This window comes from Humulus lupulus, chromosome 1 (genome assembly GCF_963169125.1).
Source record: "Humulus lupulus chromosome 1, drHumLupu1.1, whole genome shotgun sequence".
NCBI lineage: Eukaryota > Viridiplantae > Streptophyta > Magnoliopsida > Rosales > Cannabaceae > Humulus > Humulus lupulus.
The window spans coordinates 39,527,869-39,599,957 of NC_084793.1; the positions used below are offsets into that span (position 1 = coordinate 39,527,869).

The following is a 72,089-nucleotide window of genomic DNA, read 5'->3' on the forward strand; positions in this document are numbered from 1 at the left end:
CTTCAACATGATTATTTGTATATAATATGTTTCTTACGCAGGGCCGAGCATGCCAATTAGCAATTGGTTCGGTTTCAAACATTGTTGCATCAGGTACACTCATTGAAAGAGAGGCAGGCAACAACTTCCAAGTTATGATTACGAGTGTTCTTAAGCCAACATGTCCTCTCCCTTTTGCATATCCTGATTTGGACATGTACATAGTTGCTCAGGCCATTGGGACGCCAATAGCGTGGCCTAAGGATTTTGTCATTATATCTGAAGATGTAACTCATGAGGTGATGCCATGTTTTTACATAATTATCTTTACAATTCTATATTTGTTTGCAATTTTTTTAATTGTTGATATAATTGTATACAGACTCCCTCTACAAGTAGGACCAAATCACAATGATCAAGAGCTCCATCAACACAACAACCTCGAGAAAGAAGACGACAACAAACTCCTCCAACACAATTGGCCCACACTCCATTGGAACGATTACAGAATATCGTATCTCATTGGGATGATGGCGAGTGTGTCAATCTAGGCATAGAGTCTGAAGTTTTTGATCAGGATATGTCTCACTGTTATATATTTAAGGATGACATACTTCAGTTTGCTCGAAAGGAGAAGATTGGACAAGCAGTACTCGTCAGCTACATGAGGTATATATCTCACAAATAAGTTTGTTCATTTAATTTTCTAATTTGATTTATTCATTCATATAACAAATTTTCATATTTTTGTATTAGGTTCATTTACAGATATGTGGTACAACAAGGTCGCCAAAATAAGTTTTTATTTGTCAATCCTAATATCGTCGCCACTCAAGGGAGTTCATTCGACGATCGTGTTCAGAATCTGTTCAGTTGTTGCAATGACGTAAAATCAAAAGAACAAGTTATGCTTGTCCCTTGGAACCATGGGTAAGTTTAAAAAGTTGTCATTTTTCTGACCCATATCAATAATTTCTTTGTTTAACATTTGAGCTATAATTTTTTTGTTTTTCTTATACAGTGAACATTGGATGTTGCTTATTTTGGCACCATATGCATATCATGTTTATTGTTGTGATCCGGTGAATTCAGAGCTAAATAACCGTGAGGAGATTGTATCAGTGATCGTCAGTGCTTTCAATCTTTTTTTCTCTATGAATCTTCCTGATGTCGAGATCCCTGATACTCTACGCATTAAGCAACCTCAGGTAAGTAACTTCAACAGAAATTTTTGAACATTTATAATAATTAAGTAGAATAATGTGTATGCATTTTTTAAAAAGTTTCAATTTAATAATAAATTACTCATATTTTTACATAATTAGTGTCCACACCAACCGGACAATGTGGCATGTGGATACTACTTAATGAGGATGTTGAAGGATTTGATTGAACATGCGAGTCCCGGGCATTACTTGAGAACGGTATTATTAATTAAAATTTACAAATTATTTTTGAAACTATAAATGTAATCAAATAATTAATTAATATATTTTACTTTATATTTCTTGCAGCTAACAAGCACATCATATACAGAGGCACAAATTGATGAGTTGCGACAAGAATGGACGACATATATGTTGCCGATAATCCAAAGTTACCGACCTCGTTGATAGATTTTTAAAATTTTTTTTTAACTCTTTCTTCATACACAATGCAATATTTGTTCATTTTGAATATTTTTAACAAATATTGTATTTCTTGTATATATCTAACAAATATATTTTTTTCTTTCAATTTAATTGATTATTAAATTAATTTAAATTTGGATTAAAATAATTTCAATTTAAATTAATAGTATTTCAATTTAATTGATTATTAAATTAATTTAAATTTAGATTAAAATAATTTCAATTTAAATTAAAATAATTTCAATTTAAATTAATATTATTTCAATTTAATTAATTATTAAATCAAATTAAAATAATATTAATTATAAATTTATTTAATTTATTTTTTTTAAATGTGGGAGACTTTCAATGTCTCCCATTGGGAGACGTGGGAAGTGACTTACCTCTCCCAATGGGAGACGTGGGATGTCTCCTAGGGACTTCCCACGTCTCCCATTGGGAGAGGTGAGTCACTTCCCACGTCTCCCAATGGAAGAGGTAGAAAATCAACGTTTGACTTTCCACCTCTCCCAGTGGGAGACGTGGGAAGTGAGGCACGTCTCCCAATGAGAGACGTGGGATATATACCTACAATGACCCTAGCAACAACGTCTCCCAATGAGAGACGTGGGATATATACCTACAATGACCCTAGCAACAACGTCTCCCTAGGTGGGAGACATTGTAGACTTCTAATATCTCTCAATTAAAGTCATAAAACCTCTATTTTGTTGTAGTGGTTGCTCGAGGGAATGCGAAAAAAGCTCAAAACCAGTTAAAACTGAGATATTTATGTTATAATTGGTTACTTTGTATTATTTGATTCATGTTTGTTACACAAATTATGTGAGGCCCATGACCCATCAATGTACATGCTTGAGCCTATAAATAGAGGACTCAAGGATTCATTATTTTGGACGTTGTTGTTCTTTATTTAAGAGAATTCATAAGATTCAGGTGTTGTTATACACATTCTTGTATCCTCTCCCTTACCTTGTGAAACTTGGTTGATTCAATTCATCTGATCGCATGTTTTGGGAACTTTAAATAAATAATAGTACTAAGTGGACATATGTCATTATCGATTATTGGGACCGAACCACTATAAATTTGTGTGTCGTTTATTATTATCGAGTTAAGTTCTTATATCTTATCTTTTATTTTACTCAGTGTCGTTGGTCAATTCGTGGGTCAACAAGTTAGTAATTAAACAGAAAAATAATATTATGTAATAATTACATCCAATTCTCATGGGGGTTATGAGAATTGGAGAATGTAATTGAGACCCTTCAGTTACTTCCAATTACATAGTTATTATGTAATTACATGGTCAAACAAATATGCCAAAATGAGTAAACACTCCAAATTACACCAAAATCCAATTACAGGGTGGCTACCAAATTAATTTGTTTGATAACAAAAATACAAAATATATACTGACAATTGCACATAATTCCCAAAAAAAATTAGTAATAATACATTTAATAAGAGTATTATTAATAAAGATTTGATATTATTATTATTACATCAAAAAAATTGATTTAGTACTTAAGTGCAAATATTAATACAAATGTGATATTATTGTTGATAAAAAAATAGATTCAATAGTTAAGTGCAACTATTACGAAAAATTTGATATTTTTACTATAAATATCTCTAATAAGGGTTAAACCATTATAATTGTAACGTTCTACGTTTTTGGGTACCTTTAAACGATTCGGGTCAGGATTTTTTTCTCCGAGTTAAGAATATTATTTTAAATAATATTATATTTATTTGGAAATTATTCCATGAGTTATTGCTAGCCAAAATATGAATTTTGTGTTTTAAAAGTCAAGATAAGACTTAAAAACCCTGATCGGGTAAAAATCTCGGAAAATAAAATGAAAAATTATGGAAAATATATTTTGGGCATAAAATACATTCATAAAAATTAAAGTTTGGTAAAAAATAATAAACCTAAGGGAAAATGGAAATTTTATGGCATTTTGTGTTAAATGCTTAATTTTACCGAAATGGAGAATTTTATTCCATGAATGGACCTTAGGTTAAATTTTATTGTGTGATTAATTAAATTAAATGTGAGAGACATTTAATTTAATTATTGTGTGTTAAGTTTTGTGTTTAAAACTTAATAAGAGTGAAAAATGTTATAGGAAGTCAAATTGGATTTTTCTTCTTAAGAATTATTTATTAACTTTTATATATAAAAAAAATAAGATCACATATATAATATATGTGGTGGCCGGCCTTGTGAAAAATTAAATGGGGGTGACAAAATTTTAATTGAGTTTAATCCCATTTTAAATATTAGGGATAATGTCAAGTAGGTAAAATACTTGAGTGTTTTAGGATATATTTTAGAGTTGTATAAACTCTTCTAACCCCCCACCGACCACTCTCTTTCTCTCTTTCACTATCATCTTTTTGAAAACTCTCTCAAGTTTTCTCTCCATCTTCAACCTCAAGAATACTAAGGAGGCTTGGAAGCATTTAAGCCTTGGTCTAGGAAGGGTTTTCCCTAAGGTAAAGTTTCCATAAACTAGACTTTTGTAAGGTTTTAACCATAGATTTTTCATTAGCTAATTATCTATGTTATTGGGGGGATTTGGTTAAGGTTTTGAAAGGGTTTTGAAGAAGCCAAAGCTAATAGGAAGATCCAAACCTTAAGCAAGAACAACAAGAGGTAAAAAGTTTACTTTCTATGGTTGTTATTGTATAGTTTTTATTTTTAAGCATTATTTTGTATAGTTAAAGCTTAAAGTTTCTTATTGGTGATGTAATACGGTTATGGTAGTTGTTTTATAATTTTTATGATGGTTGTGTGTTGATTTTTGAAAATAGGGACCAAAACCCACAAGGGTTTTGTAGGAAATCCTAAAACAAATTACATGTTTTGAGCTGTGACTTCCAAGGGGTCAAGCATCCAATGTATATTGATTTATAAAATTTAATTGTACTGTGATAGTTTTAAGATTGAGTACATAAAATTGAACTTTTGAAACACTAAAAAATGTTTAAAAATGAATGAGTTATTCTATTTCAAAGTTTAGGTAAAAAATTATTTTTTCGTATTCTTAATTTCGGGACCAAGTTTGGACAGTCACTGTATAGGGGAAATGAACTCAGTTTTTTCTAAAATTTGGTAGAAATATTATTGGCATAACTTAGTATTCCACTGTAAAATTTGGTAAGAAAATACTGAACAGGTTGAAAGTTATTAAGTGTCAAAGTTTGGAAAAAATAAGGTCATTTTTACCTCATTGTTGGAAAATAATTTCACCAATAAAAAATGCTCCTTTTGACCTAAGATTTTACAAAGACCTAAATGGCATATCAAAAATTGAATTGGAAAATTTTGGTAACAATTGGGTAAGTAATTTTCAAGTTATGACCTAACAAAGTATGTAGTTAAAAATGTGAAAAATAGAGTTTTCACACTTAGTGCAAAAATGAGATTTCGGAACTTAAGGGAAAAAAGTAAAATTTTGCTTATTGCAAGATAAAAATTTGGCAAGTCTTGAAAATATATTTTGACCTAAAATACCAATTTGAGTTTAGTGGGAATTATTTTTATTAAAGAATTTTTATTCTTTCTAAAATTAAAATAATTAATTTATTAATAAGTTAATAAATTAAAAGAGGGTTTAAAATTCTATATTATGAGAAAATAATTAAGTGAATTATTTTTCTAGTAAGTAAACTTGATTAGTTGACTTCGGAAAGATTAACTAGTCAAGATGGAAAAATTTTAACGGTTTTCCTAATTAAGACAAATTAGGCAATTTTCTTAAAACAATTTTTAGAGATTAAAACATTAAGAAAAATAAAATGAAAATTAAGAGTTTATTTTTGTTGACGCGGTTCTTCGGCAACAGATAATTAAGAGAAGAAGAGAAAGAGATTAGTACTTAAAAGTAGAACCGTCGCAAATATGAAATCTTTGTGGAAAGAACTAGGTGACCCTAAACACGTTTTTAAGTGGTTCGAAGGTTAAAATCCTTCTACTCCACTAGTAAATATTATTGATCTTTTCTGGGTAATTGGTTTACAAAGTATATAGTTCTTACAAGACTATTTTTTCCAACCCCTATCAACTCCCAGGGTCTCCATATTTATAGGAGAAGGCACCTGGAAGTTGGTAGGGAGGTCATTCCGTGACCTTACCATTTGTCATATCAAGTCTGTGATATTCATGATTAATTCCTAAACCTGACACACAAGTGTGGTCTAATCAGTATGGAAGGAGATAATGGGCCGCACGGCCCAACCCGTCCGTGGGTGTCTGAATACGCACGTTCCTGCTGCGTGTCCGAGAAGTCAGGGGGATATTGGACACGTGATGGCAGGATTATGCACGTTTAACTTGCGTGTTGACTTCCCATAGGGTCAGAGCTTCCTGAGAAGCTCGCTACCGGAGCAATCCATAACCCGAGCTGATCCGTCAGTGGTCGCCGGATGTTGTTCCCAGCTCCTGGCGCAACAAGAGCGAGCTGGAAACAGGACCCCCCGAGCTAGAGAGGGCCCGTCCTGAAAATAGAGCCCCTGGCCTGTGGGAGCCTCGGAATAAATTATGCTTAGTCCGAGGCTCGTCCTGCTAAACAGCCCATGGGAAAACCAGGGCGTACATCTGCCCCCCAAGCTCCTGCTCGTGGTCTATGACGTCAGATATGGGAGACCACAGTAGGGACTTTTAGACTTCTCCACAACCCTTCGCATTCCATGCTTTTCGCATGCGCCTGATACGTGGAACGCCGTGGGTGGCGACGGTACACTCTACGAGAACCGCATTAAATGGCCTAGCCTACTGTCCAGCCGTCGTTTCACATTTCGAGTGGAGGGTCTCCCAAGGGCCTTTTACACGTGATCCTTCCCGTGTATAAAAAGGGGTGGTCATCCCAAGCACGGGCCACCTTGCCATTCAAAACCTCTCAACTTTCCTTGTTTTCTCTGACCTTCCGAAGAACAAAACCCTCATTTCCATTGCTCTCATCTTCTTTGTTCACGAAGCTTAAGCGCACGAGTTCCTTCAAAACTTCGGAGACCACTGTGCCAACGAAGCTCCTACCAGCGCAGCAACCTCACTCACCATCTAACCATATACTATAAGTCTCCTGTCCTTGTTTATTTTTGAAAGCATGCCACTGTAGCTTAGGCAAAAATGTTACTGTAGCCACATGCAGAGGTTTTCTGGGTCGCGCAGATATGGAGGGTGACAACCCTTCTTAGATTAGGGCACACTTGCCATGGGACATCGTCTTAGAATATGGGTTCCCTGGTTCTCTCTTAGGAACAATTTCTGGGTAGGATCCTTAGAAATTTTGGATGCAAAAACTGGGTAGCTTAGGGAATACGCCTTAAAAGCGGTTTTGCCATGCCTTTCTTGTTGAAACTTTCCCCCCAAGGCAATTTTTTACTCTGAGTCCTCTGACACACGAATTCCGAGTAATCTGGGATCTGTTGGGGGCATAGGCGCGTGTTCCTTGGAACGCGTGGCACCACTCTCCACGGGCTGGGCTTACCCCAGCTCGTGTACTTAATACTTGCTTCACTCTCCTGCTTGGGTCGCCTTTTCTAAAGTGTTTTCTTTTGTTCGATAGGCGACCAGATGGCTCCAAAGAGAAATCTGCCACAGAAGAATGTGGGAAGTTCGGCCTCCCAGCAGGATAAAGGAAAGGCGGTGGTGACCAGCTCGCCAATTCCTCACTTTGGGCCGGCGGTGGAGAAGCAAGCCGAGGTGGCTCCTCACACGTTTTTCGAGGCGGAGAGAATCGTCTCGAAGATAACCAGCCAGGCAAAGATCACCAAAATCTTCCTTAACCACAACATTCCTCTGGGGAAGACCTCCGTGATCGCCCGACCTGCTGCGGATGGGGAGAGGAGCTGCACGCCGCTCGACGAGTCGTTCGCGGCCTGGAGCGGGGAACACTTCAAGGCAGGGGCCTTCCTCCCCCTGGATCAGTATTTTGCTGATTTTCTGAACTATGTGGGGTTGGCCCCATTTCAGCTCCCCCCCAATTCATACCGTCTGCTGGCGGGACTGAGGTATTTGTTCCAAAAGCATGAGTGGGAGGTCCCCACTCCTATTGATATTCTATATTTCTTTTGCCTCAAAGCCAGCCCGGACCAGCGGGGGCGAGGCGACAGGTTCTATTACTTAACCCGCTTCCCTAACACAGCAGCAGTGATCGAGCTGCCGAGCCATCCAAACGACTTCAAAGACCAGTTTTTTATGTCAACTGGGTTCCGAAACTGCGATCATCACTATTTCAACCGCCCTCGTAAGTGATCCTTGATTTAGCTCGCCTTTTAACGGTTATCTTACTTTAGCTCGTCCCTTATTCCAATTCTGATTTCAACCAACCTTGCAGCCATCTACTCGAGGACTGAAAAGTCTGTGACCATCGGGGGTCAATACGATACACTGGCGAACTTGCCCCCCAGTGAGAAAGACTACCGCGTGCTCGTGACGGACGAGACGATGGTATTCTGCAAGCTGATTTTCCCAAATCAGACTTTGAATTTGAAAAGGCCCCGGGGGCCTCCCCCAGCTCGCGACAACAGACCGATCGTCGCGGAGGAGGTCGCAGATGACGAAGGCGAGGAAGAAGGTGAGGAAGTTCCTCTGGTGAGGAACAGGAAGAGGATCTTGGAGGTCGCCCAGGGGATGAGCGAGAAGAGGGCCCAATCCGGAGCAGCCGCGGGTCCTTCCGGTCAAGGTAACTCTTACTTATTTAAGAACGTAGATAGGGCCACTGCAGACCCCCGGCTGGTTAGGTTCAACCCTAGGCAGCTCGTCCATCGTCACCCAAGGAATCCGGACCTGGACACGCTCCTGCTCCACTGCGTTGACCAGCTCGTGCTGGACAACCAAGAGAGTCGGCCTAAGGGCACCGTAGTAGTAGATAATACCCTAGCCTTTAGGTCGGCCATTTTTGAGGAGTACGGGACCAATTTACGCACGTGGCCTGCGCTCCAGAGGGGCATCTATGCTCCGGGGATTAGGCAGTACGTAGAAGAGTCCAGCCCCGATTCAGAACCGGACCTAGAACCTTCGCCAGTTCGCGAGATAATCGTCCTAGGATCTTCCAGCTCGGGGGGTAGGGCTCCCTTAGTATTTGCTTTCTTATTGCCTTTGGACCTTTTGTCTTTATTTCTGTATGATTGCTAATAATCGTGTTTTTTGTTCTTGGCAGAAGAGATGTCTCAGCCCGGGAATAGTCTGCGGGGCGTTGTGTTCGGTGGGAATCCCCCAGCGGGGCCGAGGTTAAAGAGGCTTTGCGAGTCCAAGAGCTCGGCCGGGGCCTCCACCAAATCCCCAGCTACGGAGAAGGAGAAAGCCCCGCCATCCCAGGTCGCGGGGGCGAACCTCCCTGTCGCCAGGACAGGACTCATGCACCCGCCACCCCAACGATCTCCACTGGCCGCCCAGGACGGGGTAATAGAGGTCGGGAATCTGGCCGCGGCAGCCCCGGACGTGCGTATCCCAGTCGACCCCTGGGCTCTGGAGAAGATGCCCGAAGCATTCCGGGGTACGGTGTATGAGTCGGCTAGCTACGCCGTCAGCCACTATTACAATATCAGGGAGAAGGAGCTCCGGGCCATCGAAACAACGAGCCCGGTCCGAGTTATAGAGTCTGCTATGGACATGACTTTAACGGTAAAGTGCCCCCTTCTTTTAAGGCTTTGACACTCACACGCCACCTTTTTCCTTCCAATTTGCTAATTTATCATTCTTTTCTTGCAGGGCATGGCTGCCGCCTATAGAGGCATCGTTAGGACCAAGGCCCAGCTCGAGGGTTTGGAAGCAGATCACCAGACTGCCCTCCAGGAGTCTCAGGAGGCGAGAGACGCTCTGGTGGCCTCTAAAGCCGAGCTAGAGAAGATCCGCTCGGAGAACCAAGAGCTTAAACGCTCCCTGGCCGCATCCGAGCTAGAGAAGCTCCGCTCCGAGAACCTAGAGCTTAAAAACTCCCTGGCCGCATCACGGACAGATCTTGAGGTGGCGAAGGCCGAAGTCCAAGCCTCCTAGGCTGCCCTGAAAGACGAGCGGGTCGTGTCGGAGCAGTCCTTACAGGACCTGTTCTATCACTGCTGGTCCCACAATCCGGACGCGGACTTCTCCTTCATGCCGCCGGACCTCTGGGCATTCTTGTTGCCGCAGCTTCAAGCCCGCCTGAATAAGGAGGCTCCTCCATCGGAGACTGGAGAGGCCTCTGCCGCGGCGGAACAGGGCAAGACCGCGACCTCCAAAGGGCCAGCTGATGGGGCTTAGGATGCTTCTCGTTTACGTATTTTGAACACTTTTTTATTGTAATTCTCTTTTTTATGTGAGGCGTTTCCGCCTCGAGACAATTCGCTCAACCAGTTTTACATATATATTTGTATGCATTTGGTCACAATTTATATTTTTATTTTTATGACTTAGTTCGAGTTAACTTTATCCGTATCCCGGGCTCTCTAAAGAAGATCCGGGTTCAACAAATTTTAGCTAACTTCTAAGTTTTACGACCTGGTTAAGACCAGGAACTTATTTTGAAAAAACTCAGTTCGCGTCAACTTTTATCCGTATCCCGGGCTCTTTAAAGAAGAACCACGATCAACAAATTTTAGCTAACTTCTAAGTTTTCCGACCTGGTTAAGACCAGGAACTTATTTTGAAAAAACTCAGATCGCGTCAACTTTTATCCGTATCCCGGGCTCTTTAAAGAAGAACCACGGTCAACAAATTTTAGCTAACTTCTAAGTTTTACGACCTGGTTAAGACCAGGAACTTATATTGAAAAAACTCAGATCGCGTCAACTTTTATCCGTATCCCGGGCTCTTTAAAGAAGAACCACGGTCAACAAATTTTAGCTAACTTCTAAGTTTTACGACCTGGTTAAGACCAGGAACTTATTTTGAAAAAACTTAGATCGCGTCAACTTTTATCCGTATCCCGGGCTCTTTTAAAGAAGAACCACGGTCAACAAATTTTTGTTAACTTCTAAGTTTTATGACCTGGTTAAGACCAGGAACTTATTTTGAAAAAAACTTAGTTCGCGTCAACTTTCATCCGTATCCCGGGCTCTTTAAAGGAGAACCGCGGTCAACAAATTTTAGTTAACTACTTCTAAGTTTTCTGAACTGGTTAAGACCAAGATAGGACTTAGTTTGTGATGACTCTTATCCATAGATAAAAATTAACACCTAAGTCGTTAAGGAGACCTGGATATATCCAGGTACCATATGCCCCCCAAGTAACTGGGAAAGGGTCTTTCGTTGTTACTTTAAAATTACACTTGCAAATAACGAGAAACATTTGATTTTTATTTATACATGGAAGGTGACCTTCTAGGTCTTACAAATGTTCATTGATAATATTTCTTTAGGTGGATAGCATTCCAAGTCCGTGGGACCGCCCCTCCACCAAGTCGAGCTAACTTATAAGTTCCCTCTTTGATGATTTCGATGACCTGGTATGGTCCTTCCCAGCCTGGTCCCAAAACCCCATCTTTGGGATCTTTCCCAGCCAGGAAAACTCTCCTCAAGACCAAATCACCGACGTTAAAGGCACGTCTTTTGACCTTAGTGTTGAAGTAGCGAGTGATTTTCTGTTGATAATGGGCGAGCTGGAGTTGTGAATCCTCTCGCCTTTCATCCATTAAGTCTAAGGAGTGGCATAGGAGCTCGCGGTTCTCGTCTTGGTCGTAGGACCGGACCCTGTGCGATAGGACCTTCACCTCCACGGGGAGGACTGCTTCACTTCCAAAGGTTAGGGAGAAAGGAGTGTGGCCCGTGGAAGTCCGATGTGAGGTCCTATAGGCCCACAGAACTTGGGGGAGCTGTTCTGGCCAGATCCCCTTTGCCTCATCTAGCCTCTTCTTGAGGCTTGCCTTCAGAGTTTTATTGACAGCTTCGACCTGTCCGTTCGCTTAGGGATAGGCCACGGACGAGAAGCTTTTCACAATTCCGTGCCTTTCGCAAAATTCGGTGAACAGGTCGCTGTCAAATTGAGTGCCATTGTCGGAGACGATCTTTTTGGGTAGACCAAATCGACAAACGATGCTTTTAACCACGAAGTCTAGCACCTTTTTCGATGTTATTGTCGCCAACGGCTCTGCTTCGGCCCACTTGGTGAAGTAGTCAATGGCTACCACGGCGTAACGGACCCCGCCCTTTTCGGTGGGCAGGGCGCCTATTAGATCTATGCCCCAAATGGTGAAGGGCCAGGGAGACGAGATCATTTTTAGCTCGGTCGGAGGAGCTCGGGCAACCGCGGCGAACCGCTGACACTTGTCGCACGTTTTTACATATGAGATCGAGTCTTTGGACAGAGTCGGCCAGTAAAAACCCTGCCGAAGGATCTTCAAGGCCAGGCTTTGCCCCCTAGTGTGATCTCCGCAGAATCCGTCATGAACTTCTTGCAGGATGGCCTTCGCTTCACTTGGAAGAACGCACCGGAGGAGAGGTAATGAATGCCCACGTCGGTACAACACCCCCTCGACTAGCGTATACCTCGGAGCTTGATAAAGGACTCGTCATGCGTCGTTGCACCCTTCGGGTAACTTGCCCTCGACGAGGTACTCAACAATGGGAGTCATCCAGGTCGGCCTGATGTCAATCATCCCAATATCCGCTCGATCTCCGTCTATGCTTGGTTTGTCCAAGAACTCAACTGGCACCAACCCCAGGGTTTCTGCCTCTCCCGAGGTGGCGAACTTGGCGAGAGCATCTGAATTGGCGTTCTGCTCCCGAGGTATTTGTTCGATCGACCCTTGCCCAAACGTAGACAGTTCGGATTTTACCTTAGCCAAATAGGAGGCCATCTTGGGACCCCGCGCCTGATACTCGCCTAGGACCTGATTCACCACGAGCTGGGAGTCGCTGAAGCATTGGACAGAGCTTGCCTTTAGCTCGCTAGCTATCCTAAGTCCAGCTAACAAGGCCTCGTACTCTGCCTCGTTATTGGACGCCTTGAACCCGAACCTCAGCGCCGAATGGAATCTATGCCCCTCTGGGGATATCAGAATGATTCCGGCCCCGGAGCCGTTCTCGTTAGATGAGCCATCAACGAAGATCCTCCACGATGAACCTGAGGAGGTGAGCTGATGTGAGTCTTCCGATGGGATCTCATGGAATCCCGCGCATTCTGCCACGAAGTCGGCCAAGGCTTGACTTTTTATGGTAGTTCGGGGAGTATAGAAAATCTCGAACTGACTGAGTTCGACCGCCCACTTTAGCAAGCGTCCCGAGGCTTCAGGCTTTTGCAAAACCTGCCTTAGAGGCTGATCGGTCATGACGTGTACAGAATGGGACTGGAAGTATGGCCTGAGTTTTCGCGAGGCCGTGATTAGGCAGAACGCCAGTTTTTCCATCAACGGGTACCTTGACTCAGCTCCAAGGAGTCTCTTGCTGATGTAATAAACCGGTTTCTGAGCCTGGTCCTCTTCTCGCACCAAAACGGCACTAGCTGCGTCCTCAGTGACGGCCATGTAGAGGAAAAGGGGTTCTCCTACCTTGGGCTTTGACAGCACAGGTGGCTCAGCCAGGTGCGTTTTTAGGTCGAGGAATGCGCCTTCGCATTCTACTGTCCATTCGAACTTCTTGTTTCCGCGGAGCAGGTTGTAGAAGGGCAGGCACTTGTCGGTCGATTTGGAAATGAACCGGTTCAGTGCTGCCACCCTTCCTGTGAGGCCTTGGACATCTTTCCGCGACCTGGGGGAAGGAAGCTCGAGCAGTGACCTGATCTTGTCGGGGTTTGCCTCGATTCCTCGGGTATTGACTATGAAACCCAAGAATTTCCCCGATGCGACACCGAAAGTGCACTTCTGAGGATTGAGCCTCATGCCATATTCTCGCAGAATGTTAAAGCATTCTTCCAGATCGGTGACGTGGTTGCTGGCAATCTTTGACTTGACAAGCATATCATCGACGTACACTTCCATGTTTTTCCCGATCTGATCCGCGAACATTCTATTTACCAGCCTTTGGTAGGTAGCCCCGGCATTCTTAAGACCGAACGGCATGACCTTATAGCAATAGACATTAGTCGGGGTCATGAAGCTGGTATGATCCTGGTCTGCTGGATTCATCGCGATCTGATTGTAGCCCGAGTACGCGTCCATGAAGGACATGAGCTCGTGCCCCGCCGTGGCATCCACCAATTGATCGATCATCGGCAACGGAAAACAATCCTTGGGGCAGGCTTTATTCAGGTCGGAAAAGTCGATACAGGTCCGCCATTTCCCATTGGGTTTTGGAACTAATACGGGATTGGCAACCCAAATGGGAAATCTGGCTTCGCGGATAAAGCCACATTTTTTGAGCCGGGCCACTTCTTCTTCAAGGGCTTCGGCTCGGGTCGTCCCTAATCGCCTCTGCTTTTGAGACTTGGCAGGGACGCTTTTGTCTAGGTGGAGCGTGTGCATGATTACGCTTGGACTGATCCCTATCATTTCCTCGTGCGACCATGCGAATACGTCCAGGTTCTTTTTCAGAAACGCAGTCAGTTCCGCCTTTCTTCTATCGCAGAGGTTCTTTCCGAGCTTAACCGTCCGTGACGGGTTTTGTTCATCGATGCTTGCCTCCTCGAGATCTTCAATAGCTTGGAGCTCGGACCTGTCCTCGCCTACTCGGGGGTCGATGTCCTCGCTTAGGGCGAGCTTTTCGTCTTCGGAAACCCGAGGTTCTTCAATCTCAAGGGCCGCCTTGGGTCCCTGTGATTCCTCTTCATCCCGAATGGCCATCGTCACCTGCCCGGGTTTAGATTTTCCCTTCATGGAAATGCTGTAGCATTCCCTGGCAGCGAGCTGATCGCCCTTGATAGTGCAGACCCCTGTTGAAGTAGGGAACTTCATGGCGAGGTGCCGGACGGACGTGATAGCTTTGAAAGCAACGAGCGTAGGTCGGCCCAAAATTGCATTGTAGGCGGCGGAGCAGTCAATGACTACGAATTCGAGTAGTTTGGACACTGTTCGGGACTCGTCCCCTAGGGTGATCACCAGCTCAATCGTTCCTATCGCTGCTGACCCTTCTCCTGAAAAACCATATAGCATCATCGAGGTTGCCTTCAGCTCGGAGACGGTCAGACCCATTTTTTCTAAGGTGGAACGGAATAGGAGGTTCACCGAGCTCCCATTGTCCACTAACACTCTCCTTACTCTCCGGTTGGCGAGCTGGACTGCTACGACCAAGGGATCGTTATGAGGGAATTGGACATGGCCCGCGTCTTCCTCCGTGAAAGTGATTGGTTGTTTCTCTAATCTTTGTTGTTTTGATTGACGCTGTTCCGGGACGAACTCCCCTCCATTGTGGGCCTTCAACTCATTTATGTACCTCTTCTGGGCACCTCTGCTCGTGCCAGCCATGTGTGGTCCTCCAGAGATGGTGGAAATCTCTCCCTCGACCACGGGGGGAGGGACGTCCTGATCTACTCGAGGTCCAGGTTGACTGGCTGGGATCTCCGGAGCGGGTCGACTTGTCGGGACCCTGTTCCGCGAGTATTGCGCCAACGGACCTGCTCGGATGAGAGTCTCGATTTCATCTTTGAGGTGCCTGCAATCGTCGGTATTGTGCCCGACGTCGTTATGAAAACGGCAGAATTTGGAAGCGTCTCTCTTTCCCTTAGGGTGCTTTATTGGCTCCGGTCTTTTCCAGGGGACTCGCGTAGCGTTGGCCAGGAAAATATTCTCTCTGGTTTGGGTGAGCTCGGTATACGTTGTGAACACGGGCTTGAATTTATCCACGGACTTACTCTTCTTTTGACCGTGCTGGATGTTTTCACCATTCCCTTTTCTTTTGCCGCCACCGGGCTGGTTACTCTGCGTGACGTCGGGAGTCGCTACTACGATCTCTGTTCCCGTCCCAGCGGGCTTCTCGAGGACCTGGCTGGTCCCCGCGGCTGAAGCTTCAGCTTCTTCCAAGTTTATCCATTCTTGGGCTCTGTTAAGGAATTCACTAACTGAGCTGACCCCCCTCCTTTGAATATCCTTCCACAGATCTCCGCCTACTAGGATCCCGGTCCTCATAGCCATGAGTTTGGAGCTGTCGTCGGCGTCTCTGGCTCGAGCAGCGATATTTGCGAATCTGCTCAAGTAGGCTTTTAGCGTTTCTCCAGGTTGCTGTCTCACGTTAGCTAGGGAGTCGGCCTGGATCCTGGCGGCCTGAGAGGCGCGGAATGCCCTCTTGAAGTCAGCCGAAAAGGTCTTCCAGGAGCTGATTGACTGCCTTTTACTTTGTTTGAACCACTGCCTGGCAGGTCCAGTTAGGGTGGAAGGAAAGATCAAGCAACGAAGCTCTGGCCCGATGTTATGAGCCATCGTTAGGGTGTTGAACATCCCTAAGTGGTCAGATGGGTCTCCATCCCCGTTGAACTTTGACAAGTGAGGCATACGAAAGCCAGAAGGGTATGCCGTTGTTGCTATGTTGGGGGCGAAGAGCTCCATCTCATCCCCTGAATCATATTCGTCTTTTTCTTTCTCCGACAGGAGCTTCTTCATCAGCTCCTCCATTTGAGTTAAGCGCTCTAGGGTTTTGTCCTGAGATCCTGGGTTATTCCGGGGCTGTTCAACAGCTCCGGACCCGTTGTACATATTAGGCGGGTTATTGCCCCTCCTATCTGGAGATAGGTCATTTGGGGCATTCCCGGCATTACGTACTTCGGATCGGACCCCAACTGAGCGGGCCTGGCTACCATCCCTAACTCGATCCTCTCTGTGAGAGTTGAGGCGATCTCGAAGGTCACCTCCATGGGTATTATGGTGACTTTGCGCTGAACTTAGTCGCTGTCGCAGGTCTCCTCCCGAAAGATCACTCCGTGCACTACCGGTCCAGTGACTTCTACTGGACAGGCTCGATGTGCGTCTTTGGCGGCTCCGACCTGATCCTTCCCCCGGCACCCTGCTGCGCCGGGAAGGCCCGGCCGACGGCGGGTCTCTCCTACTATTTCTGTAGGTCGGGATGTCCCGGACGGGCTGAGGAGACGGGTATCTGATGGGAGAAGGAGGATGCCTGACCGGAGAGGCGATCCTAGTGCCGTCCGGACGGACTAAATTTGGTGGGGGCCTCTCGGCCCTGCCAGCTTGATGGTTTCGCGCTGGGCGATCTGGACGAGGAACTGGACGTTCTTTGGGGACGGGCTGACGTCTCCGGATCCCCTCGGCCCTCCTTTCGGAATTTCCCCGATCTCTTCTGGGCGTCCTCGAGGAAGGCTGAGAGCTAGGGGTTGATGTCCTAACCGAACGGCTGTACTGCTGCTGTTCGGTCTGAGGCATTTCCCTGAAGTTCGCCTCTTGATGGTGCGTTGAAGGGGTGGAGTTGGCTGCAGGGAGTCTACCCGAATGGCTATGCCTGGATCGATTACTCCGGCGAGACTTAGGGGCCTCGCCTTGCCTCTCTCCAACGTTACCGTTGGTTGTGAGAGGGGGTAGTCGACTCAGAATATCCTGGATTTGCTGACCAGCTGCTGCTAGCTGGCTCCTCAGCTGAGCATTCTCCATCTCCACCGCAGTGTAATAACATGGATTCGGATTAGGCGGCCTGGGCGCCGAACTACCAGTGTCGTCTTGGCCGGCTGGCTGCTTTCCTGGCCTTTGCTGGACTTCAGGAACTTGCTCCTCGGGGAGGGCAACATGGCGGGCCTCCTGCCCATCATGCTGTTCTGTCTCGTTGCCATGTTTGGACCGAGTGGTCACCATAGTTGTATGTTTGTGGTAGTACTAATTGGACTTGCTCTCAATGAAAGCACCAAACTGTTGACGCGGTTCTTCGGCAACAGATAATTAAGAGAAGAAGAGAAAGAGATTAGTACTTAAAAGTAGAACCGTCGCAGATATGAAATCTTTGTGGAAAGAACTAGGTGACCCTAAACACGTTTTTAAGTGGTTCGAAGGTTAAAATCCTTCTACTCCACTAGTAAATATTATTGATCTTTTCTGGGTAATTGGTTTACAAAGTATATAGTTCTTACAAGACTATTTTTTCCAACCCCTATCAACTCCCAGGGTCTCCATATTTATAGGAGAAGGCACCTGGAAGTTGGTAGGGAGGTCATTCCGTGACCTTACCATTTGTCATATCAAGTCTGTGATATTCATGATTAATTCCTAAACCTGACACACAAGTGTGGTCTAATCAGTATGGAAGGAGATAATGGGCCGCACGGCCCAACCCGTCCGTGGGTGTCTGAATACGCACGTTCCTGCTGCGTGTCCGAGAAGTCAGGGGGATATTGGACACGTGATGGCAGGATTATGCACGTTTAACTTGCGTGTTGACTTCCCATAGGGTCAGAGCTTCCTGAGAAGCTCGCTACCGGAGCAATCCATAACCCGAGCTGATCCGTCAGTGGTCGCCGGATGTTGTTCCCAGCTCCTGGCGCAACAAGAGCGAGCTGGAAACAGGACCCCCCGAGCTAGAGAGGGCCCGTCCTGAAAATAGAGCCTCTGGCCTGTGGGAGCCTCGGACTAAATTATGCTTAGTCCGAGGCTCGTCCTGCTAAACAGCCCATGGGAAAACTAGGGCGTACAATTTTCTTTAACAAATAATTAAGGAAATTAATTAGTATTTTCTGTATATAATGCTGGCTAAAATCTTCCATATATTTAACCGACTTGTGGAAATTATGGGTTAATAGTGATGCGTTTAAAGAACAAGATTTTTAGCGGATTGTGGGAAAATACTATTGTGATACCCGAGCCTAGGTATCGAGACCATAGGATAGGTCTTCCCGAGACTTACGGTTTAGTCTCAAATATTTTTGTATGAATCTCCTTAATGGGTTTAAAACCAAATAAGGATCATTAATCTTTACAAATGATTTTTATTAAAATGACCAAACTGCCCAAATAATAATAATGAATTATGAGTGTCATAATTAATCCGAGTATACTGTATGGATAACTACAGTATTGGCTAGCGTAATTGGATTGAACGTTAAAGGGTGAAAACTTGCTGAGTGTTAAGGACTCCAAGTAAGTCAACTTATATTGTGTGGCTGCAACATGAAACGACTATTGTATTGTATGTTAGTATAGGGACACATGCACATATATACACTGTCGTAGAAAGTTCCTTAGAAACGTTAGTTTAGTGAGTGTTGTTTTAGAAAATATGATCGGTAGATATCCGTCATATCCTAGACGGCTGATTCCCGTCACATTGTTTGATTTTATTATGTCCGGTTCATTACCGCAACAAGTGGCCAAGAGGTGAGGATTGCTGGTTAAACCTAGGGGCGCCAAAATGAATGGGACCTAGGGGCCCTCATGCTTACTTAATCAGTGAACAGTTAGAACCCGAGCAAGTACTCTTATTAAGTTATTCCCGGATAGCAGCCGTGAATATTGACCATTCAGAGAGAGTGCCTAGAGATACTAGGGGTTGCCAAGTTTGAGTGAGGCTGAATACCCTAGGGGCAACTGCTCACCAGTACCACTGATTAACATAGAAGTCTCTGTGAACCCGTGTAATTTCAATTACACTCTTGGATAAGTAGTGATGCCCAAGGTAACTTGATGGTTACCCTTGTGAGGGATTTACTCTTGGATAAGTAGTGATGCCCTAGGTAACGCGATGATTACCCTTGATGAGGATATTTATTGGCTAGATCTTAGTGTTGAGACTCGATTCCCTCTTACAGAGTAGCATTTATGCTGGAGGGTGTGTTACGCTCGAATTGTTGGAAGTTGTAGAGCATTGGTCTCGAATTATATTGTGATATATTATATCTGCTTGCTCTGGGATTTTCTGAGTGCATGGATATATATTTGTTGATAAGATATAGTTGTGATGATAATATATCTGCTTGTTCTGGGATTTTCTGAGTATAGGAATTTATCTGGTTATATGAAATAATTTGTCATTGGTTATCAAGCATGACCATAAGTTTGCCAGGACGCTTTACGTTCTTGAAATTGATTGTGTAGGGTCCGGATGGATCCGGAACCCTAATTCTCCGCATGCTTTTGTTTTAAGGTTGAACTTACTAAGCGTTTTCGCTTACCTAGTTGTTTCCTGTTGTAGATAAGAACATTGGCAAAGCAGAGCAGTGAGCACTGAAGTCTACCTTGCAAATGTACATACGGATCGACCTTTTGGGAAGTCGTTTTATTTTTGGAAATGTTGTGTAATTTTTCTAAACTAGGCTCACACTACTCTTTATAAAATATGTTTGTAATTAAATGTTAAGTATGACCATACGACTTTTAAAAAGTTTTTTTTCATATGGATTTTTGAGATATTTTGTCAAATGAAAATATTTATATTTCCGCATTATCGAGTCTTAAAAATCCGAGTTGTTACAATAATTTTATTAATGGGATCAAAATATCTACTTTAAAGTGAATTAATCTGGTAATTAAATTAATCTTTCCAAATAGTTTAAAATTCATACAATCTAAAATCCAATTCAATTTATTATTCTCATACATTGTAATATGAAAATTATGTATCAAAAGAATTTCAACAAACTAATTGCATAATTTTTCTATCGCTCTCACTAAACTTCTGTATTTAATTAACTTTCATATAAATTCTAATTAAAAATAACTTATCATATAGCAATAAAAACAAGGAAAAAAAAAGGCGAAATCATTGATATATATATATATATATATTTATATATAAAAAGAGACTTTAATACAGCTATAATTCAAGTTGACAAGTGAAGACAAGGTGTATTATCATATAATGAAAATGGTGTTCCTTTAGAGAGAGTAGTAAACAGTAATTATATAATATTATAATTATGCATTTATCAGTGTTAAATGTGTGCACTTTTGTCGTTTGAATTGAAGCAGCAAAAAATTATTTTGAAAGCAAAAAAAAAAAAAACACAAAAGAGCCATAGAACTACCATTAAGGATGATAACTAACACATCACCAAAATACTTATCAAGGAAAACCATCCCTTAAATAAATATAATTAGTATTTTAGACTCAAATGATATACTGGATTAGAATAAAAGGCTTTATTTTCTAAACTATATCTCTTCTATATAATAAGTGGGTATAACGAATTTTTTTTGTTTTAACAGTTTTTTATTTTTTTTAATGTTAACTTTAATAGAATATTTTTATATTTAACAGAATATTCTTATATTTAATTGTAGCTTGTAAACACTTAAACTTAAACTTAAATAAAATAAAATAAATAATTAAAAAAATTAAAATATGATATTTTTGAGATATTTTACAATGATAATTATTTTAAAATAATATATAATTAAACAAATTAAAATATGATATTTTTTTAGATATTTTATAATAATAATTATTTAAAAATAATAAAATCATACGTTTTATAACTTAAATTAAATTTAATTAAATTTAAACTCACTTATTAGAATAATATCATATTAAACTTATAATATAATCTACTGTGAAATAACAATAAATTGTTTTTTTGTTTAAATTAGCAAGAAACTTAAATTTAAAATCCACGTATAATATTTAACATTACATTAAACATATAATATATAATCTCTTGTTGTCACTCCTAAATTCAAAAACTAAAACAAACATAAACTTAAACAAAAAAAATTATTTAATTAAAATAAGATATTTATTTCAAAATTTATATAACATTAATATAAATTTAATAAAAATAATTAAAAAATCTTATAAATAAAATTAAGCAAAGATGTATATTACATTGTATCTAGTATTTATATATATGAGTGCACTCTTAATGGTTACTACCCATGAATAGTTACTTCAATATTAACCAATGAATTAAGACCAATGATCCATATTTATAGTTGTTAATTAATATTTCTAAAAATAAATTTTAATTTTTAAAATTTTTGGAAGGTTTACCTAATGAAAAAAATGTATTTATTATGAAAATATAATATTGTAAACTAATCATTTTTCAAATACATATTAATTTTTAAATAGAGCTAGTGTCTCTCATTAGTTGGACACAATATTAATTATGGCAAAAGAATAATAACTAAATTCAAAATTAATGTAGAAAAAAAATATTTACATGTTGGTGACTTGTTATATCAAGTTACTATGTTATCAAATCATCATAATTGTTACTACCCATTTATAAATAGTAAGAAGTCTTTCATATTTATATATATAAAAGAAAAGTCTACTGTCACTCTTGTGATTTATTATTGATGATAAGTGATAACAATCCATCACCTAAAATCAAACACATTATGAAATATTTTTGCCAAAAAATATAACACAAAATTAATTGTGAAACTGAATTAGTGATAATATAAATGGCTAAATGAAACATGTTATTCATGTAATATTAATCAATAATTTCTTTATTTTAAACTTATATAATTGCGTGCAAAAAAACCCCATTATCGCTTATTAATGAGAACTAACCCATCACCTAAAAGTGACTAAATCTTTTTGGAATAAATGTTGAATAAAATATATAGTTGTGTTTTGCGTTGTGTGTGCAAAAGTCCAATGTCACTAATTAGTGAGATACAACTCCTCACCTAAACACTTATTCAAATTAAAAGAAAACTAAACCACACCTAAATAGCTATTCATGTAATATAATTACATCATCAACGATCCAACACATGGATTCGATGGTCAATCCAGATCCATTATTTGTTGGATGATTATGACATCTTATCATTATTTACCATAAACATAATTATGCAATTTTTTCACTTGGTTTTCCTTTTCCAAGTTATTACTATAGTCTTATTATTTACTTGCATTATAAAACCAATTAAAGGTCATTTCTTATAAAGCTATTTTGTCATTTCTTATAACGCCAATTTGTTTATTTCTTGGGATGGACGCAAATTATTCAAAAATAAAAAGTGGGATGGACGTAAATTATTCAAAAATAAAAAAGGACATGGTGTAAAATGATTTTTGATGTTGTGTGAAAGTACGTAAATGTCCATGTTTTTTATTTTGTAGTAAAATAGCCTAATCATCTATTTAATATCACATATTATCAAATACACCATTTAACAAATTACTATTTTATTCTAAATATTTTAATATTATGGTATATGTATATTAGTTTTGTTTAATTAGTTTTTATTTTAAGGTTATTTTGATTTTTTTTCGTTTTTTATGGGTTGTTGAATGATATACCATACCACAAAATATATATACTGAGTTGAAAAATAATATACCATCAAAACTTATAAAATTATTACTAAAAAATGTATATACTATGCTAACAAAGTTATATACTACCATTAAAATGTATATACCATAATACAAAATTATATACTACCACTATGTATAATTAAATATCACAAAAAAAAAATTATATACCATACCACAAAAAACATATACATTAATTGGAAAATAATATACAAACAACCTATAAAAAACTTAAAAAATCAATATAACTTTAAAATTAAAACTAATTAAACAAAACTAATATACATATACCACTATATTAAAGTCATTCAATCCTAAATAAATAAATAAATTATAAAAAATGACAATTTAGATAATCAACAATATAAAATGGTCATTTATCTATAATTTTAAATATGAAGACATTAGCTTTTTGATGGCTTTATTTTGGACCATTTCCTACAATTTCTTATATAAAAATTCCATTTGAGTCATTGTGGGCCCAAAGCCTGTATTTTCATATCGGGCTTTGGGCCAAGTTGCGTCACGGTGAACTCCACAATTTATTTAAAAATGGAAACCTAGTCGAAAACTTTTTTTTTTTTCTCTTCTGTAAAGCCACACTCAACCTTCAAAAAAAGGCTACGTACGTAGCATGATGAAACATTACATAAATTCATTTAAAGCTGCTTCAAAATTTAAACTATAAAGATAAAGTAACGCCATTTTATTATACATCCTTATTTTAGAAACCAGGGATATTTTGGTGGGGTTATACTTATACAAATATATTTGTTTAAAATATGGGACCGGACATGGCTGATTATATTATAACCTTATTTATTATTGGTATACATGTAAACGATGCACGCACGCACTACTATATATCCAAGCTTTTGATATTCATAGTGGTCGCCATTGTTGAAACTATGAACAATTGACCAACAATAATTATGTTCTGTTTTCCTTGATACAGCTTTTGTCCGAAGACCCAATGGAGTCACCTTCAGCCACTTTCCTGGCTTACAGCTTAGATACTGCCTATACTTTATCTTCATGTAATTTAATTTAATGTTTGATCATATCTATTTTGTTTTAAATAAATTAAAATAGGTAATAATCCATACTAAACTACATTAATAACAATAAAATCATATAAAGTAGAATTGAGTACTATTATTACTCTTACCAATACTCATGTCATTAACTAATTAGAGTCATAAGTTTTAGAATTTTTCATATTTTTTTGGGATGTTTTCCTAAAGTACAAAAATAATTACAAAAATACCATAATAAATTTTAATTACGAAAATACTTTTTTACATCATCAAAAAATAACGGATTTAAAAAGTAATATATCTTAAATAGAAAAATTTACCGAATTATCGATTTTCTATTTTTTCTGAGTTTTCAAAAGCAACATTTTTGTTACTTATGATGTCGATAAGATACTAATTTGTTACTTTTTCATAAAAAGCTTCATTTTTAAACCATATTATTTCATGTACATTTTGGTTAATTCCAAAACTTACTTAAGATATCGACTAGTCATTTTTAAGTTATACTATAGTGTTTTATTATTGAATATATTTTTCAGTTACCTTCAAGCCTATTTCAAAAATTAATGACTTATCATATACTATAACAAATTACCATATAGCTTATTAGCAAAAGCCACTTTAGTATACTATATAGTAACTTTTTGAATGAAAATTTTTTATACACTTTTTGGTCACTTATATTATTTACATGTGGTTAATATCAGCTTTTTATTAACCAAACATAAAAACTTATAAGTTACTTTCGAATTATAATTAAAAAACACATTTTGGTTTCTTAAATAATAAGACCATAGTATAACATGATTATGAAGTCATGTTTTTACAAGGTAACTAATCAATATCAAAATTTCTACAAATAGATTTTGAACAACGTAAAAATATCTTTAATAATAAGACACCATAATATAACCTAAAAATGAAACAATATTTCTAAAGGTAACTAATTGATATCTTAAAATAACTAATTATGTGCAAATAGATCTTTAAAGTAATGTATATGAAATAATGATCTAAAAATGAAGTTTTTTTTATGAAAATGTAAACAATCGGTATCATAAGCAACTAAAATATTACTTTAGAAAACCCATAAAAATGGAAAATATGGGAATTTGTGAACATTTCTATTTCAGGTATATTATTTTTTAAATCTAGTATTTTTTTTTGACATGGCAAGACATTTTTGCAAATAAAAAGTTGTATATTATTTTTGGAGTTAAAATACAAAAATCAATATGAAATGTAAATTTCTCTCTTTTTTTCGTATAAGAAGAACTTCTAATTAACTGCATGGGCCGTTTCTCCTAAAGTCCAATTGTAACATGGGCCGCTACTAATGTCCAATTTGTCATTATGATCCTTGTTAAGAGACCACCGGGCTGAAATGATTAGAATCCAATGTGCCTAAAAGCCTCCAAACTAGTGCTTAACTTCAAAAATTCCAATTATTTTCTTGAATGATGAATATGACCACTCGATTTATGATTAAAAATTTGCATCACTTTTCTTTTCTTTTTAATCAGTTAATTACATTTACACTACTGTATTTTATGATTTACTATAGACAATAATAGTATTCATGTTAATATAATGGTTTTTAACAGTCTATAGACACGTAAATTAGTATTTTTAATATTACCAAAAATTGACCAAAACATTGAGAATTTTTGTTTTAATGGGAGAGAAGAGATGGATATTAATTATTAAAAAGCAAATAAAATAAAGTTGTGATTGCTCATGTTTGATTTGAGAGGAATAACTCCAGATATTGTCATAAAGTTTAATCACTTACCAAGGTATGCTTTCTAATCTTTATTGATATTGGATTATAATTGAATCATTTCCTTCCTTCTGCACCTATTTGTTGTTTTGAGTATTACTATATTTATTTTTAGCCAAAAAAAATTCTTAATATCTCCAAATTTTAAATATTTAATAGAATATACTTATAAAACTAACTAGAAATAAATATTTATTAATTATATTAATATAAATTTAAATATTATAAAATATCATTAATATAATTATATTTAATGTATGACTGCATATATAATAATTATCTTTTTTTATATAATAAGTGTGCAGATAACAAATTTTTTTGGTTTTAACGGTTTTTTATTTTTTTTAATGTTAACTTTAATGAAATATTCTTATATTTAACAGAATATTCTTATATTTAACGGTAGTTTATAAGTACTTAAATTTAAATAAAATAAAATAAATAATTAAAAATTAAAATAGGATATTTTTGAGATATTTTTACAATAATAATTATTTAAAAATAATCAATAATTAAACAAATTAAAATAAGATATTTTTCAGATATTTTAAAATGATAATTATTTTAAAATAATAAATAATTAAACAAATTAAAATATGATATTTTGAGATATTTTACAATGATAATTATTTAAAAATAATAAAATTCTACGCTTTATAACTTAAATAAAATCTAATTAAACTTAAACTCATTTATTAGAATAATATCATATTAAACATACAATATAATTTACTGTGAATTAGCAACAAATTAATTTTTTTAAAAAACATAAATTTAAAATTCACGTATAATATTTAATATTACATTAAACATATAATATATAATCTCTTGTTGTCACTCCCAAATTCAAAAACTAGAACAAACATAAACTTAAACAAAAATAAACAAATTATTTAATTAAAAAAATGATTTTATTTCAAAATTTATATGACATTAATATAAATTTAATAAAAATAATTAATAAATTATATAAATAAAATTAAGCAAACATGCATATTACATATTGCACGTTGTTTGTATTTAGTATTAATATAAATTCAAATTCAAATGTTGTATTAATATAAATTTAAATGTTATAAAATATTATTATGATAATAATATATAATCCTAATTTTTTATTAATCATATTATTATGAATTCAAATAATATTATTATAATAATATTTAATACAAAAATAATATAAATTTAAATATTATAAAATATCATTATTATAATATATAATAATAATCTTAAGTTTTATTAAAAAAAATTATCATTTATATTTAAAAAGATTATCATATTATATATATATTTTAAAAAAATCATAAACAATGTTTTTGTTTAATTTTTCATTTAATATATTTATGTAATTCTTTTATATATAATATTGTTTATTTATTTGAAATTTATATGACAATAATACAAATTTAATAAACATAATTAATAAATTTTATAAATAAAACTAAAACATATCTATCGATCTAATATATATATATATTTTGAAAATTTATGATAAGAAGATGAACAATAGTTATTTTGATCTAATTTGTTTATTTAAAAAATAGTTGAAACTGTTTGGTATATAAGAAAATAAAACGTACAATACAAGTTTACATATTTGTCATTTATCCAATGCAATTTATTTACCGAATTTATTTTTAAGATTACTTGTTATTCTTTTGTTATAAAATTATTACCATATGATATAAAAGTATTTTACATAATTATAAATGTTTGTAGATATTTATACATATTATTTGAATGACCAAAATTTTATGAATTTTGTTTCTAACTGCTCTTGAATAATAATACCTTAGTAGTTTTAAACCGGTAAAATTTTGGTTATACATTTTAAAATTTGTTATAATAGTGTTATAACATATATTAAATTAAATTTGTAAAATCTTCTGAGTTAGAGAATCATCAAAGGATTTTTAAATTTTCTATAATAAAATTTCAAAGAAAAAATTGAGAGTGAAAATGGCTGTGAGAATTGGGCATAGAAGAAAAGTGAAACAAAAGAAGAGAAATTTACATAAGTATTAGAGACTGTATTGTTGTAAAAAAAAGTGTAGAAAATAAATATAGACTATTAAAAAAATGAGATAGAAAGAGGGGTTAGAGCATTTTATTTTTATTTTTTTCTCTTCTTTTTTGTGTAGCTAACACCTATTTTTATATTATATATATAAAAAATGCTATATATATTAGATGCAAGTGCAATGACTGATTAATTAGATTTATTTAAAAAAATTATTAATTATTTTTATAAAGTTTTTATGATTATCACATAAATTTTAAATAAATAAATAAATAATATTATATATAAAAAATAACATAAGCATATTAAAAGAAAAAGTAAACAAAACCATTATTTATGGTTTGCTTTTTTTAAATAAAATAATATGATAATCTTTCATTATAAGATGTAAAGTCTTGTTGATCCTTGAGATTGAGCATAATTCACCAATCTCCACTAATATAAACAACACATGCTCAAGAATCAACAAGACTTTACATTTTATAATGAAAGGCTTAGGCTTTGGTGGATAAAATAGTCATCTAGGTTCCATTATACCATAAGCACATAACCAAACCAACTATTCTTTATTCAACCTTACAAACCCCAAAGTTCCCAAAAATTTTCTTATTTTGAGAGAAAATTCATAAACATGAATTTTTTTCTAATAAAACTACACTCCCCTAAACTTATTTCTTTGTATTTTTTATTGGAGTGTAGTTCATTTTCAATATATATTTTTTCCTTTCTTTTCTCTCTCAAACTTTTTTTTTTCTATTAACAACCCTTTCAAATGCACACCCCATACAAAACAATCCCCCAATATTTTTTCATATGCTCATGGTACAATTAAAGGAAGAGAAAATTTTCAAGGGTTCAAATAGGCTTAGCATTGGTGTCAAACAATAAAAAGAATCATATTAGGTTCAAACTTGGGTAACTAGGGATTAAATAATACAGGCTAGCTTGCAAGGCTCAAACGTTCCAACAAAATTGCCTAAATCATATTTCTAGCATGTGTCATTTAGAATTTCGTCTCCACCAATAAACTATCCTAGTTCTAAAATATTCCTTTTACCCAATTTAACATGCATATAATACTCTGGTAAGAAATATATCAATCATGGCTTAAATGACATTATGATTTTAGATCAAAGCTACTTGTCAAATTAATCTAATTAAGCACACAAATTTACAACAAGTTTCAAAAATCAAAATCATCACTCATATCACATGGAAATAGTATCATCCACTTAGATTATAACTTGATTTACACAAAAATGAATAAAAAAAACTAAATAAAATAAAATAAACACAAACTAAAAATAAAGTACACTCTCCCCCCAAACTTAATTGACACATTGCCCCCAATGTGACACAAAAAGAAAAAGAAAATATGACTTACCGAAACACCACATCAATATGGTGGAGGAGGTGGCGATTGTTGATAAGGATGGAACTCCAGAGGGTATTGAAAATATTGTTGCGCATCCTCATTTAAATTCGACTGATTGACCAAGGTATTCAACTGGTCCACATGTGCATGCTCATATGAATTTTGATTACTCCAATACTGCTGCATATGATTGTTTTGCTGAATGATGTAATTCAACTGATCATTCGTATATTGAGTGTAAGGGTCAATAGGTCCACCAATCGCCAAAGGTGGGCCCTCATGCATTGGCTCATCAGTTTCTTCGTTGTCTTGGCCAACAACAGCTTCTTGAGGTTCACCACAATGACGACAGACTCTAGGACGCTGCTCCTCAGGTTCAGGCACTGGTATAGCTGGAGTATACTTAAAAACCATGCCCCAGTGATACCACCTTGCACTCTCCGCACAACATCAGTAGAGTGAATCAACACCCCATAAGTAACACATGGGTCCATCATATACGAACCATGCCCTAAACCTCCCGTTGTCGTTAGGCGACAAGTAAACCCAATACTGTGTCGAACTTGCCTACCAACATCTATCTTCAGGCCTTTCATTATAGAATAAACCAAGAGTAAGCGATCAGTGGCAATTAAGGCTGCACATCAAGTGGGTTTTTCGAGTTTTTGGATTCGGGATATCGGGTTTTGGGTGCACGAAAATGGCACTGAACCTACCTGATGCATTTTATGATTTTAGGGTATTTTTGGGTTTCGGGTCAGGTCGGGTCAGGTTTGGTCGGGTTTGGGTGGAAATGGGCCTGCATTTTAGGTTTGGGCTTTGAGAGTAACCTTTTACAAAAATGTCATTTTTTGAGTTTTTTTTACTTTTGTCATGCATTTTTACCAAAAAAAAAGTTAATTGACAACAACTTGCCAACATTCAAAAGCATGATTATTGAATTATTTTTGGTTAGACATGTTTTATTTCACACACAAATTATAATACAAAATATATAAAAACATAATTTTAAAACAAATTATGGAAACTTCATAAAGTCTCTCTTCTCTAAAGCCCATCCAAAGTTTTTAAAACTTCCTGTGTATATATAGAACATACTAAGTGATAAAATCACGAAGTGTCCATATACTCCAAATACATCCATAAAAACTTGTAAATGTCCATAAATCCATAAAACACAAGGCAATATAGTCTAAAATTTCAAAATATAAATTAGAATAACATAATCTTTTTCTTATCCTTCCAATATCTTAAGCATTATCCTTTGTAACTTCAACTCTTCAATTTGTCAAATATTCTTTCAGCAACCAATCCAAATTTGATTTAAATAATTTACTCATGGAATCTTTTATATAAAGACATAATTTTTTAGTTGAACCCTGCCTGCAAACAAATAAAGGACTTATGCATGCAAACAAAACATAAATACAGAGGTTTAAACTTTAAACATTCAAACATGCCTTGAGTTTGTGCCCCACGACACCATCTTTATAATATACTTAGCCCAGCTACCAGAGATAAGTAGGGTGAGGAGAGATGCACTGTGTCGCCGATGAGAAGAGATGGGAGGGAGGGTCGTTGGTGTATAGAATGAGGCGTTTGGGCTATATGTGAGAAAGGGTTAACTTAGAGACCCTTTTTAAAATAAAGTAGGGTTATAGAGTGAGGCGGCTGAGCGATGTGTATAGCATATATAGAATTAGGTTTTTTTTTTACAATCAAATCGGGTCTTGCTCGGGTTTTGGGTTAAAACCCAGAAATCTAATTTTGTAAAATTAAAAATCGAACCCGTTCCAAATCAAAATTGGGTCGGATCGAATTTGAGCAGACAAATGTAGTTTTTCAATTTTTGTAGGCTTTACGAATTCAGGTCGGGAGGGTTTTGCGGGTTTGCAGGTTTTTCGAGCTTTATGTTCACCCCTAGTTATTAGAAAAATGTGAGGAAGGAATCAACCTGGCGCTCACAAAGTAAACCAACACACGTGCAATACAGTTGAGTTGGAAACGGTACATATGCTTCGGCACTTCCTGAGAATAGGTGAACTGCGCCCTAGGATAACCAATGAATTATGCCACTTCAACATAATTAATCTCGCTCCTCAAGAACTCATTGTACTCATCAACTGTAGGCTGGTAGGATGGAAGGTCATATAAATTATTAAATGTCCCAGAACTCACATGGACTTGTTTTCCCCTCACAAAGCATTTTCCATTCACCTGCTCCAGAAAATTAGCATAAAACTCAAAGACGAGTGACACATTTGGCTTTGCTATTGTCGAAGTGGTCACCAAAGGTTCCTGTAATGCCCTGGTTACTCCAAAACCGTTACTGTGATCTTTGAACTGTGCTTAACTCACTAATCAAGTTTTTTGGTTATAAATGTGCATCTAAGTGTTATTAATAGGTTAAAGTGTAAAACCAATTAAAAGGAAAGGATATATCTTATTTAAAACATAAAATTGTTCATAGTCCCATAAAAACGTTTACAAGTTATTTACAACCAAAATGGTCATTATAGTTTGAAATTTATAACTCGCCGACCTAAGCGGAAAAAATAGGGTAAACTCCCTAGTTCCTCTGAGAATTCCTTGGCCGTGGTGGTCAAGTGGCCGCATATGTACACATCGCCATCTAAGCTCTCCACTCAAGGCTAGGTGAGCTTTTCTTTCCCTTTACCTGCACCACATAGCACCCATGAGCCAAAGCCTATCAAGAAAACTCAATACTGCATATATATAATATCAAACGATGATCATGATAATCATCCAGGACTTATAGTCCTAAACTGATGAGTGACATATGTATAAGTCACTGACATGGGTTCTGCACCTTTTACAAGTGAGTGATCAAGTCACTAGCTTAAACATGATATGTGACTGATGAGCGAGTCACCAATGTAAACCAAGTGAGTGACCATGGAGTCACTACTATGGGTTCCGTACCCTTATCCATGTGATGATACGGTCACCTGGGACTTTTGGCCCTGGCTTTGAGTAACTAGCCATAGAACTAGACAAGCGCTTTTAGTTTTCATCGAACTTGGGGTCGGTCTAGCATTAATACTCATGATGAGTCATTCAATGTAGATGTCGATTAGATCTAATCTTTCATTGGCTCTGCATTCATTACACTTATGCCACTCCTGACTCTTAGGTCAGTAACATACGACCAGTGCTCAAAACTACTGTCGAACTTGACTAGTAAGTCACATCTTCACAGCTAGTTCTGACACCATTGTCGATTCTGACTAGTAAGTCAGTGCCATTCACAAGTAAGCAAGATTCTAAACATTTAATATGCAATCCAAGTCCACATTGATACACTCAACATGCCTCATGAATAACCATTCATGTCACATATGGGGTGCAGTTTTCTTACCTCTGGTTCGAGCAAGAATTAGTAAAAGAACGACCCTTGAGAACGATCAACCTTTTGATTCCTTAGTGATTACCTAGCCATAACCAATTATAACTTCCATTAATGAAAATCAACAATAATAGGGTATTGACCTAAACCTCACTCCCAGGACCTCGAATTGTACCCAAACGATGAGTATATTTGATCCCGAGCCTTAAGGATTGAAACCCTGAGCCAAAAACCCTTAAAAATGACTAAAACCAAAATCTGAAGGAGCAGGGTAGCGCTACCCCACTAGCGCCCCAGCGCTCAAGTCAGCATGAACCACCCCTAGAGTAGCGCTGTAGCGTCCCCTAGTGGGCGCTATAGCGCTACACCCAAACAGAAACACCCTGAAACTTTCCCCCTTCGACTCCACTATTTCCAATCTGAACCAAAAGCTTCCAAACCTCATTTTAAGTCCCAATTGAACCCAAAAACTATCTACACATGTCCTAGGCATCACAACCCAAGTAACCCTAGCCAAAAACTCACATCAATTCCCTTCAACCAATCTAGAAAACCAAGCTGAAAACCAAAAAAAAAAACAGGGCAAAGCTAGAGTTTTAATGGCTAGAAACTTACCTCAAGCTTAGATTAGGATCCTATTTAATGGTGGAACACAATCCTAAGCCCTCAAGATCCACTTCCCTAGCTTGAATCCTCAAGAAAAGCTCCAAAAATCCAAAAGAAAAAGGGGAAGAAAAGATGTACGGGAGGAATGATTTGGTACTCTGTTTTTGCTAACCTTCCACAACCTTCAATGGCTTATATAAATCTTAAGGTGAAATGACCTTTTTTCCCCTAGGTCATTTAAAGGTTTCTAAAGACTCCCAAGAGTAAAACTATCCTTTTCCACCTATTTTGTTAATCATAATTAACACCCTCCAGTTCCCATTATTCTTGATATTCTCAAATACCAATAATTCATATTCCGTTACCCTTTAATTCCCGTCAACACTCTAATCATTAAAATCACCCAAGACTCACCCCGAGCCCCAAACTTAATCCCGTTATGACTAAACCGCTAATTTGCACTCAAAGATCGTCTCATGCTGAATAGCTCGAACAAATCCACATTATAATGTGGCATCAACAATAGACCACCAACATGCATATAAATATACAATTACACCCTCAACAGACCGAATTATCAGAATACCCCTGTGATGAAATGTGGACCCACTTGCATGCATTTAACATAATATTATAATATAATTCACATAAACATGCATATAATAGTTTAATGGCATAATAAAATAATTATGACCCTTCCGACCTACTAATCCAACTATTAAACTGCATTAGGGATTTTGGGGCATTACAGTTCCCAACCCATATCTTGTAAAATTAAGCGAATTGGCTCATAACTGGCATCCTCATAGGGTGAATTTTGGTAGTCCATCCCTCCCTCCGGTACCAAATTCCTAGTAATCAGCCGCTCATGCCGCTCTTGAGCATCTTTATTGACAAACCTTGTTCGATCAAAACTAGCTGACCCCCTAGAAGATGAGGCACCTCCTATTGCTCTCTTTGGACCCATATCAATCTCAATACTTTAAACTCCTTAAAAAAAATTGGGCGGCACCTCCCCTTAATGTTTTCTCTTTTCCCAAATAACAAACAACACAAAATTCTCTCAAAATCACCAATAAAAAATCACAATTCCTTTCCCCCCACACTTAAATCAACTATAACACCCAAAAGTCCAACCTACAACCTTACTCACCCAATAAACAACAAAAACCCCTCAACACACCAAAATTCAAAGAGTAAGATAGAAAAGTTGTTACCCAATACAAGAATATTTGAAATTTACTCCCAATGTCGTCAATCCCCCAAAAAATCGCAGTGATCCCTCCAAAATTTGTCAAGTTTCGAATTTAGGGCTTAGAATTGGGGAAAATAGGTTTTTAAGGTGGGATTGGATAAGATGTTGATGGAAAAGGGTGGGAAGAAGGTTTAAATGAAGATTGGAGGGAATTTTGTGGGTATATTTGCAGGTTTTACAGGATAAAATGGAAGAATGGGAGAGCGTTTGGTCGGAGAAAATGAGAGAGTGAGGAAAAAAATGAGAAAAATGGGTATTTTTAGGCTGATATCAACATAGCGCTAAGGCGCCTATACCCATGCACTTCGGCCTGTGTCAAAACATTGGGTTCAATTTCTGGGTAGGTGCACTTTGACTCTGTCCTGTGGCATTGCAACGCCTGGGTCTCTCCAAAAATCCTTGGGGCCTTTTACTTCTCGACGGCCGCGAGCTAATAAGGGGGCACTGCGGCTCAAAATGGGTGCTTTACTCTCTATCCTGGTAGGGCCGCGGCGATTCCTCCAGGAGCCGCGGCTCAAAATAGCATGCGTAATTTTTTTTTTTATAAGTTTTCACGATTTCCGCGGTTTAAAAATTACAACCTAAAGTCCATAATTCTAAAAAATTCAAAAACCACATAAAAATGCTTAATTCCTCTTCAGATGGTCTTCAAAAGGATGATGTACTTAGCTTGATCGATGTGACCACCCAAGTATGGCTTCACTCGCTAACCATTCACTTTGAATGTTTCGTTACTTTTGCCTTGCAATTCCACCGATCTATAAAGAAACAACTTTATTACTGTGTACGGTCCTGACCATCTTGATTTAAGCTTGCATGGGAATAATTTAAATCTTGAATTGAATAATAGCACTTGTTGCCTGGGTTGAAACTCTTTACGAATAAGGTTCTTATCATGCCAAGCCTTGGTACGCTCCTTGTAAATTTTTGCATTCTCATACGCATCATTCTGCCATTCATCAAGTTCATTTATTTTCGTGAGCCTATTTTGTCCAAATATTTTCAAATCCATATTCAATTGCCTCATTTCCCAATATGCTCTGTGCTTTAACTCCACTAGTAAATGACATGCCTTTCCAAAAACTAGCTGATAAAGAGACATGCCAATTGGAGTCTTGAATGCCGTTCTATATGCCCATAATGCATCATCAAGCTTTTTAGACCAATCTTTTCTTGAGCTATTAACTATTTTTTCAAGGATACTCTTCACTTTTCTGTTAGACACTTCTGCTTGGCCATTAGATTGTGGATGATAAGCTAAAGCGATTTTATGCCTTACTCCATACTGAGCAAGTAGAGCATCAAAAAGGTTGTTACAAAAATGACTCCCTTCATTACTTAGAGTAGCTCGGGGAGTTCCAAACCAAATAGTATGTGTCTGTGGAGAAAATTGAGAACAACCTTACTGTCATTGGTAGGAGTTTTTGCTGCTTCTACCCATTTAGACACATAGTCCAAAACTAGAAAAATGTACTTATTATTGTAGGAGGACGAAAAAGGTCCCATGAAGTCCCACACATCAAATAGTTTTACTTCTAGATAGCATTTAAAGGCATTTCATTTCTCCTCGATATGTTTCCAATATGTTGACAACAATCACAAGATTTAACAAAAGTATTAGCATCTTTAAACAAAGTAGTCCAATAAAATCCGCATTGTAATACCTTTGCCCCTGTCCTTGAAGCTCCAAAGTGGCCACCTATTAGGTTCATTTTAGGTTTGTTTTAGAGATTGTTTTAGGCTATTTTTTTAGTTACTTAGGATTATTTTGTGCATATTTACGCTTGATTACTTCTTGTTTTGAGTTTTAATGGTCAAGTACATAATATGGAGTGAAATGAGAAGAAGCATGTTAAATATAATGAATAAGATGGATTTAGTGTTTATTGTGAAGTTTCAAGACATTATGTGTGGAAAATACTACATTGAAGATGCTCAACACGTGTAGTTTATGCTCTGTAACGCAAGTCTGAAACTTTAAGCTGCATTTTGACCATGATTTCTTCACTTTCTGGAAACACTTTTGGAAATCGAAGTTGTATATATTTCTCTTAGCTTTTCATAAATTTTTGAATAATTTGGAGTTATATTGAGGTAGTTATGATTAAAATACGATGAGCTGACGCTGCAGGCTGTTCGAAACGAGTTTTATTTTTATTCTGTACAATTAGCGCCCCAACGCTAATATATAGTGCCCATGCGCTATCGAAGTCAGAGAGCCCAGTTCCAGGAAGTGTGAAATAGTGCTCCTGCGCCACAAGGAAGCGCTCTTGCACCACAGTGAAGTGCCCCTGCACTTAAGAGTTCCAGAGAGCATGTTTTTGTGATTTTCCAAGCGCCCCTATGCTATTGTCCATACGAACGTTGAAAACAAGCATTTTGAGTGGGGTAAAAAAGTCTTTTCATAAAAAGTCATTAGGTTTTTTTTATAAAGGAGGATTTAGTGCGATTTTGAGTCTGGTTTTTCATCAGAGGAGGTAAGGATAACACTTAGGGAGCAATCTCATAGATTGAATCTACAGTTCTTTTTCTTCTTCTTTATTTTTCTTTATGTTAAACTCTAGTATTATGGTTTTTTTTTGCCATGTTAATGAACTAATTTTATTCTTAGGGTTTTTAATTGAATCTCTTGAAACTTTACTATGATTTAATGCAAAGTATATATTTCTTTCTTCTTCTTTAAGATCCTTTCAATTTGTGTTTATTATATGTGATTGATTGACCATCTTTTACATAATCCATATGAGTTTGAGTCAAAGATTTCAATATTGAACGAGAGTATCAATATAATTTATGTAGTTTTTTTAGTTTTTGATCTTAATGCTTCTTATATGTGAGTTCATCATAGATATATAGAAAATTCATATCTTGGTCGAATTTTATATATCTTAATCTGAATATAACATGCTTTTGTAAACTTGCTATCTTACTAAGAAAAGTGACTGTGAAATCTAGCATTAATGAAATAGTAGAGTGGATTGAAGAGGAGATTAAATTCTCTAATTCACTATTTATTGAATTAATTATCTTTTGTTTCTTTAATTTTAGTGTTAAACTTTTGTTATTTTTGTTTATGTTTATGTTATTTTAAATTCTAAAAAAAATAATCAACTTTTTGTAAACCAAATAGAGATTAGAAATTAATTATTGGTAATTGATAATTCAGTCTCCGTGGGACGATAATCAGATTTACCGAATATTACTACATTGTGATTACATATACTTGTGTAGCTTAAATTTCGCAACAAGTTTTTGGTGCCGTTGCCGGAGACTGAAATAGTATCAGTATCAAAACAATTAATTTTATTTCTAATTTGGTTTTTTACGTGATTAGTTGTTCTAATTTGCTTTGTGTGCGCTTTGTGATCTCTATTTCAGGCACCATTATTATATTCGCAGTATAAGAAGAGCTGAAAATTTAGTTCCTATAAATCCAGAGATAGAGAGAACTTGCAAGCGGAACCGAAGAACAAAGAAAGTAGAGAACAATATGGGTGATAAAATGCTGCTACTGCTAGTGCTAATGTTAATAATGTCGCTTCCGCTTAGGGTCAAGGCCAAGGTGCACGTACACTTAAAGATTATGTACTTCCTACCGTCACAGAAATACAAACATGCATAAGGGCACCAACTGTTACTGCCAATAATTTTGAAATAAAGCCAACGATCCTCCAAATGGTCCAGTCCACAATGCAATTTGGCAGACTCCCTAGCGAAGATCCTAATATGCACTTAGCTAATTTTCTAGAGCTATGCGATACTTTCAAATACAATGGGGGTAAGTGATGACGCCATTCGCCTAAGGTTATTCCCATTCTTGCTACGAGATAGGGCCAAAAGTTGGTTGAACTCCCTTTAATCCAGTTCTATCAACACATGGGAAGAGCTAGCTCAGAAATTACTTGCTAAGTTCTTTCCTCCAGCTAAAGTTGCAAGATTAAGGGGTGAGATAAACAATTTCCTTCAGAATGATGGAGAATCCTTGTATGATGTGTGGGAAAGGTTCAAGGAGTTGCTGAGAAAATGTCCTCATCATGGGATAGAAAAGTGGATGTTAGTCCACAATTTTTACAACAGATTGTGTGGTACTACACGCACAATAATAGATGTTGTAGCAGGTGGAGATTTTATGAGTAAAAACGCTATTGAATCATATGAGCTATTGGAGGAAATGGCCATGAATAATTATCAATGGCCGGCTGAAGGGGAGAGAAACAAAAAGGTAGTCGGTGTACATGAATTAGATGCAATCACTGCTTTGACTGCTCAAGTTGCGACATTGACTAAGCAATTGCAACAGAATACAATATCAGCCAATGCCATTCGGTTACAGATAGGGTGTGAAATTTGTGGTGGTCCTCACCAATTTGAGCAGTGTATGACAACAAAGTTCAATAACACCATCCTTTTGGAGCAAGTCAGCATGATGGGTAATTTTAATAGGCAAGCCAACAATCCTTTCTCCAATTCATTTAATCCAGGGTGGAGAAATCACCCTAATTTTTCATGGAGAAATAATCAGGGTCAGCAACCTCAATTCCAACCTCAATCTCAGCAAATCATGCCTCAACCTCTAGCGCCACCAATTCTTGAGGAGAAGGCAAATGAGTTACAAGCTGCACTATTGACCTTGACCAACCCCCAAGCTCTGTTTATGACTGAAACTCGGTCATCCATCAGAAATCTCGAAATGCAAGTGGGTCAATTGGAAAATTTGTTACAAATCAGATCTCAAGGAAATTTTCCAAGTAATACTGAGGTAAATCCTAAGGAGCACTGCAATGCGATCTCCTTAAGGAGTGGTAAGGAGTTGGAAAAGTCAATTGGGAAGTCTGGTCTTCAACCGAAAATGGATTGTGAGAAAGAGGGTAAGGTAGAAGAAAAGGTTACTGAGAGGGCAACTCATCAGTGACTGAATATGCCCTGAAATTTGATAGATTAGCAAAGTTTGCCGGGGAACTGGTGCCCATTGATGGGACCAGAAGGGAGAGATTTCTCTAGGGGCTACAACCTATGATAGTCTGGGATGTTCGCATTACCGCTCTACCGAGAGTGACTACCTATGCACAGGTTGTTGAAAAGGCGCTCACAAGTGAGAGTGCAGAAAACAAAATCTGGCACGAGAATGTAGCCAGGAGAGATACTAGGAGGGTGGGACCTCCATTTATGGGTTCAGGTAGGGGCGAAGGCTCCATTGATCAGAAAAGGATGGCTCCTGATGCCTTTCCAGCTCCAGGCCCTGACAGGAGACCACATGGTATTATAATAGGCCGCTAGGGTGTTGGGAATTGTGCCCTGAAAGCATATGTAGTAGACATTGTTTTAAGAAATAAATAAATAAATAAATAAATAAATTGAATTTGTTATGCACATATTTTATGGACTATATTATTCTGTGATAATATTATGTAAATATCAGAAAAATTCCTAAGTTCATATATGTGTTCTCAACCACGTATTGGTATGGGAGGATTGTGTTTGAGATAAATGAACTTGATTAGTTCGCAGTAAAATAAATTTATGGAATCTTTAGATTAATTACTGCAAGTACGATCCACTAGTATTATGAATACATGGGATCTAGATCCGGATTACTAGTGTAGTTGGACACTTTAGTGGAGATACTTTATATATTAGATAATGTATAGAACTGGACCAGATATGTTTATTAATACTTAGTTAAATACCGTTTCGAAGTATTAATTAAATATATCAACTGATGATCATATACAAATATATCTTAATCTTGAAGTTACTATGAACTCTTGTTTATGTTATATGAGTTATTTGATTCACTCGTTAGGGTCTGTCAGAATGATCAGGCTAAAAGCTTTTGTTTTGGGAACTCATTAATGTAAATAGTTAGGGACATAGTATACGGATATGGAATCTATACATTCTCATAAGAGAATAAATAATGGTTCTTTTAAGGGTTGAATTTTGGGACTGAAAGGTTATTGAGCTCAAATTCATAATTTAGTTATGAATTAACCTTCACTAGTAAAGTCAATGACACGTAAGGAAACACGATATAATTAAGAGGGTAAAACGGTAATTTTATTCCTGGTTAATTATGAACCATTATTAGAGGGTTAATTTGTATGTAATTATATCAATGGACACTTTATTATTATAAAGTACTCAGTAAATGAAATGTCTATAATTACAAGAGTTTAGTCTCATATTTATAGTGGAATAATCATGAGATTAATAAATTAAGATTATTTAATTAAAGAGTTTAATTAATAATCTCAAATTTATTAGAGCTTGGAATTATAGGTCCATAGGTCCCCATAGTGGCTCTATCAACACTATTCAAGGCAAGAGTTGATATAAAAGGAAAAATGGTTGAAAGACATATTTAAGAAGAAATTTGTTCTTCGGGCCAAATATGCAATTATGTGATAATAATGATTAATTAATTAATTACAAATTAGTTGTAATTAACAAAATTAATTAATATTTAATTATTATGTAATTTTTGAAATTATATTAAATAATTAAATTTATTTTCGAAATTATATTAATTAATTAATTATAATTTTTGAAATTATAATAAATTAAATATTTAATTTCAAAATTATTTAATTTAAATTGGTTATAATTAATTGGTAGAATTAATTAAATATCTTTATTTGAGTGCGAGATAATAATCTGATAAGTTCAAATTAGAGTTGAATTTAAAAGATTGATATTTATTCAAATAATTAATTATATTTGATAATTAGTTAAAAAGATAATTAATTCAAATTTGAATTAATTATCAGGTTGTTGGATTTTTATTTGATAAGGTAGTTTGAATAAATAATTATGGAAAAATCAAATATCCCTAAAATATAGGGTGGTACACGACACACATAGTCCATGGGCTATGTGTGGCATGTACTACACATTTTTCAGGGATAGATTTTTTAATATGATTTAATTAATTAATTAATTGAAAATTCAAAAGTTAGTTTTTTTGATATTTTTATTAATGAGATAATTAATTAATAAAAAGATAAATTGTAAATTTGTTACAGATTTATTTTTTAAATTTAAATATTTTCAATTTAAGTTAGACTTATCAGAAAATAAAAGATTCTCTATTATTCGCTCTAAAGAAAAGAATAATACTTTTCTATCTCTCATTGAAAAAGATAAAGAACCAATCTCAGGCCTATTCTCTTGATCTTATGCGTTGAGTACATCAAGTAGGATCAGAAATTAACTATCCTTTATTCTCTAAGTGCCCACACACTTCTTGATGTGTAGAGAACGTGGTGGAATATCTTGGTGTGAGTACCTGAGAGCAGCTTGGATAGGAAGTTCGTTCAAATTACGAAAAGATAGAAATGACACTTGATAGGCATCAAGATGTATGTTTTCTATTCTTTTCTTGCTTATGAGTAATGTATGTATATTCATGGATCCACATATTTAAAAGTAGTTTAAATATGTTACAAATTTTTTGTTGTACACTCGGCCAACCCACCCCCATTCTGTTACGTATTAGGAAACTCATCCTTTGACTGTGCCATGCGTGTACTACCATATCATTTTTCAGGGATATTGTATTTTTCTTTTATTTGTTTATTTAATTAAAATCAATCTTCCACAAAATAAGGTGTTATTCTTCTTAAGGAAAATATGACAACCATATTTCAAAATTCAAAATTCAAATTGATAATCATCATTATCATCATCTTTTAAAATTCAATAAATCAAAAACTATTTTTTGACTTACCAATTTTATTTTCTCCCACTCAAATAAAATAATTAATTTCAAAAATTTATTTATACATATGAAATTTGAAAATTTATATATTTAAATTAATAAATATATTTCCAAAAATTAATAATTAATTCCAAATTAATTATTCAACATCAATTATCATATAATTGCATACTTGACCCGAAAAATAAGATTCTTCTCAAATTCCCAAATTTCAGTTTTACCTTTGTATAAACTCTTACCTTGATATGGTTTTGTTAGAGTCACCCTAGGGACTTATGGACCTATAATATCAAGCTCCAATAAATATTACATTATTAATCAAAGCTCTTTGATTAAATAATCATATCTATTAATCTCATGATTACTCCACTATAAATATGAGATTGAATTCTTGATAATTATAGACATATATTTACTGAGTACTTTATTAAAGAATAAAGTTTCCATTGATATAATCATTACATACAACGTTAATCCTCTATTAATGATTCATAATCAAAAGGGAATAAAACTATTGTTTTACTCTTTTAGCTATATCTTGTTCCTAGAGTACCATTGCCTTTACTAGTGAAGGTTGTGTCACAATAAGTTTGCGACGTGAGCGCCCATAACATTTTAAGTTCCAAAAGTCAACCCAATAGGGAACCATTATTCAATCATAAAGAAGGTATTTATTCCATATATGTTATACTACGTCCCCAGCCATATATATCATTGAGTCCCCAAAACAAGTGTTCTTAGCCTGATCATTCTGACAAACCTTAAAGCATGAATCAAAGGATCAGATGACATATATAGGAGTTCATAGAAACCTCATGATTAAGATCATCGTGTATATGATCATCGCTTGATGTGTTTGATTAATACTACGAAACAATGTTTAAACAAGCATTAACAAATCACATCTGGTCCAGTTCTATATATCACTATATATAAAACACCTTCACTAAAGTATCCTACTACACTAGCGACCCAAATCTAGGTCACTTGTATTCATAATACTAGCGAACCGTACTAGCAGTAATTAATCTAAAGATTCCATAACTTTATTTTACTGCGAATTATTTTAAGTTTATTATCTTAATCTCGATCTTCTCATACCTATATGAGATTAAGACCACATAGATAAAGGCTATATATATAATAATTCAATTATTTATTTCATTAAAAATATTTGTCAACTAAAATTTCTTTAAGGGCACTATTCCCAACATTTTTTTATTAAGGAAGAAGACGTTCAAATGGTGTTTTAGCAAGAGTTTAAAGGCTTCAAGAAGATCGAAGAGATTAGGTTAAAACCTAGGGTATGCATTCTCTATCTCAATCTTTTGTTGGTCTCTGTCAAGGATAATTGTGTGTAGATTCTTATTATTGTGGTGATGTAATTTCATTATCTCCCAACATTCAAATTCTCTATTATCTAGAATACATCAGCATGGAAGAATCATCTTCAATTTCGGCCTTGAAATACATGACACACGATTTTGTTAGAATGGAAATATTCAATGTAACTAACTTTGTTCATTGGCAAGACAAGATTAAATTTTTTCTAGCCACTCTCAAAGTGTTCTATGTCTTGGACAAAGATCTAAAGACTATAGAACTCGGTAAGGAGGATGACACTCAATAAGTCATCAAAGAAAGAAAGAAACACAAAGAAGATGAGTTAATATATAGGGGTCATATTCTCAATGCGCTATCAGACCAGTTGTATGATCTCTACACCAACACAAAGATAGCTAATGAGATATGGTAAATATTAGAAAATTTGTACAAAGTAGAAGAAGAAGGTACAAATAAATTATTTATTGATCAATACATAGAATTTAAGTTTTATGATATGAAACCCATTCTTCCATAAATTCATGAATTAAAAATTATTGTAAATAAGCTATCTACCCTAAATATTGTATTGTTGGAGCAATTCCTTGTTGGTGGTATTATAGCCAAGTTGCCTCCACAGAAAGAAAATCCTCCACAAGAATGAGGAGATTTCCTTGGAGGAAATTCTCAAAAAATTGAGGATTGAGGATGAATCCCGTTTAAGAGATAAGAACGTGGAAGAGTCTAATTGTAATGACCCAAATTTCCTAATAAGGTTTAAGACCTTGATTAGGAGGCCGGGAGGGCAATATTTGATTTATTATGACATTAAATGATTATATGCATGTTTATGTGAATTATACTATTATATGATGATAAATGCACGTGTATGGGTCCACTTTTCTTTATAAGGGCATTTTGGTAATTTGGTCCGTTGAGGGCACATTTGTATATTTTCATGCATGTTGGTGAATTTTGAATAAGGCCACATCATAATGTGGATTTGTTCGAGCCATTCAGCATGAGACGATCTTTGAATGCAAATTATCGGTTTGGTCATAACAGGGTTAATTTCGGGGCTCGGGGTGAGTCTTGGGGTAATTTGGTGATTAGTACATTGCCAGGAATTAAAGGGTAATGGGATATGATTTATTAGCATTTGAGAATATTGGGAATAACAGGAATTGGAGGGTGTTAATTATGATTAACGAGATAGACTGGAAAGGATGATTTTGCCCTTGGTGGCTGTTAAGGGTTTTAAATAGGCTTGGGGTCATTTTGGTCTTTTGGCCTAAAGAATATATATGAACTAAGAAAACTAACCAAAACAGAGCAATTCTTCTTCCTCTCCCGACCAGTTTTTCTCCATCTTTTCTCTTTGGATTTTTGAGCTCTCTTTGAGGAATCAAGCTAGGGAGTGGAGCCTTGATGGTCTAGGGATATGTTCTACTATTGAAGAGGGTGTGATTCTGAGCTTGAGGTAAGTTTCTAGCCATTGAAACTCTGGTTTTCTACTATGTTTTCCTTTTGGTTTTCAGCTTGATTTCTAGTTTGGATAGATGAGAATTGATGGGAGTTTTTGGCAAAGGTTGACTGAGTTATGATGCCTAGGACATGTAGAGTAGATATTTGGGTTCATTTTGGGGTTTGGATGGAGTTTGGGCTCAAATTTTTAAGGTTGGAAATGGAAAACTCGAAGGAGGAAGAACCAAGGCTGGTTCAACCTGGTTCTAGCGCTATAGCGCCCAAGGGAGGGGGCTACAACGCTAGCCAGGGCAAACCAATTCTGGTTGTAGCGCTGGGGCGCTAGGGGGGCAGCGCTACCCTGATTTTCCTGATTCAAATTTTGGGCACTTTTGAGGGTTTTTTGCTCGGGGTTTCAATTCCTAAGGCTTGGGATCGATTCTACTAACTGTTTGAGTATGATTCGAGGTTCCGGGAGTGAGGTTTAGGTCAAGAACCTTTTATTGTTGATTTCATTAATTGGATTCCATATTTTTTTATGACTAGGTGACCACTAAGGGATCAAAGGATTGATCGTTCTAAAGGGTTGTTCATATGTTATTTCTCGCTCGAACCAGAGGTAAGAAAACTGCACCCAGTATGTGATGTATGTGACGCATGAGAAACATGTGATTAGGTCATGACATGAATATTGAATATGAGATTGATGAGAGCTTGAGTCTCTGTAAGTGTGCGTGATCATAATTATGCTAGTGGTTGTTAAGTAAGCATGCTGAATGCCCTACATTTGGATATTTGACATATGATATATGCCTGGTTGCATTGCTTACTTGTGAATGACACTGACCAATGAGTCAGAAATCGGCATGTGCCGTATGGTATTGACTTAAGAGTCAAGAATGACACTGATGTGTTCAACACAAGCTGAAAAGATTACATCTAATCGACATAAGCATTGAATGACTCATCTTGAGCATTAATGCCCGATCGACCTCAAGTTCGACGAAAACTAAAAGCGTTTGTCTAGTCTAATGCCTAGTCTCTTAAAGCAAGGGCTAGAAGGCCCAGGTGACTGCATCGTCACATGGCTAAGGTTGCGGAGCCCATGTTAGTGACTCATTCATCGGTCACTCATCTGACTAGGGCTACATGCCCCAATATGATTACCAGAATCTCAAGTGTTAAATCACTCATCTGATTAGGGTTACACGCCCAAGCATGATTATCAGAATCTCAAGTGTTAAATCACTCATCTGATTAGGGCTACATGCCCCAATATGATTATAAGAATCTCAAGTGTTAAATCACTCATCTGATTAGGGCTACCCGCCCCAGCATGGTTATCAGAACCTCAAAGTTTGAAATCACTCATCTGATTAGGGCTACATGCCCCAACATGATTATCAGAATCTCAAGTGTTAAATCACTCATCTGATTAGGGCTACTAGCCACATCATGCTTATCAGAACCTCACAGTGTTAATCACTCATCTGATAAGGATTGACTTGATAGTAATCCATTCAGGAGGGCAAGATCCCCCATCATTATCTGAACTTATTTACATGCATGAATATGGCTATTATTGCTAGGCATGCACATTATGACTTAGAAACATGTTATTACTGTTCATGAGCATATTGAGTTTTCTTGCTGAGCTTTGGCTCACGGGTGCTATGTGGTGCAAGTAAAGGCAAAAGAAAGTTGGACCATCCTTGAGTTGGAGAGCTTAGGTGACGATGTGTACATATGCGGCTGCTCGACTGCCACGACCGAGGGTTGAAAGAGGAACTAGGGTTAAACCCTATTTTGCCGCTTAGGTCGGTTGGTTGTAAATATTATGTTGTAATTAACCTTTAAATTATATTTTTGGGATCCCAATGTATACATTAAGCGTTTTAGTGAAACATTGTATCTTAATCAAAAATTTTAACCCTAAACCGCTAATCATACTTAGTTACACGATTATGGCCAAATGACTCGATTAGCGAGTTTAGCACTGTTTAAAATGCGCACCGTAATGGTCCCCGGAGTTTAGGGCGTTACAAACTAGGTATCAGAGCAAGCCAAGGTTAAGGGTTCCTGAAGACAAGCTGAGCATGTACACTCGTCACTAAAGATATGTAATGACCCAACTACTCTAGACTTTTGGACCATTAACGAAAACTATACATAAACACTAATTCTTAATAACACTTACAAGTGATAAGATCATAACTTTATTAAAACTTGAAAAAACAAAGGTCAAACTTACATAAAATTTAAGTTAGGATATGGGATCCCATTGTTTTAAAATTAAAACATAACATAATGATAATTAAAAAGAGATTACATAATAAAATGCGGAAAAATACATATAAAAACCATAAGAAACAAAAACTACATCCTCGAATCGAAACTCTCGGCTCTTTGAATCCATTCCGCCTCAATACACATTCCCCAAGCTGCTAAGAACCTTACCCGCCACTAAAACTATTTTCCTGCATATATAAACAAAAAGGAGTGAGCCTAATGCCCAACAAGGAAAATCTATCACCTAGTCCATATACATAAATTCATAAGAAACATAAAACATATCATAACACTTATGTCACATACATACTATAATGGCCATTATTACTTGGGGTCCCATAAACTAAGCAAGTCATATGCCCATTAGATTAGTGGGGTCTTGCTAGCTAAGCAAGTCATATGCCCATAATCTATTTGGGGCTTGTTAGTCATATAGGTCATATGCCCAAGTCTACAATCATACTTAACATAACATATTACATAACATAAAATTATAAGATAACATATAAAAGCATATAACACATAAATCCTATCCTATTTTCCTTACCAAAATAATCGGGATATGAGAACTGATTTGGGACCTTGGAACACTCCTAAGAACCATTTATAATATGGTGAGTATATTGAAGAAAAGGGATGAAAGTGAAGAAGGAACTATGCTATCAAAATATACTTACCAAAAACCTTGTGCTTACAAACTTGGATTTCCTAACCAAGAATAAGAATAAGGTTAGAAGGAGTAGAAGACTAAGAGAACTTTAAAGAACATAATATAGAAATGGACTAGAGTTTGGAAATACCTTGAAGACTTATATGACCAATCTAAACCTTGAACCGAAATGTGAATAAACCTTACTTCCCCAAGTGTTTGATAAGCTTATAATGGTCAAGCTTATAATTCCCAACCCAAGTGTTTACACTCTCACACTCACCTAGCAACTTGCAGCCTCTGAACTTAGAGTAATAGATGAATAAATGGCTGGGTACTAGGTCCTATTTATAGAGTTTAGGAATGAAAAGATCTTCATTTAACTTGAATAAAAATAATGGCTTTTTAAGTGAAAATAATTTGACTTATCATTCAGCAGAGGCTGAAGACTCGTTCAAACAGATGCTGGACTCATCAAGTGGTTGAAGGTTTGAATGGAGAACGTTTTTGAAAACTTTCAAAATATGCTGAGAGGGGCGATATATCGCCCCCTGTAGGCGATATATCACCTGGGCCAGTATGCCCGAGGCAATCGTGCAACGTTTCGTGTTTTTCGTATCTTCGTGCTGCGATATATCGCCCCCTATAGCTGCGATATATCGGCATACGCTGATTATTTAAACACGAAATTACACATTTTTAGCTTAATTTAAATTGAGTAAACAACCTTGACTAAGCCCTCTAACGTTTTCAAAGTTGCTGACTGACCTTAGAGTATTCAAATTTTAACCTTAATAAATTTAATCCTCAAAATACTTAATCATTAATAAACCCATACATAACATGTGCTATTATCTTATTGGTTCTTATCTAAACCTTATAGTATAATAAATATTATCCTCAATATCAGTCATATTAATCAAACCTTAGGTTAAAATTAATATTCCTAAACTATAGGTTAAACTTAGAAAATCTACAAGTACTACTATGAGTGTCCAAATAAATCCCGGTCTGAACCAAAAATCCACAGTCATAAAGATAATACTATTATTACTATTATACTACTATCTAACTTAGCTAACTATAGTTCTTGGACACTACAAGATAGCTCCACTCAGGGATGGTAGCTATTTCTGTAGTTATGAGCTTAATTGCTTAAATATAATGTAAATGCTTTACATGCACATTGTATTAGGAAGCAGGAGATTCTGATAGAGCCTGGCTCTTGAATATTAAATGATTACATGCTCCGTGAACATATATGAATGTGATTACATGATAACCTTCTCTGTGATTATATATATGTGATTATTTTCATGCTGGAGTTGGAGGCATGGTGTGAATGAAGAGGAGGGGTCATGAATTGATGAATAAATGCTATGGGCATGTGTTTACCACTGCATGAGTTTATGAATGTAGTGTGGTAAGATTATTCCTATGGGGAAAGCTCTTGATATGCTCATCATGTTTAATGGCTCAAGTTATTGACTGCAGATTCAACCAGGAGGTATGTATCCAAGACAGATAATGAGACCTGGTGGTGGTTATATAGAGGCTGGGAGTTACAGCCAGTGTTTGAGTTCTTCATCTGCCCCTCAGAATTTCCAGCAAATGTTTACAGATTTGCAATTAAGATTGCAGAGGCAAGAGGAAGAGATCAAGTGTTTGAAGCTACAACGGAACCTGTCGGGGAACACCTCTTCCTTTGCTATGACAGGAGTGGCACCAATTTTGGCTCAGGCTAGGACTGAGAGTAGGTGGGAATTCCTTTGTGGAAGATTCCAGGAGTATTACCCTCCAGTCTTTGAGGGAGGCCTAGATCCATTTAGAGCTGAGCAATGGATGAGCATGATTAGTTCCATCCTCGACAGTATGGGGCTGGTAGGTCACGATAGGGTGATCTGTGCTACAAATGTATTGCGGGACGATGTCCGGACATGGTGGGAAGTAGTATCCCAGACACGAGACACAGCTGTGATGGACTGGAAATAATTTAGGTAGCTGTTTAATGAAAGATATTACTGTGATTCACTAAGATGAATGAGTTTCTGAACCTCGTTCAGGGAAACACAACAGTAACCGAGTATATTAACATATTTGATGGGTTGTCCAAGTTTTCTTTGGACATGGTACCCATGGGTGCGGCTTGGAAGGAAAGGTTTATCCAGGGATTGAATCCCAGAATAGCTCAGAGCATTAGAGTTGCCCCAGTGCATGAAACCTCTACCTACACTCAGGTGGTAGGGAAGGCTCTTGCTGTTGAGAGCACAGGAAATTAGATTGAGAAGGAGAGTGCTGGAGAGCACAGAGCTCAAGTAGTGAAACCTCCATTTATTGGAGTGAGTAAGAAAAAGAACTGGTGGACTTAACTAGAATGCACTCGGTGTAAGAGACGTCATCTGGGAGAATGTCGAGCAAAGGCATGTTTCTTATGTGAAATGGTTGGGCATTTCAAGAAGGATTTCCCAAGGTGAAGGAAGGATGAGCAAAAGGGGATGGACAACTCAACTCCAGCTCGAGTGTTCGCTCCGATGCAGCTAGAGACTAAGACTGAGACTAGTTCCTCAGGGGTAGCAGGTCTGCTTTCTAGTTTTTATTTTTGGTATTATACTGACTGGTTTCGATACCATGTTGTTTCTTTACTTGTTGCATATAGAGAGTCATAGAGATGATATGCAAATTGCATGGTTATGTTGAGATGGAATAGATTATGGTGAAGAGAAGACTCATCAGTAGTTTTGATAGGGTTGGTTATGACTGACCTCAGTATGATCCTGGATATGGATTGGTTAGCCAAGCATGGGGCAATGCTAAATTGTAAGGAAATGATAGTAGCTCTTGTGTTTAAGAGTGGGAAACCCTTGTGGTAGTTTGCACTATGCTGATGACATCTGTATTCAGAGCTAGAGATCTATTGCAGGGGGATGCATAGAACTCTTAGCTAGTGTGGTGGATACCACTTAGGTAGTGCCAGTGGGATCAGGACAGACTGGATTAGTCTGTGAGTTTCTAGATGGATTTCCAGGGGATTTTTCAGGATTATGTTTACATAAAAAGGATAGAATGGTGATTGGATTGGTGCTAGGGACAGAATTAGGTCTAGGGTACTGTATTGAACGACTTCAGCAAAGTTGTAAGACGTAAAGGCTCAGTTATTTGATAAGGTGGTATTTTCCAAGGTGGATCTTTGATCTGGTTAGTACCAGCTGAAGATCAGGGAAAAGGATAGGCAAGAGACTGTTTTTATATCAGATAAGGGCACTGGGAGTGCTGAGTTATGTTTTGAGGATTTGGTTAATGCCAAGCTGTTTTGATGACTCAGATGGACAGAGTACTATGAGATTATCTGAATTGGATATGTGATTGTCTTGATTGACGGTATTGTGGTATATTCTTTGCGGAGATTTTGCCAAGGTCAAGGAACGCCTTAGAGGGCAGAAGTTCCCTTGGATGGGCATGATATTATATGTGTTTTGGGAAAGAGTTCTGAGTCTTCGTACAGATCAGAATTAGTTTGCAGGTTGTTATGAAACCTCAGTGACAGGAAAAAGGGATTGCTTATGCATCATATTGGTTAAAGGATCTGACCAGAACTAGAGTAGAGTTTTTGGTGGGCCAGGTGGCCAGCTTTACACTTAAGCTTACTATTTCAGAAAGGATCAAGGGAAAACAGTTAAGTGAACCACAGATGGAAGAATTGAGAGGAAAGTCTTAGATGGATTAGCTAAGGACTATGCAGTGTCAGGTATGAATTTATTATGGTATAGGAATCAGACTTGGGATCCGATGGACATTGGGATTAAACGAGGGATTCTGGATGAATCTCATACTACTCTCTTATCATCTTCATCCAGGCATCATGAAAGATGTAACAGGGTTTGAAATTTTTATAGTGGTGGCCTGGGACGGAGAGCGACATAATGGAATACATGACAAAGTTCTTAATATGTTAGCAGATCAAGATAGAGTATCAGAAACCAGTAAGGTCATTATAGCCTTTGAGTACTCCATAGTGAAAATAAGGAAACATCGCGATAGGTTTAGCGGTGGGGTTGCCCAGAATAGTGGATCAGTGTGCTTTGGATTGGGTCATTATGGACTAGTATTGAAAGTGAGTTCACTTCTATCAATGAGGACGAGTAACACAGATGATCAGTATTCAGATCTCTATGTGAGAGAGATAGTACGCCTTCATGGAATTCAAGGTCTATCTTATCAGATGAAGACTCTATTATTACTTCCATGTCTTGGGAGGGTTAAGGAAGGTGATGAGTATATAGTTGGAACTTAGTACAGTTGATTATCCTCAAATTGATGGTAAATCAGAGAGAGTTATCTAGTATTGGAGAGGCACCTTATGAAACATTGTATAGTAAGGAATGTATATCACCCATTCATTGGAATGAGATGGGTGATATGCTGATTTTAGATCCTGAGGTAGTTCAGAGGATCATTGAGGTTATTAAAAAGGTTAGAGCTTGGATGCTCACTTCTCAGAGTAAATGGAAAAGTTTTGTTGAATTGAAAAGCAGGAACATGAAGTTCCAAGTAGAAGATTGCATCTTCCTTGAAGTATCACCATGGAAAGGGGTGAGGAGATAAGGGCAAGTTGAGCCCTAGATTAATATGATTGTTTGAGTCCTGGATAGGACCGGTCAGGTTGACTTTGGACTAGCCTTATCTTTGGCACTGTTGGCAGTATACAATGTATTTTATATTTCCATGTTGAGGATATGGGTTAGAAGAAACTCATCTGTTGAGTTATGAGAATCTGGAAATTGAGGCTAAGTTATTCTGTGAGGAGTAGCCAGTTCAGATTTTAACAGAAAGAACAAGGTTCTGAGAAGCAAAACTATACCTTTAGTTAAGGTATGATACTGAAATAGTGAGGTCGAGGGAACGACCTGGGAAACTAGAATCAGTTGTGCGAAATTTATATTCCAAGCAGTTCAAATAAATTTCGAGGACAAAATTTCTGTAAAGAGGGGATAGTTGTAATGACCCAAATTTCCTAATAAGGTTTAGGACCTAGATTAGGAGACCGGGAGGACCATAATTGATTTTTTATGACATTAAATGATTATATGCATGTTTATGTGAATTATACTATTATATGATGATAAATGCATGCGTATGAGTCCACTTTTCATTATAAGGGCATTTTGGTAATTTGGCCAGTTGAGGGCACATTTGTATATATTCATGCATGTTGGTGAATTTTGAATAAGGCCACATCATAATGTGGATTTTTTCAAGCCATTCGGCCTGAGACGATCTTTTAATGCAAATTATCAGTTTGGTCATAACAGGGTTAATTTCGGGGCTCGGGGTGAGTCTTGGGGTAATTTGGTGATTAGTACATTGCTGGGAATTAAAGGGTAATGGGATATGATTTATTAGCATTTGAGAATATTGGGAATAACGGGAATTGGAGGGTGTTAATTATGATTAACGAGATATACGAGAAAGGACGATTTTGCCCTTGGTGGCTGTTAAGGGTTTTAAATAGGCTTGGGGGCATTTTGGTATTTTGACCTAAAGGATATATATGAACTAAGAAGGCTGTAGAAAGCTAACCAAAACAGAGCAATTCTTCTTACTCTCCCGACTAGTTTTTCTCCATCTTTTCTCTTTCGATTTTTGAGCTCTCTTTGAGGAATCAAGCTAGGGAGTGGAGCCTTGATGGTCTAGGGATATGTTCTACTATTGAAGATGGTGTGATTATGAGCTTGAGGTAAGTTTCTAGCCATTGAAACTCTGGTTTTCTGCTCTGTTTTCCTTTTGGTTTTTCAGCTTGATTTCTAGTTTGGATAAATGAGAATTGATGGGAGTTTTTGGGAAAGGTTGACTGGGTTATGATGCCTAGGACATGTAGAGTAGATATTTGGGTTCATTTTGGGGTTTGGATGGAGTTTGGGGTCAAATTTTTAATGTTGGAAATGGAAAACTCAAAGGAGGAAGAACCAGGGCAGGTTTAGCCTGGTTCTAGCGCTATAGCGCCCAAGGGAGGGCGCTACAATGCTAGCCAAGGCAAACCAATTCTGGTTGTAGTGCTGGGGCGCTAGGGGGCCAGCGCTGTAGCGCTACCCTGCTTTTCCTGATTCAAATTTTGGGCACTTTTGAGGGTTTTTTGCTCGAGGTTTCAATTCCTAAGGCTCGCGATCGAATTTACTAACCGTTTGAGTACGATTCGAGGTTCCGGGAGTGAGGTTTATGTCAAGAACCTTTTATTGTTGATTTCATTAATTGGATTTCATATTTGGTTATGACTAGGTGACTGCTAAGGGATCAAATGATTGATCGTTCTCAAGGGTCATTCATTTGTTATTTCTTGCTTGAACCAGAGGTAAGAAAACTGCACCCAGTATGTGATGCATGTGACGCATGAGAAACATGTGATTAGGGCATGACATGAATATTGAATATGAGATTGATTAGAACTTGAGTCTCTGTAAGTGTGCGTGATCATAATTATGCTAGTGATTGTTAAGTAAGCATGCTGAATGCCCTACATTTGGACATTTGACATATGATATATGCCTGGTTGCATTGCTTACTTGTGTGTGGCACTAACCCATGAGTAAGAAATCGGCATGTGCCGTATGGTATTGACTTAAGAGTCAAGAATGACACTAATGTGTTCAACACAAGATGGAAAGATTAGATCTAATCGACATAAGCATTGAATGACTCATCATGAGCATTAATGCCTGATCGACCTCAAGTTCGACGAAAACTAAAAGCACTTGTCTAGTCTAATGGCGAGTCACTTAGAGCCAGGGCCAGAAGGCCCAGGTGACTGCATCGTCACATGGCTAAGGGTGCGAAGCCCATGTTAGTGACTCATTCATCAGTCACTCATCTGACTAGGGCTACACGCCCTGGCATGATTATCAGAATCTCAAGAGTTAAATCACTCATCTGATTAGGGCTACACTCCCCAGCATGATTATCAGAATCTCAAGTGTTAAATAACTCACCTGATTAGGGCTACACGCCCCAGCATGGTTATCAGAACCTCAAAGTGTTAAATCACTCATCTGATTAGGGCTACACACCCGAGCATGATTATCAGAATCTCAAGTGTTGAATCACTCATCTGATTAGGGCTACAAGCCGTAGCATGGTTATCAGAACCTCAAAGTGTTAATCACTCATCTGATTAGGATTGACTTGATAGCATCCATTCAGGAGGGCATGATCCCCCATCATTATCTGAACTTATTTGCATGCATGAATAGGGCTATTATTGCTAGGCATGCACATTATGACTTAGAAACATGATATTATTGTTCATGAGCATATTGAGTTTCCTTGCTGATCTTCAGCTCACGGGTGCTATGTGGTGGAGGTAAAGGCAAAAGAAAGCTGGACCATCCTTGAGTTGGAGAGCTTAGGTGACGATGTGTACATATGCGGTTGCTCGACCGCCACGACCGAGGGTTGAAAGAAGAACTAGGGTTAAACCCTATTTTGCCGCTTAGGTTGGCTGGTTGTAAATATTTTGTTGTAATTAACCTTTAAATTATATTTTTGGGATCCCAATGTATACAGTAAACATTTTAGTGAAACATTGCATCTTAACTAAATTTTTTAATCCTAAACCGCTAATCATACCTAGTTACATGATTATGGCCAAATGACTCGATTAGTGAATTTAGCACTGTTTAAAATGCACACCGTAATGGTCCCTGGAGTTTCAGGCGTTACATTAATGAAGAGACTTCTAAGGCCAATATGGTGGCTAATTCTCCCAACAACAACAAAGGCAAATGCATTGGGATGAATTAAGGCAAGGGTCTCAAACCCTTGGGGCCTAATAAGAATGAAGGTCAATTCAAGAGTTCCAAATGACCTTGCTTTGTATGTGGCAAGAATGACCATTTTGCAAGAGATTGTAGGTTCAAGAGGAATCACAATAATGAAGCAAGGTCATCTCAACCGAAAAAGAGCTAGTGGGAACACTAAGTGAGATAAATGCCATACATGGAAAGGAATTTATTCAATTAGAAAGAAAAATAAAATGCTTAGATATTTATATGTACTACCATTCAAGTTACTTATGATAGATATTTATTCAAGACCGACATGAAATCCAAATGGGCAATGAGAAAAGGTCCAAGGTTGAAGGAAAGGGAATAATTGATCTATTCTTCACATCCGACAAGAATGTTCTACTCACTAATGTTTTATATGTACACAAATTGAGAAGAAACCTTGTAAGTGAAAATTTGCTTGGTAAACCGAGAATCAAGGTTATGATAGATTATGGAAATCTTACTCTATCCAAGGGGAATGTATTTGTGGGGAAGGGATATGCTTGTGATGAGATGTTCAAAATTTGTACTTCTATTGATAATTTGAACAATAAAGCTTCTAGTTCTTGTTATATGCTTGACTCAAATTCTATTACTTTGTGGCATGTTATACTTGCGCATATAGGATTTAGCACAATTAAGAAAGCAATTAAATGTGGATTGATTAATTGTGATAATGTTGAGCATGATAAGAACTATGTGTTAAATCTAAAATGGTTAAGAAAACTTTTCCTAGTGTTGATAAAAATTCTAAATTGTTAGATTTGATACATATTGATTTATGTGAACTACATGGAATATTGATTAGAGGAGGAAGTAGATACTTTATTACTTTCACAAATGATTGCTCTAGGTTCACATGTATACTTGCTTAAGAACAAAGATGAAGTATTTAATGTTTTAAAGCTTATAAAGTGGAAGTTGAAAATCAATTAGAAAGAAAAATAAAGTGCTTAGAAGTGATACGAGTACTGAATATTTTTCAAATGATTTCAACTTATTTTGTGAAGATCATGGAATAATACATGAATTCACCACTCCATATACTCCACAACAAAATGGAATAGCGGAAAGAAAAAATAGAACATTTCTTGAGATGATTAATGCTATGCTATTACATTCAAAATTGAGTTTTAATTTGTGGGGCAAAGCCTTATTATCTGCATGCCATATTTTGAAGCGTATTCCCATGAAGAAAAACAATATATCTCCATATGAGTTATGGAAATGAAATAAACCAAACATTAATTATCTTAAGGTGTGGGGGTGTCTTGCTTATTGCAAGAACATGAATCCTAAAAGGACTAAGTTGGGTCCAAGGGCTAAAAAATCTGCATTTGTGGGCTATGCCTCAAATAGCCAAGCTTATGATTTATTTTAGACTTGGAGTCTAATGTGATAATTGAATCAAGAAAGGTTGAGTTCTTTGAGAATATGTCATGCGATGACAACAAACTAAAAGAACCTATTCAAATTAGTGAGCCTCAAGAGGAGACTCCTAAAATGGTTGGTGAGCAACCTTTATTGCCTAGAAGAAGCCAAAGTCTCAAAGACTTGGGATCAAGTGAGAAGTGTTCTCAAATAGAGACGGTATGCCTTATAGAAGGAAATAATGAGGAAGTTACTTGGAAAAATCCAATAGTACTTCAATTATAAGATAATCCCAAAACTTTCAAAGAAGCTATGTCTTCAAGGAACTCCGCTTTTTGGAAGGAGGAAATAAATGATGAAATAGATTAAATTATGTCTAACCACACTTGGGAATTTGTTGACATTCCAAAAGGGTCTAAACCAATTGGGTGCAAAGGAGTATTTAGAAGAAAATACCATACTGATGGCATCATATAAACATTTAAGGCTAGATTAGTAGCCAAGAGATTCAAACAAAAGGAGGGAATATATTACTTTGACACATATGCACAGGTAGCAAGAACCACTTCAATTAGATTGTTATTTGCCTTATCATCTATATATAACCTTTATGTTCACCAAATGGATGTCAAAACGACATTCCTAAATGGAGATCTCGAGGAGGAGGTCTATATGGAACAACCGGAGGGTTTTGTTCTTCAAGGAAATGAACATAAAGTGTGTATATTTGTCAAATCATTATATGGTTTGAAACAAGCTCCAAAACAATGACATGAGAAGTTTGATAAAGTCATTGTTTCAAATGGATTTAGACACAACAATGCGAACAAATGCTTATACTCTAAGTCTTGTGATGACTATGTCATATTAGTGTGTCTTTATGTAGACGATATGTTCATTTTGAGTTATGACATGAGATGTATAATAGAAACAAAGATGTTTTTATCTTCTAACTTCAAGATGAAGGACCTTGGAGAGGTTGATATTATTCTAGGTATCAAAATTAGAAGAAATAGTGGGAGTTTTGTATTGAGTCAAACCCATTATGTCAAGAAAACGATTGACAAATTTAGTCATATCAAATCAAAGAGGCAAATACACCTTTCGATTCAAACATGATGTTTGAAAAGAATGAAGGAAGAATGGTGACTCAATTGAAATATGAAAGTACAATAGGGAGCCTAATGTACGCCGTTCATTGCACTAGAGTGTACATTTCATATGTAGCTAGTAAACTTAGTAAGCAATCCAAGTACCAAGCATTGGAAGACTATTGAAAGGATTCTAGCATGCCTTAAGAGTATTGAAAGAACATATCATTCACTATTCAATTTTTCCTAGGATACTTAAAGGATATTCCGACGCAAGTTGGATATTAGGAGTGGGAGGTAATCTCTTCACCATTGGTTGGGTGTTTACTCTTGGAGGAGGTGTTATCTCTTAGGGTTTCAAGAAACAAACTTATATATCACACTCAACCATGGAAGCTGAGTTTATAGCTCCAGCAGCAACCGACAAAGAGGTCGAGTGGCTTAGGGATCTCATGTTGGATATCTCTTTTACCGCGGATATGGTATCGCCGATCTCGATACATTGTGATAGTCAAGCTACTTTTGCTAAAGCATATAATAGTGTGTACAATGAGATGTCTAGACATATAAGTCTAAGACATGAATATGTGAGACAACTTATTCAAGATGGAATCATATCAATTTCATATGTAAGACAAGTGAGAACTTAGCAGATCCATTTACAAAACCTCTTGTCAGAAGGTTAGTAAGTTCCACTTCAAAATGGATGGGACTGAAACTCCTAGAATAAGAGATTTACCAATGATGGTAACCCAAATCCAACCTTGTTAATATCAAGGAAAATAGTTCAATGGGTAAGAACAAGTCATTGATAAGTGAATGGTTTCAACACTAAAACTTTTGTGAGTTCCATCAAAGATGGTTAGTGTTGGTTGCTATCGAGTGAGGGTTAACCCTTGGGGTTTTAATGAAGTTTAGTTGAGTGCAACAAACATTTATAAAGGTAGCAACGATATTGTAAGAACTTCACCTATGTGAACTTAGAGGTGGTGCCGCCTCTCATGAGAGTTGGAGTTTCTCCTCGGAAAGTTCATGAAAGGATGAACACATAGCCATGTGAGTGCTAAGCGAGAAAAGTGGGAAAATGAATGATCAAGTGGAGGTGTGTGAGGTATCACCGGTTTTATCATAATGAATAATTGGCTCCAGCTTTTAAGCAAGCAATGATTTTGATAAGACTTTGTGGTATTTTCACTAACGTAAAGTTCAAGTAGAAATGCACTTTATTTTAGGCATCGATGTTGTTTTGAGCTAGAGGTAGAAGTTTGTATTTAACCAAATGGGGAAATGTTAGGATTGTTTAAAATACTAAGAACAAGTGTTCTTACACAAGCTAGGAGTAAAAATTGTATTTTTTGCTCCAAAGTGATACAATGAGGTATTTAAGGATGCCCAAAAAGTTTGAGAGCATTTGGAGGTGTTTAAGGTCAATTTTGAGAGTTTTTACTTGCCAGAGTGGCGTTGTGTCTCCACCCTAGTGGCATTGCATCTCCTGAAACCCTAGGGTTTCGGCAATGCCTAGCAAGGTGACGCGTCACCTGACGTGTCCATACAAACTTGTGTTTCAAAATCCAAATGATGTGTTTTAAGGCTATAATCCTATTAATTAGACCTAATGATGATGCCTACACTACAAAAGGGTTCTCATAGAGTTTTGATAGACTTGATCACTCTCTCAAATCTCTCTCTAACCTCTTTCTCTCTAGCTTTCAAGATCACAAGTTTTCTCCAATAAATTTTTAAAGAAAGTGCTTGTATTTGTGAATTTTAAGGCTTGTTCAATCCCAACTCTCATTTCTTCTTAGAAAGGTCTCAAGCATCCATTAAGGGCTAGGAAATAGAGATTTTGGACAGTGATATACTCCTCGTGCATAAGCCTTGGTTGTGTTTTCTTATTGAGGAAGAAGAAGTTCAAGTGGTGTTTTAGCAAGAGTTTAAAGTCTTTAAGAAGATCCAAGAGTTTTGGTTAAAACCTAGGGTTTGCATTCTCCATCTTAATCTTATGTTGATCTCTGTCAAGGATAATTGTGTGTAAATTCTTATTATTGTGGTGGTGTAATCCCACTCTCTCCCAACATGAACATGCCTTGCTCTTCGAGGGGAGCAATTCTGGTATATATCAAGTCGAGTTCCATAATTGTTGTAAGAGCATTGCCCCTTGCCACAATGGATCACCACCGTGTGTATCCGAGGTGAGATTTTTGAGAGTTTCCAAAAGGTTAAATGTTGTTGGATTCATTTTGAAGAGTAAATTACAATGATGATAATTGTTCATTTAATTGAGGACTAAAAGATAAAGCGACCCTTGGGTGGACTAAGTGAATTGAACCTTGAGAGTTAGAAGCTTAATTAAGAGTGTCTTTTGGACTAAGATTAATGATCTTAAGGAGGTAGAGACCCAACTTGACACTTGGACCTATTTTAATTATACTAGATTAGTTGCATAAGACATGTTCTAAATTTTATGTTTTATAAAATGTTTAAGAAGTTGTTTAACATGCATGTTGTTTATGGAGTATTCTAAGTGTACATCACTTTGGTGGCGTGCCAAATATATTTTTGTAAGTATTTTTATGTAGGTTATGATTTTTTTTCCTTAAATGCAGTTGTTATGCTGCCTAATTTTCTAAAATAAAAAGGTGGTATGTTTCTTGCATTATTTACCAACACATTTAGTTATTCATGATGAAAATTATGATTAATTATGATGTGTGTATATTATTGTTTCACGACCCAATCTATATCATCATAGTATTATTAGTTTATGTGACGAGCCACTATACCTGTGTGTGTCAGTACTTAGAACATGTATATGGTGTTATATGTTCCCTATTATTGTAGTGTTAATCAGATTAACTATTCAGTTTAGGATGCTGGGTGTTATGGTGGGTTTGTGAGCTAAGGGTTTAGTGTGAATAATCATTGTTGTTTCTTTGTTTTGTTTTACACATGATAATAAACTATTTTGCTTTCAAGCTAACAATGCATGGTTTTTATTTGAAATTAAAGGTTCCTAGACGTGGGTTATAGAGTGATTTTTGAATTAGAGCCTGAATGTTGTTTAACTTAGTTGTCCTACCCTAGTATTTGGTATTTTTACTTTTAATACTTGATTATGTATTTGAATTTGGATTCATTATGGCTTGTGTATCATTTTAAGCTATGTTATAGTATAAGAATGGGGAATGATGAATTTTATGAATATTGTTTTTATTTTTGTGTGACTTGCTGAATTAATTTGTTTGGTGACTACATAACTATGGTGATATTATTGTTCTAGTGAATAATTGTAAACTATTTTATATTATTTTCTATAATTATATATTCCACCATTTACTTCTATAGATATTATCTACTTTATCATATAAAAATAATAAAGGATTATTTATGAGCATTATTATTTCCAATAAAGATTAATGTGTGATGTTTAACTACCCATGGTCACCGGCGAACCCATAATTTTTGTACAATGGAGGCCTAGAATAAATTTTGGTGCAACTATTAGTATTCACTATTAATTGTCCGTTAATTATCCACGTGTCACCTTTCTTTTGATCTAATTAAGGTGCCATGTGTCACCTTTCTATTGGTCTAAACAATGTGTCACATAGAAACTTAACGACAAGTTAATGGTGAGTACCAACATTGCACCAAAATATGCGATTTATGTATTATTGCCATAAAAAAAAATATTTGAACTTTAAAATGTAACAGTTGAAAATGTTTGAGTAATTTTGCTGTGGATAACCCAAAAATAAATGTATTAATTTTCATTGATAAACATAAAAATTATAGTGGTCTACTTCAAATAAAAATGGTAATTAATTTTAGTAGTTTTATGTATCTTTATGAAGGATTAATTGCTTTAAAAAATATTTATGAGGACTTTTTTTTTAATATTGAGTAAATAATTAGTAAATTACAAAGATTTTAGGGTTTTATTTTGTTGATATTAGATAAATGATGAAGACATTATAAAGAATTAATTAATTTTTACTGGGGTGGACCTACACTAGGTACGTCTCTGCCCAGAGTATAGATATTACACTCTTGCCACGACCTAGAACAATCAGTCTACTTTATCAATGAAATACACATCGATGGTCTCAAAATGCACAACTCACTATAATACATAGCTAGCATAGTTCAATACATGGAAGATTTCTCTCTCAACTCACCATAGAGTTTTCACGATCAGTACAATACTAATTACTCCAACATTAGCATCCAATCTCTCTAATACATAATACATATAGACACTTAAGACCAATGGGAGACTTCCAGTTGTAAGGAAAGTTAGCCAAATAGATATCAAGCTATAGTCTTGATGTTCCTTGTCAACTGTCAACAAACTTCTAACCACTTCGATGTATTTGTGTAGTCAAGACATGAGTCAAAATTCAATACTCTTTACACATATATTAAGCGTCTAAGTGCAGCTTTCAATTAAGACTGAAAGATTTTACTGTTAGTTATTACATATATATTCCATAATGAGGCTCACTAAGTTATGGATAAATCAAGATCGCATCGGTTAATTGTCATGTTATCAGGCAATTCAACATATATTAATGAAATTTAGCTACAGATTCATATTTACCACTAAATGATGATGAACAAGGCAACACAACAAATGGGCGAAATTACACAAGGACGTAGTCAATGATATCCAATTGGTGCATGTATAGAAGGGATTAATGTCTACATCAAACTGAATTTTTGGAGAAACACACACATATATATATATATACATATTAATTACTTGATGAATAATACTCAATTATTTATATGTAAAAGTATGATCATGATAAAATCCCTTTATCTTCTAGTTGTTCTGTCATGTAGTTGTCTAGATCTGGATGAGACAGTTGAGAGCACTACTAGTACATATAAATCAATCAAAACCTACCACTTTATATAAAAGATCAATATTAATACCAAATTGCATGATAATCATATCTAGCTATAGCTCTAGCTGCCTTTGGATTTGGATACGAAGACAAATTCAGAGCCATATATATTTTAATGGGTGGTGCTTTTGCTCCCCAGTACAACCTGATACGTTATATTCATATGCATATAAAGCAGAAATTGAATGGGTAGGACCAAATAATAAATTGATTTCATTGAACACATTGATTAATGCAGCCTCGGTGGTGATGGGAATCAATGCCCTCTTTGGAAGGATCCGTTAGCATATTTGGCGTAAGGACCACTTTATCAAGGTATCCAAATGGCTTTTCTATGGATGAAATATAGTCGCAAATAATGGTGGAAGCCAGAATATTCTGTCACACGCAATATATTTTTTTAAAAAAAAATTATCTTTTATATATATATATATGAAAAACGACGAGAAATTTTGAAAAGAAAATGTTTAAAAAAAGTTTCCAGGAGAAGGACAAGAGAAAGAGCATCTTCTTTCTTTCCTTCTCTTTTATTATTTTTATTATTATTGTATCTATGGAAGGATAATCTTAATAGTTTAAAACACTTTAGACGATGGCAAAGATCACAAGAACATGTGAAGACTATGAAGTTCTTAGCTATCTAATATATAGCTATAGTAGAAGTGGCAGTTCCTATCATATTTAGTCATATATGTTTGATCATTATTTTTGTATCTTTTGGCTTCCTTTTATGATTTCTCAATACACTCTTTTAGTTATTTTTTATCGATTAAATGACGGTTAAAATCCTCAATGTTTTTAAAATGTTGTATTTTTATACCCAATTTTTTTTAGCGGTAAATATACTTAATATTTTCAAAATATTATACTTTTATATTATACTTACTCTTTTTTTTAGTGTTTTTAAAATGTTGCACTTTTATACTTATTTTTTAAAATTGTTTTGAGAAATAATAAGAAAGTGAAGGAAAAATATAGGATTTTAGTTATTTTTAAAATTTTAAATTATTTTCACTTTCAAAATAATAAAAAAATTAAAATTAGTAAAATTAATCAAAATAATTAAAACTTATATTTTTTCTTAACTTTTTTTTTAAAAAAAAAACTTATATTTTAAATTGATGAAAATGTATAGTTTTTTAATTATTTTAAATCATTTTTATTAATTTTAATAAAATATTTATTAATGTTTAATTTAAAATAGTTATTTTGAGAAAGAATAAGAAAGAAAAAATAATTTAAAAAATAAAAAAGAATTAAAATTCTATATTTTTCCTTTCACTTTTTTATTATTTATCAAAATAATAAAAAATAGGTATAAAAATGCAACATTTTAAAAACATTGAGTATATTTACTGCAAAATAAAAAAGATTGGGTATAAAAGTGCAACATTTTGAAGACATTGAGTATATTTACTACAAAAAAAAGATTGAAAATAAAAGTGCAAAATTTTGAAAACATTAGGTATTTTAGCCGTCATTTACTCTTCCTTATAATATTAATACTACAATGAAAAGGTGTATATGGCCAATTTTATTGCTCATATAATTAGCGGCGATATATCGCTACAAAAGGGTTGTTGCTAATAAGTTGTGCCTAAATTATTAGCGGCGACAGGTGGCGCCGACGCTAATACTCGCAAGATTGCTGCAAAATTATGTCGATGTGGCTTGTGTCAGAAAAACATTAGCAGCGATTGTATTAATATTAGGGGTGAGATTTGTCGCCCCTAATATACATTTTCTTTATTAAAAAATAAAAAATAATTATTTTTTAATATTAAAATTTAAATAATTAAAAATTAATATATTACATGACATCCATAATTATAATAAAATGTATCCATAACATAACATTCATAATTATAAAATGTAGTCATTACATCCATAATTATAAAATGTAACTATAATATCTATAATTATCTATTAATAAAATGTAGCCATTATAGTTAAGTACAATAATATACTACTAATCATCTCCTAAATCAATAGCATCGTCCATATCGTTACCCTGTGGTGGTTGCGATGGCTGCAGTGGCTACGGCGACTGCGGTGGCTATGGCAATGGATACTGTGGAGGTAATGTTGACGATCCTGCTCCAAACAGATAGTAAGGATATGGTAGAGGCTGCATCGATGATGGTCCAAACATGTAATGATAAGTTGGTGGAGGTTGTGACGGTACTGCTCCAAACATGTAAGGAGATCCCATGGGTTGTGATGAGGACGGTGGTGGTGCTCCGTACAGGTAGGGATGGATCGGGGGTTGATGGGAAGATGAAGTTGCAGACGTGTCTAGAGAGACCGAGGGTTGAGACGAATAATTTTGTGGAGGTTGAAACTGCACATTAGGTCCACTCAAAAGAAATTGATTCTTTACCATCTCCACCAAATCACTGTATTCACCAGTCGATTGTTGAGGAGCTGCTTGAGACTGGATGTTTTGAGAAGGATTGCTAAAGGATGGCCCCACCCCCTCAATTTGATGCATAATCCTCGTTCATGATCGCGCCTCAGTTCCAGTACTTTTTCTAGCACCTCCACCTGGTCAACTGTGGTCGAATCATCCTCATTCGAGGCGAAAGCAGATGTTTGCTGACTTTGTGCTATAAAATTGGCCTTCAATTTTTTCCGCTTTAAAGAAAGCGTTAGTAGGAATACAAAATCATAATTCTAAGAATAACATAAATATAATTAGGTAACTTACATAATCTGATTGAACAGCTTCGTTGACAAATTGTTTTTGTCTCTTTCTTCGTTGACAAAATGAGTAATAGATCAAATTATAGGTATACAACAAACTCAAGCTATCCATGTGGACAAGAAATCCTGGATGATTCAGAGAAGTGTATTTAAGATTCCTTACTGACTCAACCTCTCCGAACAGGTCTAAGACTTTTCGTGATTAAAAATAATTAAGAAAACATTATCACTACGTGATAATTTATAACCCTTCTATCCTATCTTTGGTCATAAAATTTTATCAGCAAAGAGAAAAACAACAAAATTAAATATTTTCTCAACACATTTTATGATGTCTTACAAAGTCTTATGATTTGCTCAAATTATGATGTCAAACATTTTAAGTACAACTTATTGTAAAGAACGACTCCTAGTGCGTAGTAAAAATTGTGGAATGGTGACACAGGTATATCACTACACCAAATACCCATTTCCATAACACATGAATATAATACTAATCAAAAAGTGTTATACTAGAGTACTATGTTGGGCCACTTTATGAAAAAAGGCGGTAATAATTCACCATCCCGCCACTTTGCATTTTTTTTCATTTGGGAGACCTGAAAATTTGTGAGACCGTGAGACCCAATTCTTTTCCTTCAATCATTCTCTCTTCTCTCTCTCGGATCTCTTTCTCCCACCAGACCTCTCTCCTTCACTCTTCTGTAATAGAATTAGAATACCGAGCCTTTTTTTTTCTTCTCAATTCAATATTTCCCTTTTCAAAACATCTTCTTTCTCATTTCGTTCCCTTTTTTCTTTTTTTCATTAAAGAAAGGAAAGGAAAGGAGCTCGTTTTGAAAGAGATACTGCTTTCTTCGTTCGAGCTTGAAGACCTATTCGACTCGGTCTCTAGGGTTTCTTTATTTCTGGTTTAGTTACAGGTACATCTTCTTCTTCTTAGGTTGCCTGAGATTCTCATGTTTCGAAAATGGAGTGTTCGATTATCGGATCCAAAATAAGAATCCAAATGTCTCCAGGATCTGTATGTTTCCCCCTTTCTTTTTCCTGGCTGTACAATTTGGAACTCATTTATATGCTATCATGGTTTTCAGATCAATGGAGCAGCATGTCCTTTTGAGGAACAAGAAAATGAAATGAATGATTTAACAAGTAGACATTGGTTACCTGTTCCAGAGGCTGTTGAAGGTCTGCAATGTGAGCTTCCATTTGATGCCTTTTCATTCGATTGTTTAATAGAAATAGTGCAATACTTTTTTTGCTGATCTTTTTATGTTCGTACAGGATCACGATGGTTCACATATCAAGGGTCTGTTGATTAATTTCATTCATTCTTTCTGGCCATCACTTTTGAGAATTCCATCCTTCTTGGTGGAGTTTATTACTCCTATTGTGAAGGTTGGTGTCTTCGTTCGTTAAGTTTTTGTGTTGGAGTTCAATTATGGAGAATACCCGTTTCTAATTTATCTTCCATTGGTTTTTACAGGAAACTAACAAAAGTGGAACCGAATTAACATTTTATACCATGCCCGAGTATGAGGCCTGGAAGGAAAGTTTGAGGGGAAATGCAAGTGGGTGGACCATAAAGTACTATAAGGTTTGTGTTATTCAACTTATAAGTAAGACACCTGCTAGAATTATGGGATTTTATGAAGCATCAAAATTTTCTAGTTTTTCATGAACTCATCTTTCTTTATTATGTTTTCCAGGGGTTGGGAACCAGCACATCAAAGGAAGGAAGGGATTACTTTCAAAATCCGAATTCGTCTTTTTTACTAAATTCAAATGTGCAGTGAGGTAAAACATCTTTTTTGGGGTATCCTCCCAAAGGCAAGATTTATAGTTTGCCACCTATTATGTGCCATATATGACTGTTTAACAAGTCCTAGAAGCTTAAAGAGCACTACGCTATACAGTACTACAGAAAATCTGTTTCTTATTCTAACCATAGAGATAATCTAATGGTTTTATACTTGCACTTTATCCGTGTAATTTATAACACTGTTGATTTTATATTTATTATTCTTTTTAAAGGCATACAAGATGGGAAATTGGAATAAAGAGTTTCACTTATGTGGTGAGCTTTTCCAATTCTATCTAATCTTTTTCAGATGTAAATTATGCTATTTAATTTGTTACAGTAACCTTGTTATTATGAACACTTAGAATCTTGTGCAACTGGGATATCTAACTGAAACTAATATAGATTTATGATGTTTTGACAATACTAATTAACAATTGATAATTTTAAAACATTGGACAACATGATGGATATCAAAGCACCAAAATTTCCCCCCTAACTTTTCTTTCCTGGTTGTGTTTTGATAACAGAGGAAGTGAAGTCCAAACATCCAAAGATTACCTATGCTAATCTTTACCAGGTGATTATAGTTTGTGTTTAGAAGCTCTTTCTGTCTAGGGCAATAATAATCATTATTCTAAGAAAAAAAATTGTGAACAACAATTTGTTATAAATATGATTAATAGATAGGTGCTACCCTCTATATCTGTACGAACCTTAGATAAGATGGTTTGCTGTAAAATGCTACAATTTTTCTTCAACGGTCATCTTTGATGTATATGACATTTTCTATTAATAATTTAGAACCATTCCAATTGTAAGAATGTGGCATAGTTATTATTCCCTTATATTTTCTGGTGTAGGTATTATTTACTTGATTCAGCAGGAAATCTATGGTAGATTGCTGGTGTCCTTGTTCAAAATTCTCATGCTTTTGATATCATCCACACCGTATAATTCATTTCCTATTCACATTATTTTGTTTAAATACATGTCTTTTTTCTATCTTTTAACCTCCAAATCCAATGACAGGTTTACTATTATGCATTGCTTATTGAGTTGCTTAAGCTTGATGCCATTCAATTTTTTTAAATAAAATGTCTCTTGTTGCCTGGGTACCTGGCTACTATTACCGTCATTTAGGACATGAATTATACTATTATAAAAACTGGGAATTTCACAACTTGGTTAACTTAAGTTTAATTAAATTTCCACTCTATTTGCTAGCTATTTAGACACCAGGGAATAGTATTTAGAATGCTGCTGTACCTGTAGGTTCAGGATGCTCTTGCTCAAAGTGACTTCCTGCTTTATCCGGCCTTTTTATCTTTTCACTAAATCCTAAATTAGTAGGTAATGAGGCTGAATGTTAATTGCTTCTTTTAGTGGAAGAAGGGTCTTGGGATTTAGGAACTGTGTTTGAAATTAGATTTTTTTAATTTTATAAAAAGGAATCCTTGGTCATAAAAGTGATGGTTGTTTGAAATGATATGCTAAGAGCTAGCTCTGTTCGAAGATTTGGAAAGAGTCTTAAAAGACATGTTAGAAGAGATTCAGGCAGCAATGGCCACGAGGTTAGTCCTTAAAATTTTCATCTTTTTTATTAAAGAAAAAGCTGTATAACTCATTCCCATGAAGACTTTCTTTAATAAATGTATAGTAAGTTCATCCTTTAATAGACTTGTTAAAGAATTCAAAACAGTACATAGGTACAGGTTACATCCAACTACTTTTTAATTCTTTCAATTCATCCTCAAATGTGAACAAGTAATTTTACTTGCTTTTGTCATGTTCTTCTTTATTATAATTTTTGTGTATATATAAATAAATTAGCAAGGTGATTCTATACTCTCTGTTCTCTATTCGCACCTTTCTTTCCTCACTTATTTTGTTCTTACTTTGATACAAGTTTAGGTTCATATTTTAAATTATTTGAATATGGCAGTTTTAATTAATAATAGTCCTTTAGATTTGGGCTGTGTTCATTTTTGTGTTTGTGTGAGTTTTTGGATTTTTCATTAACTTTACTGTATAATTATTTATTTTACAGCAATTTTATAGTCTAATTATTGATTATGAGCTCTCTTTTTGTTGTTTGGTTTCTTAGTACTGATACTTTACAAGGATGATTGACCTAGCTGCTGATTATTGTCCATGATTCATTCTATAATTAAGACAGAAAGTATGCTTTTTAGTTTGGAAAATTACAAGAGATGAACATCCATTCCAATTGTAAGAATGAGGATTTTTAGTGCTCTGACTCTTTTTCTTTTTCCATTTGTACCAGGAAAATGGGTATTCTCGAGACATTCTGACTACGGTGCACAGAAGTAGAGCTGACTGTCCACAACCCGAGGTTTAAAGTTGTTGAACCCTTGTGCAATCTTATTTTCGGTAATGTACATCTTATTCAAAATTTCATGTAATTGTCATTGGGCAGGAAATGGTTATTGTCAGTGTAGATGGTTCTGTGCTTGATCGAATTTATAAAATCATGTCATATTTACGTCTCTGATTTATATTTGCCATAAAATCATGTCATCTTGATGCTAAATTGAAGTTATTAAGCATGTATATCTGTTTTGATGTAATATATATAAATATATAAATTTTTATTAAGCTGTCTCTGATGATACATTAGACTAAATTTTGGGGCTCAGTTGTTGAATTCTTGAAGTATAAAAATCCTCTTGGTAAATTTTCATATCAGTATTGTGATTCATATGGCCTCTTTCTATTATGAGTCTAGTTATTTCTCACTGCAACTAATCATTCGAGGAGAGGTTGGATATACAGAATCAGTTTTGAGTTCTATAATTTGATGGCACTCTTATTTATTTGTTTACTTATTTATATTTGTGGCACTCTTTTAGGTCTTCTCTTAAAAAAAAATATGTATTTTCTTCTTTCATTATTGTCTCTAATGTTTTTTGCAGCCACATGTTGACTTTGGATTAAAAGTACTTGGTGCAAATGCTATGTCCATTCCTGGCCTATTAATTGTTCTAGTAGTGCAATATAACTATGTTGATCTGCTTGAAACTGTAGTTCTTGAATTTTAATTAAAAGGGGAACAAAAAGAAGCTCACATGTCTAATTTTGAAAGAGAAGTGTACAATTTTTTTTTTGATTTTTAAAAAACTGAGACAATATATACTGCTCCCCAGAAAACAATTGATCATGTTGTTTTTGTCCATTAGAGAAGAGAAAGTTTGGAGGTTGATTTGATTATTATTTTTAGTATTATCATAATCAATCGATATTAATATTGGCTTTTTCTAGGAGCTTTTATTTGGTTCAAATCATGGACCAAATTGAATTTTCTTTTCTTTTCTTTTTCCTTTCTTTTGTTTGGGAGAACAAGATTTCCCAACTTATTTTCTTTCTTTGTAATGTCTATTATAATGTTTATTATTCTGATATGGAATCAATAGGAACAAGGGCTGGTTAGTAATAACTTTTCAGTAACTCTCATTAAATAAATTGTCTCAATAGTTATATGTTATTAGACTTTGTAATTACTGATGTCAGTAATATCAGTTAGATAGTAAAGGTTCTTTCTTTGATTCTGTATCTTAATATATTGTTCTATATTATGACATAATATAATTGGTTTGTCTTTAACAGTCTCCAATAGGAGATGAAGTTTCAATAACAGTAGTTGTATTTGTTAGTTTTAAGTTGACTAAATTTTATTCTCTGTTAGTCGATTAGTTGTAATTTTCTTGTTCTTGGCTATTGATATTGTGTGAGTGGTTTTAGCTTAATTTATTTGTATTTTATCTTACAAATTTTTTCGGTGGTGTTGCTGTGATACAAGTAAACACTAGAGATATATTAAAGATGGTTCTCACCAGAGCTTACACACTTGGGTAATGAAAGAAAGTCCCATTTTTTCCTTATGATTATACAATGAAAAAGTTGCCACTTGATTTATTATATTACTAATTTGCCATATTTTTTTGGTAAATGTCTAATATTGGAGTTTTCTCTTGGTGTTAGACTTTGTTTAGTCTTGGTAACAAAATATTTTAGCACATGTAATTGAACTGAATTTAATAATTGTTAATTATGAATTGAACAGGCCAAATTAATATTGAAACAAGGAGAAATTGAAAAACTGATTGATATCAATAGAATAGCAAAACTTGTTGCTTATTCTTGCATTGTTGAGAGGAAATAATATTATATTATATATATATATAACTTTGGTTCTGTTTCTTGAATTATCTATACGCGGTTAAGTGAAATATTTAATGTAAGTTCTTCTCTTGCATTTATCAAGGATATGAAGTCTCTAAGTACCTTGTAAGTAACATGGTTTCAACACATTATTACACCCTTTCTAATAAATCATTCAAATTCAAACATATCTTTTTTCTTCTGTGCTGTTTTGCTTTGAGATATAATCTAACAACTATTAAAAAAAACCTGCAGAGTACTTAGGAACAACAATATCACTGGTACAATTCCATCGAATAATGGAGAGCTCCAACAGTTACAAAAATTGTAAGTTAATTAAGAAACTCACTGGTACATTTGGTTAACTCTTTCTGTCTAAAAAAAGCTGTCATTTTTTTTGGGCAGTAACTTGGTTGGCAACAACTTTACAATGAATGGCTCAAACAATAGGTAATTTTCCTCAGTATTTTAGAATAGCTTCCTTCATTTTTGCTCTTATTTGTACTGCACTTAATAAATATGTTTCAAGTGTCTTATTTTTGCTCTTATTTGTATGTTAAGTTACTATCTTATTTTTGGAAGACTTATCCCGCTTTTTTTTCTCTGTCTCTTTTCCTTTTGCTCAGTCTTTATAAGGCTCCATGCAATGGTTTGAAGGAAA

The 72,089-nt window shown here is 35.8% G+C and overlaps 1 protein-coding gene and 1 non-coding gene across 2 annotated transcripts; one reads left to right on the forward strand and one right to left on the reverse strand.

Moving 5' to 3' along the window:
- Positions 1 to 37,883: 37,883 nt before the first annotated feature.
- LOC133813440 (uncharacterized) lies at positions 37,884 to 39,023 on the forward strand. The gene is made up of 2 exons (XM_062246868.1): positions 37,884 to 37,915; positions 37,976 to 39,023. Exons 1-2 carry the CDS (start codon positions 37,884 to 37,886, stop codon positions 39,021 to 39,023), a joined length of 1,080 nt encoding a protein of 359 aa, XP_062102852.1.
- LOC133813511 (small nucleolar RNA R71) lies at positions 38,046 to 38,152 on the reverse strand. The gene has a single exon (XR_009884520.1). It is a non-coding gene; the product is annotated as a small nucleolar RNA R71 (small nucleolar RNA).
- Positions 39,024 to 72,089: the final 33,066 nt, after the last annotated feature.

Bases quoted from the DNA above. Each gene is read 5' to 3' on its own strand.
- LOC133813440 (XM_062246868.1), top strand. From the start codon at position 37,884: ATGGGGGTAAGTGATGACGCCATTCGCCTAAG. The intron at 37,916-37,975 runs GTTATTCCCATT...CCTTTAATCCAG, and splicing joins GATGACGCCATTCGCCTAAG to TTCTATCAACACATGGGAAG.